Source organism: Meles meles, chromosome 8 (assembly GCF_922984935.1).
Source record: "Meles meles chromosome 8, mMelMel3.1 paternal haplotype, whole genome shotgun sequence".
Lineage (NCBI taxonomy): Eukaryota > Metazoa > Chordata > Mammalia > Carnivora > Mustelidae > Meles > Meles meles.
This window is the reverse complement of record NC_060073.1, coordinates 57,920,957-57,993,045: the sequence shown is the minus strand read 5'-3', so window position 1 is coordinate 57,993,045 and position 72,089 is coordinate 57,920,957. Positions and strand designations below refer to the sequence as shown.

Below are 72,089 nucleotides of genomic sequence, written 5' to 3'. Positions count from 1 at the left end.
ATCATGGAGAGAAGAGAATTGGATTAAGTGGCTTCTTTAATTTTGTATTTGAACTGACACAAACCATGAGCTTACTCCTGAGCTGCACATGCATAGAACAGACCCAACAAAACACAACAAAGGCTCTGAGAACTGAACTACAATATAAACCCTCTCCAAATCTCAGGATGGATAGACAAAGAGGATCCATTGGATAGACAAAAAACATCCATTAGAACCTCCACAGGTTCTAATGCAAATTGATTTCCTGGTAAAACAAAACAAAGGAAAACAATATCAACCCTCTACAAAGAATTTTGAGATGATCCATATGCCAAATGTCCAGGATAAAATTTTAAAAATATTAAACATACGGAAAAACACAAAACATGTGACTGTCAAGAGAAAGGATGATCCACTCAGATTCTGGAATTGTTATACAAAGAATCTAAAGCAGTTATTTTAAGTTTCCTTCATGACTTAAAAGTAAACACTGTTGAAGTATGTTAGAGGTCTTCAGCAGAGAGAACAGAAAGTATTACAAAGTAACAACATCATAATTTTACACGTAAAAGTCTTAACATCTGAAATTCATTAGATGAACATAATAGCAGAATGAATAAAGGAAAGTGTAAACTTGAAAGCAAATAAGAAAAAAATCAATTTGAAGAATAGAGAAAAAACACTGAAATCATGAACAGAGCCTCAGGGATGTGGAACACATATAAAAATCTCTAATATTCATGTCACTGGGATCCCAGAAGGAGAAGAAAAAAAATATTGGACAGAGAAATATATTTAATAAAACAATGGGAAACCTTTTTCAAACTTGGTAAAAGACACACATTTACAGATTTTGTTAATCTGTAATTTACAAAATTACATGTAATTTACAAAAAGACTCCATGATTCTTAAACAACTAAACTCAAAGAAAAGCATATATATAGAAAAAAACATGTTGAATTGTTAAAAACCAAAGATAAAAAAAACTACTGCAAAAAGTCAGAAAAATATGTGATATTATACATAGATGAACAACAATTTGAATGACTAATTCCTCATAAGGAAACTTAAAGTCCAGAAGACAGTGGAGTAATATTTTTAAGTGCTGAAATTTATTTTTAAAATACCAGTTAACCCAGAATGCTATATACATAGAAAATATATTTCAGGAATGCAGATGAAATAAAGGCTTTGCTAGATGAAAAACTCTGAGAGAATCCATCACCAGCAAACTTTCTCAAAATGAAATCCTAAAATAAGTTCTGGGTGAAGAGAAGTTACACAAACGAGAAAGTTAGGAGATCAGTAGTAAAGGAAGAGCAACAGAATTTATAATTGTTTGGTTGAATGTGAAACTCACTTGCTCTAGTTGTTTAAAAGAACTTTTAATTAGCTTTTGTGGGGTTTTCATGCATGCAGATATACATACGACCCAGACTGCAGCATGTAGGGAAGTATAGGATCCTATAATGGGAAGGTTCATTTACATTTCACGTGGAGCGGTAAAAATTAACTGTAAGTCCATTGTGAATGTTTAGGTATGTATATTGCAATCTGTACATCCATAGTTCATAGTCCCATTTGCTCCCAATAAGACATATGACAGTTTCTAGAGATACCACTTTTTGTTCCTGATTATCTAGCAGCCATAGACCGGAGAAGTTGCTAAACATCCTGCAGTACACAGAACAACCTTCACATCAAAGTATTACCTGGCTACAGATAGTAATAGTGCCCAAACTGGAAAGCCATGCTTTGGAGCAATCCTAAAAAAACAAAAACAAAAACAAAAAAATCCCTAAAAATCCCTATAACAGATATAGCCAAAAGTCAATGGATAAGTCAAAACTCATTACTAAAACTATTCAAATCCCAAAGTGGGCAGTGGGAGAGGGCATGAAGAAGAGCAACAAACAAGAAGTACAAATCAAAACCGTAAACAGAAATTCAACCATATCACTAATTACATAAATGAAAATGGCCTAAACACACCTATTTAAGATAGAGATAGTAAAGTCAAATAAACAACAAGACAACCTAAATTTGTGTACAAAACTTACTTTGGTTTTTTTTTTTTTAAGATTTTATTCATTTGAGAGAGAGAGGGAGAAGCAGATTCTCCGCCTATTAAGGAGTCTGACGTGGAACTTGATCCCAGAACCCTGGGATCATGATCTGAGCTGAAGGGCAGACGCTCAGCTGACCAAATTACCCAGGTACCCCAAAAAACTTACTTTAAATATAAAAACATATATAAGCTAAAAAGATGGAAAATATATGCCATGAGGACAGTATTTAAAAGAGACTGAAGTGGCTATATCAATATAAGACAAACTAGAACTCGGAATAAAAATAGTGTCAAGGATAAAAATGGATTTTATATAAAGATAAATTTGCCAAAAAGATGTAACCATAATAAATGTATATGCACTTAAGTGCAGAGCTTCAGATTACATGAAGAATAACTAGTGGAATGAAAGAACACATTAGTCAAATGCACTATTATATTTGAAGAATTTAAGATTTAAGATATAGAAATCCAAATAGAAAATCAGCAAACAAAAGGTGTGGGATACAACTAAAAATAGATTAGACTGAAATTTATAGTATTAAATATTATTAGAAAATTCTATATGATAGTAAGTATACATGAATTACTATCATTTACCATCTTTCTTTATTGGTTATAAACTCCACTAAAGGAAGTAATTCTCCTTCTTTTGTTTACTGTCATGTCTTCTATGGCCATATAAGTACTAAGCACATTACAGAAGCTTACTAGATACTGAGTAGATTGATGAATGCAAAATCAGTCATCATTTTATTTTACTTGCTCATTTCACAAAGAAGAGTTCTGATTCTTTGAAATTTTTACAAATGTGAAAGATACACAATGTCTGCACTAGCAGTGGGAATGACTCACTTTACAATCTGTATTCATTCTCAAGGGAGTTCCTAAAATGCACCCTTCTCATAAGTTGCAAGGTGAAAGCCCTATGGCTTACCCAACATTTTTCTCTTCTGCCCACTTCTCATCAACATTCCCTTATGGTTACAATGAGAGTACAAATCAACCCAATTCAGATAGCCATTTGGATTATCTGGTCTAAAATTCCTCTATGGAAAAAAATGGTCAGGTAGATATTCTTATTTGGTTAATTTTATAAGACAAACTAGTAAGCATGTTTCATAAAGACAGTGAGCAAACTTATAATACACAGAAGAATTATTTCACACACTGAAATAATCTTACCTAAAATACCCTAGAAACAGTGCTGAACACTTTGTAGCCATTAACATATAACACAGGTATTATTATATCTGTTTTACAGATGCTTATTAGATAAATTAAATATAATTTCCACTTCCAGAAATAGTAAGAGGAAGAATTAAGATTCTAATGTTTGGTCTCACTAAAGCTAGACTCCAAGAAATTTATACCAAAGAATTATAGGAGGATGGGAATAAGTAGAAAATAAGACCCAGAATTCTCAGCTGATTTTAGTCATAAATAATTGTAGAACACATTCTCGGATCTGTCTGGTCCTTACTCCGTAGATGATAGGGTTCAGCATAGGCGGTACCAACAAGTACATGTTGGCCAGCAAGATGTGGGTGTGGCGTGGCATATGTTTACTAAAACGGTGGGTGAGGAAGGAGAAAAGAGCAGGGATGTAAAAGGTTAGGATGACACATACATGGGACCCACAAGTGCTGAGGGTCTTCAACCTGGCATCATTAGAAGGGAGATTAAATACAGTATGAAGAATCTGTACATAGGACAGAGAGATACATGTCACATCAGTCCCAACAATTAAGATAATGACTGCCAAACTATAAAGACTATTGATGGAAATGTCAGCACAAGCCAATTTCACCACAGCCATGTGCTCACAGTATGTGTGTGGGACTACATTGGACTGGCAATATCGCCATCTCCTCACCAGGAAGGGATGTGGTGTCATTAGTACTAACCCACGCAGAAGTGCCACGAGGCCAACCTGAGCCACCACAGAATTTGTAAGAATGGATGAGTGTCGCAGTGGATTGCAGATTGCCACATACCGGTCAAGTGCCATGGCCACAAGAAGCCCTGACTCCACCCCAGAGAAAGCATGGATGACAAACATTTGAGTGAGACAGGCATGGAAGCTGATTTCGTGATAATTGAACCAGAATATACCCAACATCTTGGGAAGAGTGGAGGTTGACAAGATGAGGTCAGTGATGGCCAACATGGAAAGAAAATAGAACATGGGCTCATGGAGAACAGTCTCAGTTTTGATGATGAAAAGGATGAGTATGTTTCCCATGAGGGCAACAATATACATTGAGAAGAAAGGGATGGATATCCAAATATGCAAGTCTTCTAGACCAGGGATGCCCATCAGGACGAAGGTACTAGGATTGGTGAATGCAGTGGAGTTAAAGTCATGCATGGTGATTCTGGTTACATGAAGATATATTCTTGCTTTCTTTCCCTTTTTGTCCTTGGAGCAGTCAAAAGCACCTATACTCTGATAAATATACAGTAGAATTACTTAGTGTAAAAATACAATTAAGCAAATTTATTAACATTTTAAGTCCTCCTTGATGAGCTTCTCTGAAATTACAAGTATTGTATTATTCACTGCCAGCTATTAATCTCATTAAGAACTAGCTGGAGTACAGTGTCTCCTTAGGCACAGAAGCTCCACAATATTCTGCCTGACACTATTCTCTTTCTGTCTGTGATAGCCAGGTTGAGAAAAAGTTTCAGTAAATAACTCAGGTTCCTCTCTTTAACAAGGCAACAGGGCACAGAATAGGGGGACTTATAACATTGCCTTCACTGAAAAGTACCCTTCCAAAATAATCTTGGAGACTTTTTGCATGAGGTTAATTCTAGATAGAAATTTTTTGAAAGCAGGACATGAAGGAATAATAAACTTTCCATACTTACAATGCTTTGAATGACAATAAGCCTTTCATTTTTGCAATGCTTTTTGAAATTTGCTGCCCTAGTGAATTTTTGGCCATAAGAGAACCAGCATCTGATCACTTAAATATATAATAGCTTTAAAACAGAAACAACTCATTGACACACCCAAAAAATTATGTTCCCTGGATTTTTTAGGATTCCTGGAAAAACGTGACTTCGTCAGGTTGTTCATGTTTTCATGGTAATTCATATCTATCTATATCTATCTATATCTATATCATCTATATCTATATCTATCTATCTATCTATCTATCTATCTATCTATCTATCTATCATCTATCCCCAAAAGGATACCTGTTAAAATTGTTTAAAAAAATTCCCAGGGAGGAGAAGTTACGTGCTAAAGAACACAGCCTCTTTTTATTATTATTGAAGTGTAATTGACATACAACGTTATATCAGTTTCAGGTGGACAACTTAATAATTCCACAATTCTATACATTACTCATTAAATCATTAAATCTTTATTTTTTATAAAATTTATACTGCAGTACTAACTAGGGTACATGAGCTTCTTACCACACCTAACAAATTAGAATACAGTTTGGGAAAGAAGGACTGCTGAGCTCTAAATCAATCAAACAACATCAACATTTGAAAATAGTAACACTTGCTACCTTTTGATATTATATGTACCACACAAAACACAAATGTCATTTCCAGTGCCCAGTTGCTGATTTGCATAAAATCTGGTGAGGTTACCATTATTCTCAATTTCTAAAAGAAGGAACATACTTTATATAAGCTAAATATTCCTCCAAAGTCACACAATCAGCATGTTGTAGGGGAAAACACACCCTAGTTTCATTCTAAAATTTAACCTTTGTTCCACTACAATATGCAATAAAATTAAAAAGAAAGCTCCTGTTAAAGATTTTCACAAATTTTATCATAAATGATTCTCACAACGTACTCAGAAGCAATAGGACATACATTCTGATTTCTTTTACTTTATAACTGTGGTTTCATGAACTAACTAATATGGCCCATGCAAAATCCATAAAATAATCCTAACTTTCTATTCCAACACCTCTGTTAATGCCAGATGTTCACTGTGAAACTAATTCACCATGAAACTACTGGTTAGTATGTTATTTCTTATTAAATTATCCCTAAACCCAGAGAATATACCTGCATACGCTTCCTTTTCCAAAGTTGTTACCAGCTGATGTGTGGGCCAAAATCTCTAAAGGATGGTTGAGGAGAACTTCAAGAGCATCCTCATCTAACTTTATAAATGGCTAGTTCTTCATGGTGGGGTTACACTGATTTACCTGTCAACAATGAGGCGATCCAAAGAATTATTTAACTTATCTTCAGAGGGATCACCTTGTCCTCATACTCTCAGTTTATTTTCAGCACAGCTGAGTCTCAAGAGTCCGAAATAATTTTGAGTATTTTTTTCCTGAGGTCTAGAAAGCTCTTCCTCAAACTAATATACTATAGTCCCCCATCACTGTCTCTCTCTTTTCTTAAGCTTGAGCAAACATAGACGAGTTGCCTATTCCTCCAGATTGATTGTGTTGTTGAATCAAAACCAGGAACTCAGAGATTTGAAGTATTCCCACATGAATGGCTAATTTCAGATTAGTCCCAGGGTCTCAAACCCTACAACAGATGTTTCTTTCCCTTCTGAGAAGTATAAATGGTACCAGAGAGAGTACAAAATTACACTCATAATTACTCTGTCACATAATATCCGTTTATAATGAAATTTGATTTGAGTGAGGCTTTGAAATGAATAAAATGAATGTAAAAATTTAGAATTTAGCAATAAGTTCTAAAAATTAGCAAAATGTCAATGGAAAGTTACAACTAGTAATATATCCTGGAGATCTATTGTACTGCATAATGATTATAGACAAAAATGTTGCAATATAAACTTCAAAATAGCTAAGAGATTACATTTTAAGTGCTCCTACCACCAAAAAAGAAATGGTAATGAGATAAAAAATAAAAGATAAGAATATAGAAATGGAAAAGAAGATAAAAATATAAAAAAATAAAAAATAAAAAAGATATGATTAAAAGTGCTACCTAATGCTACAGTGGTAATCATACTGCAATATGTAAATGTGGCAAATTAACAACTGTACACCTTAAACTTATACAGTGTTATATGTTAACTGCATCTCAATATAAATAAATTTTTTAAAAAGTCAAGTTTCAGAACTCATAGAAATTTTAAAAGAGATAGAGTAGGAGCATCTGGGGTGGCTCAGTCAGTTAAGCATCTGCCTCCAGCTCAGGTCATGATAACAGGGTCCTGGGACAAAGTCCCACATGTGGGGGGAAATCCCTGCTCTGTGGGGAGTCTGCTTCTCCCTCTCCCTCTGCCTCTCCCCCCTGCCTTCTCCTTCTCTCTCTCTCTCACTCCAAATAAATAAGTAAAATCTTTTTTTATGTTAGTTTTTTTTTATTGTGTTATGTTAGTCACCATACAGTACATCATCTTAAAAAAAAGAGTAAAAAGATAGATTACCCAAATAAGCATATAAATATAAATTATTCTTGATAGAAGACTTCTCAATGTTAATGATAAAAAAATATTGTCAGTTAAATTTATCCCAGCAATGCAAGTTTGGTTTAATATCTGATAATCAATGAATATAACAAAAAAGGGGAAAAAACATAATTATATCAATATGTACAGAAAAAGCATTTGTTAATATTAAATAGCCATTCATGACTAAAAATCAACAGAAATTAAGTTTACAATGAGATGTCCTCAATCCTAGAAATATATATTCAAAATATAAATAAGTAACCTACAGTAAGCATCACACTAAAGGCAAAAGATTCAATTGCCCCCTTGAGGTGCCTGAAGGGCATTCAATACAAGATAATAGAACAATTTAAAGTTAGGATAATTTAGACAGTGTGGTATCAGTTCAGGGACAGAAAAATAGATCAGTGAAACAGAAATAAAGATAAAACAAATCACATATAGTATTCTAAAAGATACAAGAAAAGGACAGAATAGACAATATCTGTTATGAACATTGAGGCACAAATCCTCAATAACATTCCAGCAAACCAACTTCAGCAGCATACTAAAAGGAGTACACATTACAACCAAGCGATTTAACCTTTGTGTTAGGAAAAACTCAGTCCTTCCTCCTGTGTTTCTCCTTTACTCTCATACTACCACCTCACTCATAACACTTCTGACACCAGGTGTGGGGGTGGTTTCTCCCACCTGGCAATTCTGCAACACCATCTGGGTGTCCTGTATTTAACTCAATGCTGACACTATCCATCTAGAGATGGTATCAGGTCCCACAAGTTAAGGGCTCAGTCTCACAAGATTGCTCCCATTCTACTTCAGATGCCAATCACAAATCCAGGCTGTCATCTGTGCTTCTGACTGATGGGCTCTAAGTCAGAGCTTGCTATATTGTCCTCCTCAATTTTGATTAATTTGCTAATTCACAGAACTCAGAAAAATACTTACTTATGTTTACTAGTTTATTAAAGGATATGATAAAGGATACAGATGAGCAGCTAGATGAAGAGATGCATAGGACAAGGTCAGGAAAGGATCTTTTGTCCCCGTGGAGTTGGAATGCATCAACCTCCTGATAGGTGGATGATGTGTTTACCAATCTGGAAGCTCTCCAGACCCAATATGATTGGGATTTTTTATGCAGACTTTCTCACTTGGGCATGATCAATGACTAACTCCATTTCCAGCCCCTCTCTTCTATCTGGGAAAATGGCTGGGGTTTCTTCCAAACTTCTAATTATGGTTTGGTCTTTCTGGTGACCAGTGCCTATCTAGGAGCAAAAGATATTCCTAATGCTCAAATCACTTAGAAATTTACAAGAGTTTTAGGACCCCTGTGTCAGAAACTGGAGGTAGGTATACATATCATTATTAGGTGAAACCCTAATGTTTCTTATTTGTTCACAACCATATCATTGTGCTAACATGATTCAATGAAGAAAGGACAGTCTTTCCAACAAGCGGTTCTGGGAACATTGGATATCTACATGGAAAAGAAGAAGTTTAATCCTTACCTTAGACCGCAAATGAAAATTAACTCAGAATATATAAAAGACCTAAAACTATAAAACTTTTAAGAGAAAAACGTCAGGAAAAAGCCTCATGACATTGGATTTAGAGATGATTTACTAAATAAGAAACCAAAAGCATAGGAACAAAAGAAAAAGAAATCATATATTTGGTTGTTGCTAGGAGCTGGGTGAAGGAAAAAGTGAGGATTTATTATATCTTAGGGATAGAATTTTAGTTTTACAAGATGAAAAGAGGCATGAAATGGGTGGTGTTGATGGCTACAAACAATGTCAATGTATTAATTCCAATGAACTGTACACTTAAAAAGGGTTGTGGTAAATTTTATGTTATCTGTGTTGTACCTTAACAAACAAACAGAAAAAGCGGGGTGGGGGGAGAAATCCACATATGATCTATAACAATGTGTGGATAGAATGGAGTTTCCAACAGAGAAAATGTAGCCAAATTAGGGAAATATGTATGCCCATCCTATATTACACCCTCCTCCCCAGACAATCGACTTCATAATGTTTATACAATTAGTGAATTAGAAAATAGTGCTTTTAGAAGAAAACATAGAACTATCTCATTGTCTTGAAATAGGCTATGGTTTCTTAAATAAGAGCACTGCCTCCAGCAAGAACAATAAAATATAAAGAGCCCTGTGACAAATCCCAATATACATAACAATTTTGTATATGACAAATATGATTTTTCCAAATCCATAGGGCAAATTTATTTCATGCAACTAATGTTGCCAGAACAACAGGTTATTTATATGCAAAAATGCCCCAAAGTACATATAAAAAAGACGGTTCTGCTAAATCATTCTGAAAACTTAAATGTATTAAAAAACAACAAATGGTTTGCTACATACAATATCTGAGACTGTATTATAGAATTTAATTTCATATATCATAATCTATGTTCTCTACTATATATGCATCTATATAAATAGATAGATACCTATCTTCTCTTGCTGGCTAGTTATAAAAAATTAAGTCAGGAATTATCAAAAGAAAATACAGAAGCACATGACAATTAAGAAATTATTTTTAACAATTATAGCAAAAGAAAACACAATCATGATTTCTTAAAAATGAGATTAGAAGAACATATATCTTGCACAGGAAATGATAAACTCCTCAATGTACAAAGAAATTTGGACCATGGAAGAGAAATCAATTCAAACAAACAGAAAAGTTAATGAAATGATATCTACAAGTAATTCAAAAGAGAGCAATTCTGTATGGACTATACATTTTTAAAAAATAGCTCATCTCATTAAAGACTGTTCAGTATGCATATAACTTTGAACTGAAGTGCAATATAGTACAAGTAATATAAGTAATAAAAGTACTACAGTGATTCAGAATTTGCGAAGAAGGGCACCTGGCTGGCTCAGCTGGTAAAGCATGTGACTCTGGATCTTAGCTCAGAGATCGTCATGAGTTTAAGCCCCATGTTGGACATGGAGCCTACTTAAAATAAATAAATAAATAAATAAAAAATAAAAAACAACAAACTCATAGAACTGCCCACTAAAAAGAATTAAATTTACACTGCATAAATTGTATCCCAATAAACCTGACTTTGAAAGAAGGAATAGGGAAGCCTGGCTGGCTCAGTCAGTAGAGCATGTGACTCTTGATCTTGGGGTTGTAGGTTTGCATCCCAGGTTGGGTGTAGAGATTATTTAAGAATAACATCTTTAAGGGATGCCTGGGTGGCTCAGTTGGTTAAGTGGCTGCCTTCAGCTCAGGTCATGATTCCAGCATCCTGGGATCGAGTCCCGCATCAGGCTCCTTGCTCAGCTGGGAGCCTGCTTCTCCCTCTGCCTCTGCCTGCCACTCTGTCTGCCTGTGCTCGCTCTCTTGCTTTCTCTCTCTCTCTGACAAATAAATAAATAAAATCTTAAAAAAAAAAGAATAACATCTTTAAAAAAAACAAAAAATTAGAAAATATTTACAATAGTAGTTGATATAGCAATTCTTTATGGCATAAACAAACATAAATATAAATTGAATAAACTTAAATATATATAAATATAACTATAAATAAACTTAAATGTAAACTTAAATATAAATTGAATTACTGCCAAAAAAATTTCTAGATGCACATCTTCTAACTATTCACAAAAATTAGCTCTAAATGGATCACAGACTTAAAAGTAAAATGCAAAACTAAAACCTCCTGAAAGATAACATAGAACATGTAGATGACCATGGGTTAGGCAATCAGTTTTTACAACACCAAAAGGCACCACACATGAAATAATAATTGATTAATTAGACTCCAATTAAAATTTAAAACTTTTGTTCTATGAAGGACAGTGTCAAGAGAATAAGATGACTAGTCACAAAGTGGGAGAAAATATTTGCAAAGACATATCTGGTAAAAGATTGCTACACAAAATATATAAGGAATTCTTGAAACTCAACAAGAAGAAAATGATTGACCCAACTTCAATAGATATCTCATCACAGAAGATACACAGATGGCAAAGAGCATGTGAAAAGATGCTCAACATTATCTGTTAATAGAGAACTGTAAATTAAAGCAACAGTGAGATAGTGTAACATATCTATTATAATGGGGAAGATTCAAGTCACTGATTATACCAAATGCTGAGGACAATGTGGAACAATAGGAACTCTTATTCGTTGTTTGTGGAAATGTAAAATTGTACACTTACTTGGAAGACAGTTTGGTGGTTTCTTACAAAACTAAACATATTCTTACCATATGAGTCAGCAATTGCTATCCTTAGTATTTACTTAAATAGTTGAAAACTTATGCCCACACAAAATCTTCACATGAATGTTTATTATAACAATATGAACAATAAGAATGTTTATTCTTACTTGCCAAAACTTGGGAACAGCCAAGTTCTTTAGCAGGTGATGAATAAATAATCTGTGGTACAAAATAATAATTATAATAATCCGTGCTACATTCGTATAGTAGAATATTATTCAGCATTAAAAATAAATAGCATGTTGGGATGCCTGGGTGACTCAGTGGGTTGGGCCTCTGCCTTTGGCTCAGGTCATGATTTCAGGGTCCTGAGATCGAGCCCAGCATCAGGTTCTCTGCTCAGCAAGGAGCCTGCTTCCCTTCCTCCTCTGCTGGACTCTCTGCCTACTTGTGATTTCTCTGTCAAGTAAATAAATAAAATCTTTTAAAAAAATAGCATGTCAAGCCATGAAATAACATAAAGGAAACTTAAATGCATATTATTACATGAAAGAAACCAAAGCTGCATACTGTATGATTGCAATTGCATGATGTACTGGGAAATGTAAAACTAGGGAGATAGTAAAAAGACCAGTGGTTTCAGTTTCAGGGCCTGGGGGAAGGGAAGGATGTATAGGTAGAGGACAGAAGATTTTTACTACAGTGAAATTATTCTGTATGAATTAAAACAATGGATACATGTTACATGTCATGATACATTTGTCAACACACACAAAATGTACAACATCAAGGGTTAACACTAATGAAAGTTGTGGACTTTGAGTACTAGTGATGTGCCTCTGTAAGGTAACTGACTCTCACAAATACATCACCTTCATGAGGAATGTTGATAGTAGGGTATGCTATGTGTATATGAGGGCAGAGAGATATGGGAAAATCTCCAAACAAACAAACGCCCAGGGCCAGATGGCTTCCCAGTGGAAATCCACCAAACATTTAAAGAAGAACTAATTCCTATTGTCCTGAGAAACTGTTCCAAAAAATAGAAATGGAAGGAAAACTCCCAAACTCATTTTATGAGGCCAGCATCACCTTGATCCCAAAACCAGACAAGGATCCCACCAAAAAAGAGAACTGCAGACCAATATCCTTGATGAACACAGATGCAAAAATTCTCACCAAAGTACTAGACAATAGGATTCAACAGTACATTAAAAGGATTATTCACCATGACCAAGTGGGATTTATTCCAGGGCTGCAAGGTTGGTTCAACATCCGCAAATCAATCAATGTGATAGAACACATTAATAAAAGAAAGAACAAGAACCATATGATACTCTCAATAGATGCTGAAAAAGCATTTGACAAAGTACAGCATCCTTTCCTGATCAAAACTCTTCAAAGTGTAGGGATAGAGGGCACAGACCTCAATATTATCAAAGCCATCTATGAAAAACCCACCGCAAATATCATTCTCAATGGAGAAATACTGAAAACTTTTCCGTTAAGGTTAGGAACTTTAAGCTCTATTACAAAGCTGTCATCATCAAGACAGCATGGTACTGGCACAAAAACAGACACATAGATCAATGGAAAAGAATAGAGAGCCCAGAAATAGACCCTCAACTCTATGGTCAACTCATCTTCGACAAAGCAGGAAAGAATGTCCAATGGAAAAAAGACAGCCTCTTCAATAAATGGTGCTGGGAAAATTGGACAGCCCACTTGCAGAAAAATGAAATTGGACCACTTCCTTACACCATACACAAAAATAGACTCAAAATGGATGAAGGACCTCAATGTGAGAAAGGAATCCATCCAAATCCTTGAGGAGAACGCAGGCAGCAACCTCTTCAACCTCAGCCGCAGCAACGTCTTCTTAGGAACATCGGCAAAGGCAAGGGAAGCAAGGGCAAAAATGAACTATTGGAATTTCATCAAGATCAAAAGCTTTTTCACTGCAAAGGAAACAGTTAACAAAACCAAAAGACAACTTACAGAATGGGAGAACATATTTGTAAATGACATATCGGATAAAGGGCTAGTGTCCAAAATCTATAGGGAACTTAGCAAACTCAACACCCAAAGAACAAACAATCTAATCAAGAAATGGGCAGAGGATATGAACAGATATTTCTGCAAAGAAGACATCCAGATGGCCAACAGACAAATGAAAAAGTGCTCCACATCACTCGGCATCAGGGAAATACAAATCAAAACCACAATGAGATATCACCTCACACCAGTCAGAATGGCTAAAATTAACAAGTCAGGAAATGACAGATGCTGGCGAGGATGTGGAGAAAGGCGAACCCTCCTACACTGTTGGTGGGAATGCAAGCTGGTGTAACCACTCTGGAAAACAGCATGGGGCTTCCTCAAAAAGTTGAAAATAGAGCTACCCTATGACCCAGCAATTGCACTACTGGGTATTTACCCTAAAGATACAAACATAGTGATCCGAAAGGGCACGTGCACCTGAATGTTTATAGCAGCAATGTCCACAATAACCAAACGATGGAAAGAACCTAGATGTCCATCAACAGATGAATGGACAAAGAAGAGGTGGTATATATATACAATGGAATACTATGCAGCCATCAAAAGAAATGAAATCTTGCCATTTGCGACGACATGGATGGAACTAGAGGGCATCATGCTTAGTGAAATAAGTCAATCGGAGAAAGACAACTATCATATGATCTCCCTGATATGAGGATGTGGAGATGCAACATGGGGGGTTAGGGGGATAGGAGAAGAATAAATGAAACAAGATGGAATTGGGGGGAGACAAACCATAAGTGACTCTTAATGTCACAAAACAAACTGAGGGTTGCTGGGGGGCGTTGGGAGAGGGGGAGGAGGGTTATGGACATTGGGGAGGGTATGTGGTATGGTTAATGCTGTGAAGTGTGCAAACCTGGCAATTCACAGACCTGTACCCCTGGGGACAAAAATACATTATATGTTTATTAAAAAAATAAGAAATAAAAAAATTTAAAAAGTCATTTTATATTTGTTATTATTGTTTTTTTGTAATGTTGCCTTTCAAACTAAGCCTGGGATTTCCATTTCCAAATGAACATGAATAGCTAAGGAACAATGTCAAGCAGTGTAATTAAATTCCCTCTTGCTCTTTAATTGATAGCCTTGGAAAGAATCTGTGAATTTAGTACTGGCAATCATTGATGACTAATGAAAGAACTATTCCACCAGACATGAATCATAACAGACCATATAATGAGTCACTTTGTCCCGTTTTCTATCGCTTCTCCTATAATTAGTCTTTTCTGACCAGTCTATGGTTACCGACTTCCTTGGACCATCAACTATACCACTGATATTTGCATATGATGTGTATGTTGTTTATGATATCTTCATAAAGCTCATAGGATATATGATTTGCCCAAATCAAACAAAGATCAACTGAGCATTTCTCAGAGAACACATTTAGAATTGGGGAATTTCATATGTCAACTTGAATGGAAGGGGAAAAAATTATAATACTATATAATAAATTTTATCCCAGGACCTGAGTTTCCTTTCTCAAAGACTAAAGTCCCTGTTTTTTTTTTTTTTTCCTCAGGGTAATGTAAAAGGCCCTTATATGATGTGTAAATTGCAAGTAAAGCATAGTTTTATTAATATCAGGAGTCTACTCCATAGATAGTCAAATCATAAGACAAATGTGTTAAATATCAGGAATTCCATATCCTATTTCCTCTTTTCTTTTTTTTTTTAAGATTTAAATAAATAGATACACACAGATACATTGATATGTAGGTAGGTATGTGGACATATATTTCTATATCTCTGATTACTAAAATAATCTAGAATACTTTGAATCTAAGGTTTTTAGTCTTCTGTAAACCTGGGGAACTAAGTGGCTGAGGCTTCTAAACAGACAATGCTTCCTTTTATTGTAAATGCCAATATGAGTATCTTTATGTAAAATCTGATGAACCTCATGCTGCAGAGGAAGACCTGGTTTTAGGATTGGCTTTGTATTGATCATAGAACCATTTTCATATTTAATCTTTATGATCTCAAGTTTTCTATACTTTAAAAAATGGATACTAGTAGTACATATATCATGATGTCTATATGTAGCTTAATAAATTGACATGGCTGTAGTGTTAAATAGAAAGAATAACATAGTAATCACATTAAGAGGTGGTAGTGATGATTAACGATGATGGGAGTTGCAGTGGTGATAAAAAATGGTACAAAGGCTTTCCTCCTCTGATGCTCTGTTGCATTTAAAGATTTTCTCATTAAAAAGGGAAATCTTTACTTATATCCTACAGCCAGCTGCCTTTAGGGGGCTCCAGTTCTATTAGCTCTTTTATGCCATAAATCTGACCTGGGTAAACACCTGGCAAAGATGTATAGCCATAAAGTCCTGACTGTGACTGATTGGGGAATTATGTCTAGATTTCATTACAAATAAAAATACAAGCACAGTTTATGCAGATAAAAGAAACATCCTTCAAAAGCAACTCTATTTTTTTTTTAATAATTCAAGGTTTTCTTCCTTTTTTTTTTTTAAGATCTTATTTTTTAGGGCATCTGGGTGGCTCAGTGCGTTAAAGCCTCTACTTTCAGCTCAGGTCATGATCTCAGGGTCCTGGGATCGAGCCCTGCATTGGGCTCTCTGCTCAGCAGGGAGCCTGCTTCCTCCTCTCTCTCCCTGCCTGCCTCTCTGCCTACTTGTGACCTCTCTCTCTCTGTCAAATAAATAAAAATCTTTAAAAAAAAAGATTTTATTTTTTTATTTGACAGACAGAGATTACAAGTAGGCAGAGAGCGAGAGGTAGATATCTATCTATCTATCTATCTATATATATATCTCCAAATATATCCAAATGTGAAGATAATCTTTGAAAAGCAAAACACTCTGCCATATTTTTGTGAAGTTTAATCGACAGGTCTGTTTATGAAGAAAAATTGGAGATTCATTTTTTTGGTCTGATATGCAACTTATTTAGAATTATTGTGATTCTCTGTAGGGATTATTCTCTCTCATAATCCTCCCAGAACACACTCTTCTCCTTATCAAGAAAATCCCCATACCCACTAATTTCAATTGAAGCAAATATTAACTTCCCAGGAAACTATCTCTGAATGACTCTGGTGATAAAGCCTAGTTAATTTGCTTCTCATTTGCACTCACAGAACACAAATTCAAGTATTTCAAATTTCTATGCAATTTTACATATATGTACAATGTATATACATTTTTTTTTAATATTTACTTATTTATTTGAGAGAAAGCACCAGTGAGAGAGAGCAGGAGCAGGGGGAGGGGTAGACGGAGAAGCAGGCTCCCCACTGAGCAGGAAGCCTGCTGTGGGGCTCCTCCCAGGACCCCAGGATCATGACTGAGTTGAAGGCATTTAAGCGACTGAGCCACCCTGGTGCCCCCTATACAATGTATATTTAAATTTATCTTCCAAATAAATTGCTGGATTCCTGAGAGCAACATCTAAATGTTATCACTGTTTTATGCCTGATATCTGGCAGTAAGTCTTCCATGTAGTAGTCTATTTCCACAGGGAGAAAATTAATTGCATTAAAATAGAATTATACATTTACTCATTAAATGATATCTGTTACAGAAAATATAGTAGGGAATAATGTTTAGAATAGCACCAACACCTATTTCATTATTTAAATAAATAATAACAATATTAACCTATCCCTAGCCAACTTTAAAAGTCTTCCAGATTTCCCTAGATACCACTTAAACACTCAAAAAACAAGTGTGTAATGTTAGATCAATTTTTTCTATCCAATATAGATATATCAACATCAATTACTTATTACACTTACCTCATTACTTGAATGTTGAAGTATATATATAAAATAATGAACAGAATAGATATGAATATTTATTTTCCTTTATTTTATTTTATTTTTTTATTATGTTCAATTAGCCAACAGAGAGTACACCATTAGCTTTTGATGTAGAGGTCCCAAATATTCTACTCTCTGTGTCATCAGTAACATACACCCTCTCATAAATACACCCTTTCATAAATACATAAATACACAAATACACCCTTTCAGAATTACACAGTTAAAAAATCATGGTACATTTATAGTCATTTCATTAGCAAATTAAAATGGAATAATTAGAGCCAACTGAAATGATTAATTACCTACTGAGATTATCTGAATAAGTTTTGGTGTCAAAGAGAGAGATGAATCAAAAAACAAAAGGATGAATGGATAAATGATAGAGGGATGAACAGAAGGATAGATATGAGATAAAGGAAACATAACATGTTAAGTGGAGAATCAAGGGACTGAGTAAACATGATGAGTATTTGTGTAATTTTTTCAACTTTTCTGTTTGTTTAAAAATATTTATAATAAAAATTTGGGGGAAAAAAGGGAGATGTGGCTCTGGTCATTATTGCTACTTAGTAGTGGGGAAGGAGAATGAAAATTTGCTTCCAGTATGTGGGCCTTTCCATGTCTCTTAGATTGGAATATAGTTTTCACAGACTTTTCTATTTCCTTAGGACATATTTTCACTTAATAATGTAAGGAAAATAACATGATAAAATGAAACTCATTTAAAGAATACAAGGAAAAGGGAACACCTTAAAGAGTAAACCTACAGTCCACTCTGTATCCTTTTGAATACGCTTGTCCTCAACTGACATTTCTAATGGCAATCTGTGTAGATACCAGATTGTGTGTGTATGTGTATGCATGTGTCTCTGTATGTTTACTCAACCAATGAGCAATATGGAAAAATGTCTCACAATTTGTATAATGAAGACTCAGATATAAGAGTTCAGATAGCTTAGGTTTTCTAAATTTGAATTTAAAGGATTATATGGGGACATATGTTTCTGGACAAATTGGAGTAAAGGGACCTGCATGAAAGAACTAAAATGCCATAAAATAAATGAAGTCAAGGCACTCAAGATATTGGACATCAGATAATGAGGGGCAATGGAACCAGAGGAATGGGAACAAACTGAGGTTATTCCCAAGCTTACTGCTGAGGGAAAGCTATCAAAACACATTAGGGAAAGGTAGAACCCAGGCAGAGTTCAACAGGATTCCTAAATTCAGGATCTGGAGCTGGGATTCTTGGGAGAATAAAACAATTAGAAACAATCAACCAATATATGGAAGAGAATAAAACTGCACAGAAAGGGAGCTATTTTGATCTTCAGAAGGACTGTATTAACAACTTACTTTAATGCTGATTAGTTCATGCACGAACTAATTAGTTATAGCTCATCTATCCAAAACATGTGTGAACCAGTCTACCCGATATTGGAGGAAGAACCACACACAAAAATTTGGGGCAATACTTGAAGCTAACCCTTTTTGAGCAGCCACACCAGAATTTTTCATAATTTATTGTGATAGCTTTATCTATAGAGTAATCTCTATGTCACAATATCACAATAGTGATAGAAAGATAGAGGGAGACCATACAGTGAGGCAAAATGAGTACCAAATGCTCTGCTTTCACATAGGACAGTATAAAAACAAAACTTGACAAGATCAACCAATTTGCAATCTAATCAAGTCTCAGAATAAAGCTTGAAAAGATATTAAAAAATAGAGATATTAAAAAATATTAAAAATATTTAATATTTTAATATTTTTAATTAATTAATAAAACAGAGATATTAAAAAATAAATAGCATCCAGCAAGGTAAAATACATAATGTCTGGCATTTGTTCCTATTTACCAGTCATGAAACTAAGTAGAAAAATGGTTTGTAAGTGAGGAGAACAATGAATCAACTGAAACTAACCCAGACAAATGACACAGATATGAGAATTAATAGATATAAGCATTTAAAGTTTTTACAAATTCATTCCATATCTTTGAAAACCAGCATCCCAGCATCCAAGGGAGAGATAAAATTGGGATCGCAGTCCAAAATTCACCATCAACATAAACTGTCACTATTTGACACAACTGGAAGCTCACTAAAATGCTCCATTCAAAGGCTTTTTTATTTTTTTAATTTGACATGACTCAGAAATCACCCTGAATAAAAGACATTTGTAGTGGCAATTGTTTACCATTGGAGTATCTTAAGGAAAATTTACTGATTGGGCTAACAAAAGACTGACCATAAAATTTAAACAAACAAACAAGCAAAAAAAAGAGAATGAGATGCCAATCAGAGAATTTGAAAAGTTCCAACATAGTCCTAAGAATCTAGAAAACCATATACCTGTGTGCATAGAACATGCACAAGATTAAAAAATAAATAAATAAAAATAAAAATTTGCTTTCTAATCAAAGACTTCATATCAGCTATTATGAATAAGTTCTATGAACTAAAAGAAACCAAGTCTAAAGCAGAAAAAAAAGTTTGAGAATTATGTGTCACCAAATAGAAAATGTAAATAAAGAGATAGGAATTACAAAAAAAGAACCAAGTATAATGGAAAAATATAATAAATTAAATGTAAAATTCACTCCCGGTGCTCAAAAGCATATTTGAACTTGTAGAAAAAAATGAATAAGCAAACATGAAGAAAGGCCAATTGAGACTACCCAACTAGAGAAGCAAGAAAAAAAAAAAAATTGCTGAAAAACAGTCTCAAAAACTTTCAGGATATTAACAAAAAATAGCAACATACTTATAAAAGAAAACTGAAAATGACAAGAGAGACAGAAATAACATTTGAAGAAATATTGGCTGAAATTTTTCAAAAATTGCTTTTAAAAAACTTTAATCCTCATATACAAGAAGCTCAGTAAGTTTCAAGTAGGATGAAATCTAAGATATTCTTTTTTTTTTTTTCCCTTTTTATTAATTTTTTCAGCGTAACAGTATTCATTCTTTTTGCACAACACCCAGTGCTCCATGCAAAACGTGCCCTCCCCATCACCCACCACCTGTTCCCCCAACCTCCCACCCCTGACCCTTCATAAGAGACTATGGACTCTGAAAAACAACCTGAGGGTTTTGAAATCTAAGATATTCTTAACCAGAGTGTCAAACTTTTGAAAGAAGAAAACAAAGGGTGATCTTCCAAGCAGTAAGATATGATTTTAAATACATTTGATTGTTAAGAATTTAAAGAATCTCTCCTTGATTCTCTTGGTTTTCACACCATAAATAATAGGGTTCATCATGGGTGGAATGAGAAGATATATATTGGCTATAAAAATGTGGATATGTGGAGCAATATGGTGGCCAAACCTATGAGTGAGAAAAGAGAAAAAGGCTGGTGTATAAAACACTAAGATGACCCATACATGGGAGACACATGTACTTAAGGTCTTGAGGCGGGCAGCTTTGGATGGGAGATTAAAGACAGTGAGAAGAATAAGGACATAAGAACAGATGATCAATATGAAATCCAGTCCCCCTGTCAGGAATGCCACAATTAGGCTGTAGGCTCTACGAATCTTGGTCTCGGTGCAAACCAGCTTTATCAGGGCCATAAACTCACAGTAGGTATGGGGGATGACATTAGTTCGGCAGTAGGAAAGCCACCGCAGTAGAAAGGGGTGTGGACTGAGGAGTATAGCTCCTCTGAAGACAATGCCCAAACCCAAGCCTACAATCACTGCAGGTGTTAGGATAGTGGAATGTCTTAATGGGTGGCAGATGGCTATGTAGCGGTCAAAAGCCATGGCCAAAATAAACCCAGATTCCATAGTAGACAGAGAATGAATAAGATACATTTGAGTGAGGCAGGCTTCAAAGTAGATCTCTCTGTAATTAAACCAGAAGAGGCTGAGAATCTTGGGAAGTGTAGAAGAAGTAAGCATCAAATCAGCCACGGACAGCATACATAGAAAGAGGTACATAGGTTCATGCAGTTTGTGGTCTGTCTTGACAATGAATAGAAGGGAAACATTTCCCATTAGTGACACTATGTAGACGAGGCAAAAAGGGATAGAAATCCATATGTGGACAGTCTCCAATCCTGGGATGCCAAGCAGTAGGAAGGTGGCAGGGTGAAGATTGGTCCTGTTATAATTTAACATTATGAAAACAGTAGATATTCCATGGCCCTGTCCAAATTTTTAAAAATCACAAAAATTATAACTATATGAATACCAGGGATTTTTTTTTCATTATTTTAGGCCAGAATGGATGCTGGCTATTGAATTAATCCTTCAATAATATAATCTTGAAAGGCATCAAATACATGGGACTGCGTTTTGGAGGGTAAGAAAAATCAGTAGAAAATCATCTGTCTAGCTAGCTTGCTATTATCTATCTATCTATTCTATCGCCTTGACTTTTTTTTTTTTCAGAAAGTGTTGCTCAGTTAGCCAGATGCATTTCAGAAGTATTCCAGAAGTACTAGTTGATATATTGCTGAGAATGAAGATATAATTTTCTACTGTTTGAGAAAAGCAAAAAAGTTTAAGTACCACCATCATGAATGAGATCAGTGATTTGTAGTATTTTAACCCTCTTATTCCCTTCCCAATGATAGAACTTACATAAGGAAAAGGTGACTTGGGAAATACTAAAGAACAATTGGGGAAATTATCTAAAAAAGCAGAATGAAGAGGTATGAACAAAACTGGTCCTATTTTTAAAGATGATTCATCGAGCTAATAAATGAAGGACACTTATCTTCATAAAATGAGTTCAACTGAATAAGAAAATACTTAGCAAAGGACTATAGAGAAAATGACTAAGTCTGAAAAACATGAGTATTCAGATTACCAGATATTTGTATGTTTTTTGTAAAAGATCAATCAAATTTTTCCAGAAGGTGAGTAATACATTAATCAATCAGACGATATACTTCACACCGACTTTTGTTTCCAAAGCAAACTCCCGCCCCATATGCCCTATATTGTGCTGTTTATTCCTGTGACTTAATTCATTCCATAATGGAAGGCCTCTATCTCCCACTCCTCTTTACCCATTTTTTCCATCTCCCACCCCCTTCCTTCTAGCAACCCTCAGTTTGCTATAAGCGCTTACAGATCTGATTTCTGAAGCCAACTTTTAAATGCAACTCTTGGCTCCCACATATCAACTTGCCAGAAAGAGTGCCTTAGAATCTGTGATTCCAATTACAGGAAATTATAGGAAAGGTATCCTAACAATACAACATTTTGAAATGATAAATCATTATTTTGGTTCAAATATTGGTATATGGTGATCTTATGTAACATGAGGTATCCTTTCAGTCAGAATAAAACTAAGTGTGATTTTTTTTAAAGGTTTTGACAAATGTGGCTCAGTACTAAATCCTAGGAGTGGATTAATAGTTATGAACAAAGGTTTCAGATCATCTTAAATATTGAGTTCATCTTCTATCTTATTTTTTGTTAAGAAGTTTAAGCATCTTTCAGAGAACCATAGGTGCTGTCTTCATTACTTAAGACTGGATCTAGAGCCCCATCATAGGCTCCATAATTCCCTTCTCATGCAAGCCCTGAATTTTCCCATCCCACCTCAACTACAAGTTTTCACCCTATATCCTGGTTATCTTACCTTTACAATGAGGTGGTCTCATTGCTCACCCTGAGGGTCAACTTAATACTGGCTATAACTGCAAGAGCCATTATACCTCTTTTCTTGGGCTAGAGGCCTGCAAGGAATATCCTGCCTATCACCACTCATGAGAATGCTATCTGATTGTAAACAATTTCACTAGTTTCTCCCAGTCTCTCCAGGCACAATTTGGTCTCTTGAAGGGAGTCAATCTTGTAGTGTCTTCACTACCTAAGCCCTTAGCTTAGAAACAAAAAGGAGATGGCCTCTGGACTCCCAAGTCTCATGAGATACTTGATTTATTATATCCCCTGGGCCTAAGCACATTCAGAGGTTGTAAATTAATGCCTTCTTACATTGTATGTGATGAGAGCTAGAAGGAGTGGGGGATACCAGAAAGGTGCATGTTTATGAATTAATTAGGCTGTCCACATTAACATTCCCATATGTCTCCAGATATTCTAAAGTAACTTACCTGAATCTTATTTAGTTCTGGAAAACAACTGAGTCTAGTATATTTTCTAGTCATGTTCTTGTTCTTAAATCACCCCTGAACTTTACTTGTTTAATCAAGTATAGAATATTCATTATCCCCCTCTACAAAAGAATCATTAATTACATTTTGGTAGTGTGCTATGCAAATAATGGGTATATTTTCCTTATAGATATGTTCTTCCTCATCCTCCTATCTTATTTCCGTATTTCAGGAGTGATGAACATTATAGGCTATACTTTTCAGGATCACAGATGATCTGTATTCATGCTGGGTTTGTTCAGTGGAAGCACTGGTGGGAAAATATTAGGGAAAAAGAAAGAAAAACCTGGTTTATTTCTCCCTATTTCTTACTCTTTTAAACTGCCATCTGCTCCGGGACTACAGATCCTGCCAGAGGGGACTTCCATGGTTTAAACTTCCACTGAGAGACTCATATCTTTGAGATATGATTGAACTCCTGATTCTTCTCTCTGTTTCACAGACCTAGAGTTGGTATGGCTTCCCATAGTTCTTTATTTTTTTTTAATTTTTTTTAAAGGTTTTATTTATTTACTTGACAGACAGAGATCAGAAGTAGGCAGAGAGGCAGGCAGAGAGAGAGGAGGAAGCAGGCTCCCTGCCAAGCAGAGAGCCTGATGCGGGGCTCGATCGCAGGACCCTGGGATCATGACCTGAGCCAAAGGCAGAGACCTTAACCCACTGAGCCACCCAGACGCCCCAGTTCTTTAAAAAAAATTTTGTATAAGAAATACAAATCATATCTCATATCTCAATCAAATCTCAAAGATATGAAACTATGAAAGACTGTGGACTCTGTGAAACAAACTGAGGGTTTTGGGGGGATGGTGGGTGGAGTGAGCCTGGTGATGGGTATTATAGGGGGCACATATTGCATGGAGCACTGGGTGTGGTGCATAAACAATGAATTTTGGAACACTGAAAAAAATATACAAAATAAAATTTTTTAAAAAAGAAAGAATTTTTTTTAAAATTTCTTAAGCAGACTCCAGGCTTAGCTGGAGCCCAATGCAGGGCTTGAACTCATGACCCCAAGATCAAGAACTGAGCTAAGATCAAGATCAGAGGCTTAACCAACAAAGCCACACAGGTATCGCAATGAGTACCTATACTTCTTAATTTCTGGGAGACTTTATTTTCGAATATTTCGCTTCTTGGAAGTTCTATAGCTTATATAATTATTAGTATTGAAGATGCCCTACACTAAATATTCAAGAAGTTTTTGTTTCCTGGTTAGATTCTAACTAATACAGATACCTTTCACAATACTATATGGTTTTGGTAATTGGTTGATTTGAAAGAATGACAGTATTACCCAGTTAACATTTTTATTAAATATTAGAAAGGGAATAATAAAAAATAACCAGCAACCTTGACCCCAACATAATAAAGGTCATATATGAAAAAACACTTGTGCTAACATTGTACTCAATGGTGAAAGACTGAAAGTTTTTTCTCTATGACCAGGAACAAAACAAAGAATACCCATTTCTATCACTTATATTTAACATAGTACTGGAAGTTGTAGCCAGAATAAATAGACAAGAAAAAAAAAGGCATCCCAGTTGAGAAGGAAGATATAATATTATCTCTGTTTACAAATGACTAGATCTTTTAAGAAGAAAACCATAAAGATCTCTCTCTCTCTCTCTTTGTCTCTCTCTCTCTCTCACACACACATAGTAGAACTAATAAATAAATTGGCAAAATTGCAGGATTCAAAATCAACATGCAAAAATCAAAAATTGCATTTTTATACACCAACAATGAACAATATCAAAAGGAAATTATCTAAATAATTCCATTTATAATAATATCAAGAAGAATAAAATAGGGATGATTTAAGCAAAGAGATAAACACTTGTATAGTAAAAAATATAAAACATTGTTGAAAGATATTAATGAAGACACAAATAAATGGAGAATTATCCCATATCCTTGGATTGGAAGACATAATATTGTTAATATGTTAATACTACCCAAAGTGATCTACAAATTCAAGGCAATCCCTACCAAAGTCATACTGGCATTTTTTGAACAGAAAAATCCAATGTAAAATTCATACAAAGTCTCAAGGAACACAAAATAGCCAAAAAAAAAAATTTTTTTTTTGAAAAATAAAACAAAATTCAGGTGTCATACTTCCTGACTTCAGAACTTACTCCAAGTGACAATCATTAAACCAGTATGTTACTGGCCTAAAGACAGACATATGACCTATAGAATAAAAAGGAGAGCTCCCAATTAAACTCTCACACATATGGTCAAGTAATTTCTACATGATCATTCAATGGAGAAAGAATAATTTTTTTTCAACAAATGGTGATGAAAAAACTACAGATCGCCATACAATAGAATGAAGTTGAACTCACAGCATATAGAAGATTAGTAGAAATGGATCAAACGCCTAAATAGGAGAGCTAAAGCTATCAAGTTCTTAGGAAAAAAATAAAAGAAAAACTTCATGACATTGCATTTGACAATATCTTGGATATGACACCAAAACATAGACAACAGAAGTAAAAAAAAAAAAAATAAGCTGGACTTCATCAAAATTAAAACTTCTGTGCCTAAATACGGAGAACAAACTTGTGGTTGCCAATGGAGAGGTGGATGGGGGGATGGGTGATATAAGTGATGCAGATTAAGGAGTGTACCTTCTCTGATGAGTTCCAGGTGATATATGTAAGTGTTGAATTACTATATTGTACACCTGAAACTGATATTACACTGTATGTTGATTATACTTTAATTAAAAATGAGCAGAAAAAAAAAACTTTAGTGCATCAAAGGACACTATCAACAGAGTAAAAAAGAGGTAACCCACAGAATGGGAGAGGATACTTGAAAATCATACATCTGATAAGAAATTAATAGCCAGGATATATAAAGAACTTCTAAAATTCAACAGCAATGGCAATAACAACAAAATGACTGGATCAGAAAATGAGCAAATGACCTGAATAAACATTTTTGCAAAGAATGTGTACAAATGGCAAATAAACACATGAAAAGATGTTCAACATCAATAATTTTTAGGGAAATGAAAATCAAAAACCACAATGAGACATTACTTCACATTTATTAGGATAGCTATTACTTCAAAAAATAAAATTAAAAAAGAAACAGCAGTTGGTGTGGATATGAAAACATTGGAACACTTGTGCATTGCTAGTGGGAATGTAAAATGATACAGAAAAAGGCATGATCATTCCTTACCATATGATTATGGTAAGGGTATGAATTACCATATGATTATGGTAAGGATATGAATTACCATATGATATAGCAATTTGACTTCTGGGTTTATATCCCAAATAAATTAAAATAGGGACTTGAACAGATATTTATACAACTATATTCATAGCAACAATATTCACAATAACCAAAAGGTAGAAGCAAAATATCCATCCACAGATAAATGGGTAAGTAAAATGTAAGATAGATAGATGATAGACAGATGATAGATAGATGGATGATAGATAGGAATCTACGTCTAGATCTATGTATGTTTTCTTTGTGTAACTATAGTCCACTAAAATATCCAGGAATATTATTCAACATTAAAAAGGAAGGAAATTCTGATGCATTCTACAACATGAATGAGTCTTGAAGATTTTATGCTGAATGAAATAAGCCAATCACAAAAGGGCAAATACTGCTATGATTTCACTTGGATGAAGTACCTAGAGTAGCCAAATTCAGAGAAAGCAAGAATAATAGTAGTTGTCAGGGGATGTGGGGAATGGGGAGTTAATGTTAATGCATAGAATTCAGGATGGGAAAGATTAAAAAAATCTCTGAAGAAGGTTGGTGGTGATGAATTCCACAACAACGTGAATGCATGAATCACTGGACTGGACAATTAAAAGTGGTTAAAATAATAACTATTAGTTATGGTATTTTACCACAATAATAAAAAAGGCACAAGTAAACACCCTTTAGTTACATTCCACCTTAACGCTTAAAAACATGAATGGTAATATTGGATAGACAGATACATAGATGATAGATTGATCTTCATGGCTTTTTCTTTATTACCAACATACAAATATATATTAACAAAGAGAAACATCAGGGGAAGCTTCTTTCAGTAGTACCCTAAACAAGAGTAGGAAAGTATCCATCATTTAGTTGTCTAGAGAAATCTTATTTTGTTTACAATGTATGTCTTTTTCTCTTCTTTTTCTCTTTCTATTATTCACTCTCTATTGGTAATTATCCATCAAAAGACAAACAGTTAGAAGGACATTAACAATTTGTCCTCCAATATTTAATAAATGACTAAGCTGAAATAACTTGTTAGATTAGAATTTTAGGAATTCACAGACATGTAGTAAGTAGAAGAGAACTTTCAGGCAGTAGATGCAATTCAAGTTGCAGGAGTAAGAGCAGCAAGTTATCTTACTCATATCATCTCTTTTATTTCCATTTATTTTGTCAATCCAACTAAAATCAGGCAACTTTGACCATTAATGTCCTAAGAACATGCTCCCGTATTTTCTTGGTCCTTACTCCGTACACAATGGGGTTGAGGAAAGGGGGTACCAAAAGGTACATATTTGCAATAAAAATATGGATATGTGCAGGCACATTCTTCCCAAAACGGTGAGTGAAAATGGAAAAACCAGCTGTGGAATAGAACACAAGAATAACACAGACATGTGATCCACATGTACCCAAAGCCTTAAAGCCAGCTTCTCGGGATGGCAGGTGGAATACAGAGCGGAGGATGAAGGCATAGGATACAGCAATGAGAATGGCATCACATGAGCCAATGATAGAAGCCATACTGAGGCTATAACTCTTGGTGGCCCTTATGTCCACACACGCCAGCTTCACCACAGCCATGAACTCACAGTAGGTGTGGGCAATGATTCGTGTTCTGCAGTAGGGCAGCTGTTTGAGCAGGATGGGATGTGGAGAAAAGAAAGCTATGCCCCGAATCACCACAATAATACCCATTATGGTGATGCGAGCATGAGTGAGAATGGTGGTATGGCGCAGTGGATGACAAATGGCGACATAACGGTCAAAGGCCATGGCCAGGAAAAAGCCTGATTCCATAGCAGTAAAACTGTGAATGAAGAACATTTGGGTCAGGCAGGCATCAAAGGCAATGTCATGGGCTCCGAGCCAGAAGAGACAAAGCATTCGGGGCAGGGTGGATGTGGAGAGGACCAGGTCGGTGATGGAGAGCATGCAGAGAAAGAGGAACATGGGCTCATGGAGGCTTCGCTCTGCCCTCACCACGGCCAGGATGGTCACATTCCCCACCACAGCCACCACATACATGGAGCAGAAGGGAATTCCAATCCAGACATGCAGGTGCTCTAGTCCTGGGATGCCCATCAATAGGAAGGTGATAGGAGAGGGACGAGAAGTGTTGAGAGGAGGCATGTTGTTTTTCCCTTTGCTTTTTGCCACTATGTCTGAAGAGGAAGTAGCACAACCAGATGCTGAAAACATGGAGGTTCAGTTCAAGAAGACAGTTAATGATCTGTTGCTAAAAACAATTCAAGTCATAATCATGTGTATTTAATCATGTGTATTTAAATTCACTAGAATAATAATGCTAAAATCAGTAATAACATACCAAGTACAGAAAGATAATACTATATCAGGGAACTCTATGTCACCTTGTCCCTTCATTTGCAGTAAAAGATTCCATCTTTAGTCAAACTTGTACTTAGTTCAACAAATATTTACTGAGAGGTTACTGAGTTTCTTCCTTGAGCTCTCATTCAGTATTTCCCTCAGGTCAGTGAGTTTGCCATAACTGGAAGTGATCTAGCAGAGACCTTGTGAAAATATCTAGGAGTTATTGAAAGGACCCTTATAACCCACTCTGCCATTCATGTGAGGAATAGAAATAAATGGTCTTTGTCCCTCTCTGGACACGATATTGAAGTCTTTGGCACAACTTTTGAAGTAGAATCAACTCAATTTCTATCTTTAGCCTTTCATTTGCCACTCTGCATATATAGCTAATCTGTCAAATTTATCAATGATGTTACTTTTTTCTTTTTGCCTATTTCTTTCTATCATGTACTACTTAAGTAGGCACATACTATGTTTTTTTGAACCAGCAGATATCTGCTTGTAAAGATAAGGTATTTCTTAACATTAACCCCTCACTACATTTTTATCCTCTTTTTTTTTCAGATTTAGATTATTTCACTGCACAGCTGTATGCTAATTGTGCTCCTTCATTTGTTGATCCAGAAACCCAAATTTCTAAACATGCACAACAGTTTATTTATTGGACTGGTATATTTACCTAATGATGCTTTAGATACCAGTTACTGACTGTAGTGGGTTTCTTTATACCTCTTCCTGTAGTTCCAACAGAGAGCCAAACCTCCATGGCAGAGAAGTCCTGGGATATAGGGGTTGATCATGAGGCAGGATCTGGGAGAGTTGAAGAAAAGAACTAACTTTTAAGTCACTACAAATGCTCCAGTTGTAGAGTAACCCTTGGTTACTAGTTTTCTGCTTTTCTTATCGCCTATTAATATGTATGTGGTTATGTTGTTATCAGTTTTTAAGGAGAATCTGCTTTCCTTATATCTCAAACAAATTCTCATAAATGCAATAGAACTAATAAGAAGTTACACAGAGTTATCACTATATAGGCTTTCCTGAATCATGCCAAACTCTTATATTCCATATGTGTGTGTGTGTATGTGTGTGTATGTGTATATATATATATGTGTGTGTGTGTGTATATATATATATATATTTTCTAGGCTTTTACATTTACTAGAACCTAGCTTTATTATAGTGAAAAACACTTGAAGAACACAACTATGGCTTTCCCCCCTGCCCATGACTGAGCTTATAACAAGTAGTTACACTATAACTTTAAACAAGTAATATATAAGGCAATTTTTTTTCCCACAGGAGAGGGAAGAAATGACAGTAAGGGATCAAATTAAGTTTAGTCAGTTAAGAAAAGTCTTCTACTTAGGCTAGAATGTGAAGATTGCATGAGTTTTTCCCCTGGGTTCTGAATTTAGATATTTAGGTATAGATATAAATAATGCATAACTACCTATCTGCACCCATGCACACACACATAAACAAAGGAAAAGGAAAGGAGCATAAGCGAAGTTCCATCTGAAGGACAATCATAATGTAATGAAATAAATCTAGTGTAGCTGGGACTCAAAGGTTACAAAGAGATTAAAGTGAAATAAAATTCTGTGAGTAAACAAAGGTCCCCAACATTCATGTGTAAGCACATAACTAATAAGAAATGTTATAATCTAGACTAATGTAGTGACTATCACTTGTTTAGGTGCTAAGTGCATGTTGGAGTTACGGATACAATACAGAGCATTGCAAAAACAGAACTAGAAAATATACACACTCACAGATATACACACGCTGGTTTCTATATTTTTTTCTTGTACAAACACACATAATACAACCTCAATGGTATCATCTCCCTGAAAATGCCAACCTGTCATTGAGTATGGAGATCATGAAGTACCCTTATTTTGTTCCTTCAATAGATTCATATAATATGAAATATGGTCAAAATAAGAGATAATCTTCACTTTATGATATCCTTAAAAAGACCTTTGCTTCCTAGAATTTTTTTTTCATTTTATCCATAAAGAATGAAAAGTGTGCATTCTCTCAGTTTCAAAGAATTACATCTTCCCTCTTGACTCCAAGACATTCAGAAAGTAAAAAGATGTTAAGAAAATCCCATGTCCTTGAAAGTTTTCCTTAGATCATTCAGATTATATCTTTCTCTCCATCCATTTCTTATTTCATAACCTTAATTAGTTCATGAAGAAACTGATTCAGAACAAAGAAGCAACTTAAATATTCAGTTTCAATATATAGCAGCTTCAACATGGTAATCTCAGAGGATAAGCAGGGATAACATCTGACACAACCAGGTCCTTATGGAATCACCAGGAGAGGAGCAGTATTTTTATTTTGGTAAAATGTTTGATAATCTTCCTAATTTCGGGGATAGTTACAGATGAACCATCTTTTAGTATTTTGGTACAATTTATCAATCACATAATAGGACCTGAAGGGAACTGAAAAAATACAGAACACATTCTTTATTCCTTGTATACATCAACTTCATCCCAGTGTCAACTTGAGACATAAACTTTGCAGGCCAGAAGAGAAGAGGATGGTATGTTTAAATTATTAGAAAAAATAACCAAGAATTCCTTATCTAGCAAAACTGCCTTTCAAAAATAAAGGAAAAATTAGGACATTTCCAGGTACACAAAAACTGAGAGATTTCATTATCTCTATACATTCTCTGCAAGGAATGCTAAAGGGACTCTTTTATGTTGAAATTCAAGGAAGTTAGAGAGTAACTCAAACCTATACAAAAATATAAAGTTCTTTGTGAAGATAAAGCACACACAGATATAAAAACCAGTATGATCACAATTTTGGTTCGTTACTCTACTTTTTATTCTGCTACAGGATAGGAAAGACAAAAGCACAAACAGAATTATAAATATAAGTTAATGGGTATAGGACATATAAGGATGTACTTTGTGACATTAATAACATAGAGTGTGGATGGTGAAGCTCTAAAGGGAGGAATAGAACTTTTGTATGCGATTGCAGTCTAGTTGTTACCAGTTAAAATACATTGTTATAACTTTAGGATGTTATATATAATCCCTCTGTCAATAACAAAGAAAGTATTTGTCAAATATTCACAAAAGGAAATGTAAAGGAATCAAGAAGTGTCATTGCAAAAATTAAAAAAAATACAAAGGCAGGCAGTAAAAGAGGAAAGGAGGGACAAAAAAAATTATAAGACATACAGAAAACAATAGATGATAATAGTAAATCTTTCCTTATGAATAATTATTTTAAATGTAAATGTTTAAAAATCCCCAGTCAAAACAAAGAGTGACAGGATGGATTAAAATGACAGAATCCAGGGGCGCCTGGGTGGCTTAGTGGGTTAAGCCTTTGCTTAACCCACTAAGGGATTAAGGTCACAGGTCACAGTCTCAGGGTCCTGGGATGGAGCCCCCAATAGAGCCCCACATCGGGTTCTCTGCTCAGCAGGAAGCCTGCTTCCCCCTCCCTCTCTGCCTGCCTCTGCCTGCTTGTGATCTCTCTCTCTCTCTGTCAAATATATACATAAAATCTTAAAAAACAAACAACAACAACAACAACAACAACAAAAAACAGAATCCAGACTTCAGTTTTCCAGTCTAGCATGTGAGACACTGGAAGTTTACACTGCACCCTAACAACAAGTAAAAAGCCGAACCAACTGAAAAGTCAGCAACTCTTCTTGGACCCATAAGAGAAGCAAGATCATAGAGCAAACTGCTGCTTCTGAAGCTGAAGAAACCAGTAAGTTAAGACAGAAGAATACAATTTACTGGAGGAGAAATCTCCATGGGAAGCAGTGCCAAGATAAGAAAATACAAACTACAATTGACAAGTTGCTAGAGGCTTAGTGTGGACAAGCCTGAGAGATAAACTCCAGGGGAACCCAGTCATTATCGGTCCCCACTCTTTCGTAAGTTTTACATACAGGAGCTCATCAGGTCCACACAGTGTTATAAAAGAAAATCCTCTCATTCGGCAGGGGCAGGGAAAAGTGAACCATTTTGAAATACGTCAGAGCATTCTGTTCTTCTTAACAAGGTCTGCATTTAGGAAAAACTAGTTAGCCAAACCCTAATCTGCTAAGGTTTTATCAGAGCCTAACTGGTCTGGAGGAAAGGAAATACTCACTTCTGGCTGGTTCTAGCCTTCTAGTGGGAAAAGGGAAAGAGCCAACTTCAGTCCACCCTAGACATCTGGTTCCTCCTAAGGGAAGTGAAGGGGAAATTGTGTATAACACAGGAAATTTATAGCTCAGATGTAAAAGTTTACTAAAAGACTGAGACCTAATCATGGAACAATAGAGCAATCCCCCTCTCCCTACATCTTACTGTCACATTACTAAAGGCCTATTTGTGGCCGTTTTCAAGACAGGACATTGTGTCTAGCTATCAGGAAGAAATTACAAGACATACTAAAATGTAAAAAACACAATTTGAAGAGAAAGAGCCAAGCTGGGACCAAACTTAGATATGACAAGGATGTTGGAATTCCTAGACCATGACTTTTAAAAACTATTATTAATATACTAAGGACTCTATTGGATGAAACACACATCATGAGAGAACACATGGGCCATGTAAGCAGACAGATGGAAATCCTAAGAAAGAACCAAAAAGAAATGCTAAGGTTCAAAAAAGTAACAGAAATGAAGAAAGACTTTGAGGGGATTATTGACTAGTAGATTGGATATACTAAAGAAAGAATCTCTAATCATGAGAATACCTCAGTAGAGACTTCCCAAAATGAGAGGCAAAGAGAAATAAGACTTAAAAAAAAAAAAAAGAAAGAAAGAAAGAAAGTAATGTCTAAGGACTGTAGGACAACTAGTAACTACACATTATGGAACATATGAGTAATGGGAATATCAGAAGGAGAAAAAGGAGAGATGGGAACAAAAGAAATATTTGAAGTGATACTGATGGAGAATTTTCTCAGATTAATGCCAGACACCCAACTACTCATTAAGGAATTTCAGAGACTACCAAGTAGGATAAATGCCAACAAAACAATAGATTTATGCATATCATCTCCAAACAGCAAAATGTCAACGATGGGAGGAAAAAAAGCCTTAAAGAAACCAGAGTTTAAAAAACACCACCACCACCACGTTGGCAATCAAGAAACAAAGATAAAAATTGCATTTAATTTGTCCTCAGAAACCATGCAAGCAAGAAAAGTGGAGTGAAATTTTAAAGTGTTGGGGGGGGGAATTCTGTACCCTGAAAAATAATTCTTCAAAAATGAAGGGGAAATAAAAAATTTCTCAGACAAGCAAAAATTGAGATAATTTGGTATAAGTACACCAGCTTGAAAGAAATGCTAAGTAAATTCTTAGAGAGAAGGAAAATGATATAGGTCAAACATTCAAATCTACTTAAGGAAAGGAAGAGTATTAAAGAAGAAATAAGTGTATATGGACCACATCTTTCTTTCCATATACACTTATTTCTTCTTTAATACTCTTCCTTTCCTTAAGTAGATTTGAATGTTTGACCTATATCATTTTCCTTCTCTCTAAGAATTTACTTAGCATTTCTTTCAAGCTGGTGTACTTATACCAAATTATCTCAATTTTTGTTTGTCTGAGAAATTTTTTATTTCTCCTTCATTTTTGAAGAATTATTTTTCAGGGTACAGAATTCTCCTCCCCCGCCCCAACACTTTAAAATTTCACTCCACTTTTCTTGCTTGCATGGTTTCTGAGGACAAATTAAATGTGGTCCATATACACTATGGAGTATTATGCCTCTATCAGAAACGATGAATACCCAACTTTTGTAGCAACATGGACAGGACTAGAAGAGATTATGCTGAATGAATTAAGTCAAGCAGAGAGAGTCAATTATCATATGGTTTCCCTTATTTGTGGAGCATAACAAATAACATGGAGGACAAGGAGAGATGGAGAGGAGAAGGAAGTTGAGGTAAACTGGAAGGGGAAGTGAACCATGAGAGACTATGGACTCTGAAAAACAACCTTAGGGTCTTGAAGGGGCTGGGGGTGGGAGGTTGGGGGAAAAGGTGGTGGGTATTAGGGATGGCACGTGTTGCATGGAGCACTGGGTGCGGTGCAAAAACAATGAATACTGTTACGCTAAAAATAAATAAGTAAGTAAGTAAGTAAATAAATAAATAAATAAATAAATGAAGAAGAAATAAGTGAAAGTAAAAATCTTTTAGTTTTCTTGTTTGTAATTTATCTAAAGGGCTGATTGTTAAAAATAATTATATAACATTATATATAAACATATTTACACACAGTTGCTAAATTATTTTGAATAAATGTTTACCTGTTAGATAAATGTATGTGCATGTACATGTATAAGCAAAATGAATGCCAGCAATGATACAAAGGACAGGAGGGAGGTATTAGAGTTACTTTGTTATTAAAAGGCACTCTCATGGTGGTATAGTGTTATTTGAAAGTAGACTTGGATTAGTTGTAAATGTGTACTGCAAACTCTAGGGCAGTGACTAAAAAAAGTAAAAAATAAATAAATAAATAAATAAAAGTACAACTGGTATGCCAAGAAAGGAGAGAAAATAGAATTATATAAAATTCTTAGTTAAAACCACAATAATAATCTTTAACATGTATGTAACTGAAAACAGAATATCAAAATACATGATGCAAGAACAGATAGAATTCCAAGGAGAAATAGATAAACCTACTACTATATTTGGAGAATTCAACATACCTTTATCAGAAATTGACAGATGCTGCAGACAGAAAAATCAGTAAGGATACAGTTGAACTAAACGATGTCATTGGTCAACCGGGTATAATCAACCTCTATAGACTGCTCTATCCAAAAACAGCAGAATACAAATAATTCTCAAGCTTGCAAAGCTTGCATGGAAGACTCACCAGGATAGAGCCTGTTTTGAGCAGTAAAACCATCTTAACAAATTTAAAAGAATAGAAATCACATAATGTGTGTTCTTAGACCACAATGGAATTATACTGGAAACACCAAAAGAAAGAGAGCTGAGAAATATCCAAATACTTGGGGATTCAACAATATACTCTTAAATAATGATTGAAAGAAGAAATCTTTTTTTTTTTTTTTTTTTAGGATTCTGAGTTGCTTGAAAGAAGAAATCTTAAAAGAGATAATAAAAGATATTTTGAGCTAAATAAAATTAAAACAAAATATATCAAAACTTGTGAATACAGCTAAAGCAATGCCTAGAGAAAAATTTACAACATTGAATGTATATATTAGAAAATAAGAAAGATATAAATTTTTTTTAAAAAGATTTTATTTATTTATTTGACAGAGAGAGACACAGCAAGAGAGGGAACACAAACGGGGGAGTAGGAGAGGGAGAAGGAGGCTTCCTGGTGAGCAGTGAACCAGATGTGGGGCTCAATCCCAGGACCCTAGGATCATGACCTGAGCTGAAGGTAGACGCTTAACAACTGAGACACCCAGACGCCCTGAAAGATATAAAATTTAAAAATCACAATTTCCACCCTGGAAACTAGAAAAGGAAGAACACATTAAATAAAAAATAAGCAGGAGAAAAGAAAGAAAAAAACAAGATTTAGAGTATAACTCAGTAAAATGGAACACAGGGAATCAATAGAGAAAAATCAATGAAACCAAAAGCTGGTTATAACAGTATGCCTCTAGACAAGCAAACAAAGTAAGAGCAAGAGAGGACACACATTACTGAAGTGAAAGAGGGGATGTCACTATAGGTCCATGAACATTAAAAAAAAGTAATACGAGGGACAGGTCTATGCCCATAAATTCCGTAACCTGGATGAAATGAAACAATTCCTTGAGAGACACAATATGCCAAAACTTATAAGAATCAGGTGATCTGAATAGGCCACTATCTGATAAAGAAACTGTCTCAATGATTGACAGTCTTCCAAAACAGAAAAAAACTCAGCCCAGACTAATTTATTGATGACCATTACCAGACATTTAAGAAAGGAAGTATATCTACTCTTTGCAATCCTTTTCAGAAGATAGAAATAGAATACTTTTTAATTTGTTCTATAGGGCAGTGTTTCCTTAATGTCAAAACCAAAAACATTACAACAAAAGAAGACTACAGACCACTATCTGTCAGGAACACTGATGCAAAAATTCTCAAGAAAATATTAGCAAATCTAATCCAACAATGTGTAAAAAGAATTATAACCATGACTAAGCACAATTTGTTCCAGTTATATAAAACTTGCTCACCCTTTAAAGTCAAGGATTGTAATCCATTACACCAACAGAGAACTTGAACCATACTATAGAACAATTGGACATAATATATTCAGAACACCCCACACAACAATTGCAGAAAATACATGTGTCTCAACTGCACATGGAACATTCTCCAGAGTAGACAAGATGCTAAGATGTAACAAACATAAAAAGATTGAAATCAGAGAAAGAATATTTTTCTTCCATAATAGAATGAAACTAGAAATTAATAGAGGAAAAACCAGAAAATCCACAAATATGTAGAAATTAAACAAAACTATCAATGGGTCAAGAAAGAAATCACAAGAACAATTGGAAAACATTGCAAAAATAAAATGAAAACACTACATTCCAAACGGCACTTGGGACAGGGAAATGTATAGCCACAAACCCTTACATTAAAAAAGAAAAACCTAAATTTACAATTTATACAGATAACAACATGCTCAACAGTAAAAAATGAAAGTTTTTCCTCTAAGATCAGGAACAAGATGCCCAGTTTCACTATTTCTATTCAACACAATTTTGGAAGTTTTGGCCAGATCAGTTAGAAATGAGAAAGAAGGGATGCCTGGGTTAGCTCAGTTGGTTAAGCATCTGATTTTTTTTTAATCTCAGCTCTGGTCTTGATCCTAGGGCCCTGAGTTCAAGACTTGAAAAGAGCCTACTTTAAAAAAAAAAAAAAGGAAATAAAAGGCATCCAAATTGGAAAGGAAAATGTAAAAGTATCTTTGTTCTCAGATGACATGATCTAATATGTAGAAACCTTGAATATTCCACCGAAATATGAAGTTTAGAAATAATAAACAAATTCAATAAAAATTCAGGATACAAAATTCAGTTGCATTTTTATCCACTAACAATGAACATTCAAAAAAGAAATTTAAAAAATAATCCAGGGACGCCTGAGTGGCTCAGTTCATTAAGCAGCTGCCTTCGGCTCAGGTCATGATCCCAGCGTCCTGGGATCGAGTCCCGCATTGGACTCCTTGCTCATCCGGGAGCCTGCTTCTCCCTCTGCCTCTGCCTGCCACTCTGCCTGCCTGTGCTCGCTTGCTCGCTCTCCCTCTCTCTCTCTCTGACAAATAAATAAATAAAATCTTTAAAAAAAATAAAATAAAATAAAAAATAATCCAATTAATGGAAAATAAAATACCCAAATACTATGATAAAGCAGATGGCAATTTGACAGTTCGGAAATAGGATTTAAAAAAAATAGTCTTTAGGAATAAGCTTAACCAAGGAAGTGAAAGATTTGTACACTGAAATCTGTAAAACTTTGCTGAAAGAATTAAAAAAGAAACAAAATAAACAGGAAGACATCCCAGGTCATGGATTAGAAGACTTGATATTGTTAAGGTGTCTGTACTAGCCCTCTCTGAGGAAGATCTACAAATGGCCAATTAACATGCCAGAAGATGCTCAACATCTCTAATTAAAACCACAATGAGACAACTTCACACCTATTACAATGGTTATTAATCAAAAGAAGAAAGGAAAGAAAGGGAAAGAGGAGGGAAGAGCAGAGGGGAGAGGAGAGAAAGAACAAATATAGTCCAACAATTATGGAAAAAGAATGAAGGAATATCATTCACAGAAACGTGATGTTTATATGTTAGACGCAAAGAGACATGAAATTTAGTAAGTGTGGTAAAGTAGGTGGTAATCATAATTTATATAGGATGCCTTGTAACTGTTAGGGAGCAAAAACTACTTTAAACCATCTAAGTAAGACCCTTGCTTGTGTAGATAGAAGCAACAATAAATAAGGCAAGATAAATTCTTAAGAACAATGATGACAATTTAATAACTTGGGAAATCAGGAACTTTCTTTTTCTACACAAAGATAAACACGTGTGAAGAAGAAGCCTATGCATCAGAAATATCTTGTCCTGATTTTAGAGAAGAGTGATATCTGAAAAGACCACATACAAATTTACAATCGTTTGAATATACTCAGTATTTATTGTGTGTATATTCTGCGCATGTATATGGGTGTATATTTTGATGGTAAGGTCTGTCTCTGCATTTTGTGTGTTTGTCTTCCATCTGCTTCTTTTCCATTCTTTCTTTCCTGGAGAACAAATAATGTCAGCCCCTTTCCAAGGAGACTTTGAGATCATGGTCCTAAAACCCAAGGCCATAGGGAGCTAAAGGCTTGGGTTTATTTTCAGAGCTGTCCCTCAGGAGACAAAAGGCCAGAAGTTTCAAAATCTATTCTCTAAGGTTGGCATAATAGGGACTCCAGTTCCCATTCCAGCTGGAGATAGGTTATATGTTGACCAAGGAATCTAAGTGAGCCTTAACCCAAATCTCTTTGCTTAGAGGTAAGGCCGGGGTGGGGGGGGAGGGGGCTGGCTTCAATTAATTTTTGTAAGGGAATATTGTGCATCCACCAGGACTTTGCTCTGTAGGCTACTAAGAGCAAGGTCTTTGATGAAAACTTCTACTCAGTAATAGGAAACATAGAGATTGTTCTAGTATTTAATAATTTCTATTCTCTCTGACAACTGCAGGACAGTAATGATAATGACTTTTCATGGCAGTAGAAAAATCAAAATTAGGATAGGACCATAGATGAAGGTAGGCTCAAAAAGCAAACACCAAAGGAGGCAGCAGGGAGCTAAGAGTCTAAGAGGGACTCCTGCATCTTACTACTTTCAGAGCACCTCGATTAGCCAGTTGGTCAGTATGCCTAAAGATCTTCAAGAAGATACATTTATCACAATTTTTTTTAAATTTTCTCCAATTAACCTAAATTCAGAGAGGGACTGAACTTTTTACCATTCTTTCTCTCATTTCCTCTTTCCTATTTTCCACCTCGCTTCCCATGTTGCTTCCCTTTTTCCTTCCCTCATGCCTTACTGCTTCCCTAAAGTTTTCTCCTCTTTCCTTGTTTCATCTAATTTTCTCCATTAAACATGAATTATCAGAGATGGGGTAAAATCCTCTAGGTATTTCTCAGGGTAAGGTTAAAACCTTATTATTTATTCCTGACCTGGGAGAGATTATGTCTATGATCAGTTCTTCCCTCAAACACCTTTATTTCAACTTACCTGACAACTATTTCCTTTAGATGTTCCCCTTATATAGAACCAGGTAGAATCCTTTGTTGCCTTCTGTTCAAGTTCTCTTTGATGCCTTATGCCTCACTGTGATCTAAGCAACAAAAGGATTCACATTGTCCTAGTAAGAAATATTTGGGGTCTAAAATGGTTCTTGTTGAATGCCTGTGCCTGTCTGTTGAAGCTTTATTTAATGGTGTTTATCTACAAATGTTTACTGAATGCTTTAGTGAGGAAGACCTGTTGGTTTGGAAGGTGACATTTTAAATTTGAATGTATGAAAATTAGGATTAAATAAAACACACTGAAGGCATTTGGCATGTAAGGTATCATTATATGTGTATAGCTTTTATATCTGTTTTTCTATGTCATTGTGGCCGTGTATATGTAGCTACACATTTTTTTTTAAACTTTTTTTTTTTTTAAGATTTATTTTATTTGACAGAGAGAGAGATCACAAGTAGGCAGAGAGGCAGGCAGAGATAACCCACTGAGCCACCCAGGTGCCCCGTAGCTACACATTTTTGTCTTTGCTTTTATTATGTTTGTCCTCAACATCCTCAATTTAGGAAGTTATTACATTATGTGTCAATCCAGATACCACTCTTCACTCATGAAAAAAGTACCAGATTGTAGAATATTTTGGATTGGAACTGCATAAGATGTTATATTATCTGTAAGCGTTGACTGTGCTAGTAGTCATCATAAATGATGTGTCCCTTGAATTCAATTGTGTCCAGTAATAGGAATCTTCCTTTTGGTAAATCCACTATAAGGAACCAGTTAGAAAACAATATCACTGCCTTCTCTTGCACTACAATAAAACAAGAACTAATTTGAAATAATTTGAAACTATTTTTGTGCTTTATTTTTCTTCTAGGAATGGACATACATATCTTCTTCTCCTATTCTAGCCAAATCCAGAATGCCCCATCAAAATATAACCATATTCCATCCATCCACCTTTTTTCTTTTAGGTATCCCAGGGCTTGAGACTGCCCATGCCTGGATTTCATTGCCATTCTGTTGTATTTACTTTATGGCTCTTATTGGCAATGTCACAATCTTGACAGTCATATGGACAGAAAGAACCCTCCAGAATCCAATGTTCTTCTTTCTTGCCATTCTATCAGCCATAGACCTGGCCCTCTCTACAACCTCAGTACCACGAATGTTGGGTATCTTTTGGTTTAATGCTCATGAAATTGGCTTTGGAACTTGTGTGGCTCAGATGTTTCTCATACACACCTTCACAGGAATGGAATCTGCTGTTCTGCTGGCTATGGCCTTTGACCACTATGTAGCCATCTGTGACCCCCTCCACTATACAACCATCCTGACAGTCCCAGTGCTGTCAGGAATTGGAGTAGGGGTTGTACTGAGTACAGTCGTGCTCACACTGCCCATGATCTACCTAATCCACCGTCTACCCTTTTGCAATGCCCGCATTATTGCCCACACCTACTGTGAGCACATGGGCATTGCCAAGTTGGCTTGTGCCAACATTCAAATCAATGCTATCTATGGTCTCTTTGCTGCTTCCTTCCTTGTTCTTGTCCTGGTACTCGTTGGAATCTCTTATGGCTACATCCTCCATGCTGTATTCCACCTCAAATCGCAAGAGGCCCGCCACAAGACACTGAGCACGTGCAGCTCTCATGCCGCAGTCATGTTTGTTTTCTATACACCCTCTCTTTTCTCCTTTCTCACTCACAGATTTGGCCAAAAAATACCCTCTTATGTCCACATTCTTATTGCCAACATCTATGTGGTCCTTCCACCAGCCCTCAACCCTATCATCTATGGGGTAAGGACCAAGCAAATCAGAGAGTGTGTGAGCCAAGTATTTATAGGGAAATAAGGAACACTATACTTGGTCTTTAGGGATGAGGAGCTGCCTGTAGTCACAACATTAACGCCACCTCCATATTAATACTTGAGAAGCAGTTGCCAGTGTATTTGTCCATGTGAGAAAACAGTAATTGAAGCCTCAAACTGATATGCCATAACAAATTATCCAAGCCTTGAGAAATAATTCCTGATTTAAGTCTGTTTTTAAGTTCTCATTATTTTTGCTGAAGGGCTGTAGCCTCTGACTGCGGTAGTTCATTATTCTTTTTTTTTTTTAATCTTTTTTTTTTTAAAGATTTTATTTATTTATTTGACAGAGAGAGATCACAAGTAGGCAGAGAGGCAGGCAGAGAGAGGAGGAAGCAGGCTACCTGCCGAGCAGAGAGCCCGATGCGGGGCTCGATCCCAGGACCCTGAGATCATGACCTGAGCCGAAGGCAGCGGCTTAATCCACTGAGCCACCCAGGCGCCCCGGTAGTTCATTATTCTTGAGAAAAAGAGAAATCAGAAGACTTGCAGATGGGCCCCTATAATTTAATGTTCCCAAGTTTCTCTGATTAAACTTGGTGTTCATGTAATATATAGAATTCTGTGTGAAATGTCTACTGGTAAGTCTAAGCTTATTCCAGTTATCTGTGGTAAACGTTCAGATAAATCTTAGAGTATGTAACAATATTATAATATTCTTTCCAAGAATATTATGTCCAAATCATTTTATAAGTTTATATTCAAATTCCCTAATTTTCCTTATTTTACCTGATGAATATAATCTTAGGGAAATATACCAAAAAGTTTTTAAAAATAATTAACACTTCCCTCCCACCCCCCAAAAGATGACATAAATAAAGAGGCTTGAGAGTACAATTTTTATTCTTAACAAAGGAAAACTGATGCTATAAATTCAAATCTGGAATCATTCCATCTGTTGCAGTCATCTGTACAGCCTCTACGTGAGTCTTCACTCTCAGAGTTTACCAGCACCACTCCATTGTGAACATAATGGGTTTCTAATAGAAGTGAATGTCATTTCACAGTAGATAAAGAACTTGGAAAACATTTTTTTAGAGTCAGCTTTGATTAGTGCTTTGCTGGAATGTTTGGCAGAGTTTTTAGGGTAAACTACTCTTTCTTTCCCAATGAAGGTTGGTAATCAGAAATCAGTTTGCTTTTCTTCTTTGCCCCTGTGTTAATAATTTAAGTAGATATACGGGATATATTGAACTGATTGCCATGAGGCTGTCTCAATGTTCTGTTTGGTCTCCTAGTGTATATAACAATATACTTTCAGGCTCCAAGTGGATAGAAACCATAGAAAAATGTAATTTACATCACTGCAGGGTTCAAGTAGTTTATCCATTAATTAAAGTTCAAAAATAGGAATCAGGTATCTAATAATATGATGATAAACCTAAGTTTATCTTTAACTGCCCATTTTCTTAGATTTTAAAGTTTCATTGTTTCCAGTTCCTCTCAAATACTTTGACAAAGGTTTTAATATATTTTTAATGTGTTTATAAGAGTATCTAACGGATATTCACTTCTTTGTTATGTGAATTTCACATTAAGTAAAATGAATTTATAATAATTTAAGAAAAATGAATGTATAATAATATATGAAAATAAGGTACCTATAATGTGAAGTGATTCTTTACATTATTAAGTAATATATTTTAATTTTTCAATTTAACATTTCAATATAGAACAAACACCGAAAATAGTTTCATGGATTAGAAACATTTACACCTCCTTTCTGGTCGTTTTGCAAATTTCACCTCTACCTACATGCAAAGATTAAAAAAAAAATAATAACACTTCCAGAAAAACTGAAGCTCTTACTCTAAACATATGTATTGGCCTGACTGGGGAATATGTTTCTTATTTCCAGCTCCTAATTTATTTTTGTGTGCGTTCAAGACAGACAAAAATGAGTCAGTAGAAAAGTACTGAAAGTACAATACAATACTGTCTTATACATAATAAACTCAGCTCTATAGATTCTATAAAACCTTACAAAAACTCATTTAGGAGGAGGGATGAAAGACCCTAGCAACTTTAGGAGTGGTAGTATTGAAGAAAACACTGACATAAGGCAATCTTAAACTTTTGATAACACAGAAAGCAATATAAGAGTAAAATATACAGAGAGTATAAGTAAAATTAATTCTTCAAGAATGTTGTCAGGTATCACAGACGTTATATGAATCTAACCACATTATTTAAAACCTTGGCTGTGGAGTCAGAGAGAAATAGATTCTCCTCCTTGACCAACTGTAGTACATTCATAATTGAAATTGTGCCATGCTGTGCCTTTTTATTTTCTCACGACTACATGAGAGTTGTTAAAAACAGAAGGTTCTTGACAGGTGACTACCTGAGGAAGTTGCAGTGTGTTATATGAGGTTATAAATGTCTCTGCTAGTGGAAAAGAATCAAAGTTTTGAAGAGAATACCTGAACTCAGCAGTATTAGGGGCTCACAATGACAGATAGCCAGAGTCTCACAGTGCTGAGAAGTGAGCCTGTCCACTTCTTTTTAGGAAAAAACAAACAAACAAACAAACAAAAAACCCCAAAACAACAACACTCCACCAGTAATGTTCAGATACATGATTACCGTCACTTTGTTATTGGCGAGAAGGGACCTAATTCATGAGTACATTAACACTGAAAAATACAAGGGTAATTCTAAATTTTAAAATATGTTATATGTTCATATAACCTAATAATGGTGTACTTGTTTTAAGTGTTAAATATATTTATAATAATCTAAGTGTATGTGAGAGGACATTTATACTATAACTTTTTATATTTATTTGGGCAAACAACCTTACCTCTGCAAGTCATATAAATTTCATAGTCCTTCTTTACTCAATCCCTGTGTTTTGTTCAATTGGTAGTGACTGTAATAATACCTAAAACATACTAAGCAAGCATTCAATATTTGTGAATGAAGAATATTTCTTAAATGGACTGAGTCTCTATTTTTTTCCACATAAAATAATATTCTTTGGGCTTTATGAATAAGGATAAATATGTTTGCTACTAAATATAATTATAAAAAGTATATTTGACATACAAAATTGTAAGAAAAATGCATTATTTCATAAAATGTATCTCTCTATGCATGATGATTTTGATAATCTGGTAAAGATGTTAATATTTTGTAGGTCCCATTATTAAGCCTCATATATAGTGAAGGGTTTTCAGCTTTTCCCATACATTTTAGCTTGATTCATTAATGACTCATTAACTTTAATTCCTACCACACTTACTGGGTGGATCAGATCCTTACTCCAAATCTTGCATACATACAGTAGATAATACAACTACTATTAATAATTATTATTATTGTTCTTACTAGTAAGCTACAGTTTCTAAAAAGTTCTTCAAAGGTAAATGCTGACTTAATTTCTCTCAATAGTTTCATATATAAATTTAAACACAAATAAGCAAATACTAGAAAATCAAGTGACTCAGCCTAGATATGCAGAGGACTTATTTTGGGAAAACAAAAGAATTCACACATTTATTGAAAGTTCAGAATTATTAAAAACATGGAAGATAAAACTAAATCAAGTGCTTCTAAAGCAGCCTCCAAAACCACTGGTCTAACGTGTCTCTTGTTCCAACTGATCTGACATGACAAACCCTTGATGGACTCTGAATAATTTAATTCAAGTACAACCACATAGTACTGTACCTTATGCCATGCTCCAAATCCCCTTCCTAGGGTCAGAGCAATCAACACTATAAATCAGAAAATGTAATGGGGTGACCCTTTTGCAAATGACAGGTAGGTGTCAGGGGGTAAAGAATGTCCCCTTTCCTCTCCTGCAAGCATTGATTACGAGATGAAAGTTTACAGAGTTACAGCTGCATAACATATCATAATCAAGGACCTCCTACTTTCCTTGCCCCTCATTCAAATGTTTTGATATCAGAGTCTCCAGTAAGGTAATAGCATATAAGACCTTTGTCCTGGACTCTGATTTTTTAGCTTAGTACTATGGTGAGGAGTAAGTTGAAAACTCAGTAACTGGTCCACTCAGTGAAGATATTAAGTAATGGACAACAAATCCCAGAAGAATTTTTTTTAAGGTTTTATTTATTTATTTGAGGGAGAGAGAGAGAACAAGCAGGGGGAGAAGCAGGCAGAGGGAGGAGTAAAAGCAGGCTTCTTGCTGAGCAAGGACCCCGGATGTGGGGCTCGATCTCAGGATCCTGGGTTCATGACCTGAGATAAAGGCAGAACCTTAACCAACTGAGCCACCCAGGTGCCCCACATCCCAGAAGAATTTAAATATTAGCACCAGCATTAAGGCTTGATGATAAATCATAACATTTTAATGAACAGTTACCAAGAAGAGAAATAGGAATAACTTTGTCATCTGATTATTTCCTTTTTCCCAACTGCCCTAGTAAAAGTCCATAGATCTTTTTGGATCCTTTTGGATCACTAATACCTTTAAAGCTAATCATATTATAAAACCAGTTTCAGTTATAGAACTGGATCATATTATAAAACTATATATTTAGTTTATTTATAAAGCGTATTATAACTAACCAATTATAAAACCAGTCCCAGTTATAAAACTAATTTAGAAAAGTCATCCTTAGTGACTAATCATCTTTTCCTTGAGAATCTACTCTCAGTATCAAAATCTATATCCTCCACAGAAACAGAACCCCTAGAATATACATATGAATATAATAGGACTATCTATCTATTATCTATCTATCTATCTATCTATCTATCTATCTATCTATCTATCTATCATCTATCATCTTCCAGAGAGAAAACTCATGTGATTGTGCAGACTGGCAAGACTGGAATCTGTAGGGCAGGCTAGCAGGCTGGAGATTGAGGGAGGAGTTGAGGTTGCAGTTTCACGTTCAAAGGCAGTCTGGGTGCAGAACCCCTTCTTCACTGGGGAACCTCAGTCCTTTTCTCTTGGGGCATTCCATTGATTGGATGAGGCCGACCCATGGGAAGGAGGACAATCTACTTTACTCAACATCTACTGATTTGTTAATCACATCTACAAAGTGCCTTCAGAGCAACCTCTGGACTGGGAACCAAACGTCTGGGTACATAGCCTAGCCAAGTTGATACATGAGTATTAACCATCACAAAGTGTAAACAAGACAAACAGGGCTCCTATCTTCACTCTCACCCTTGAAATGTCCAGGCTGAGGCCAGGCAACTGTGACTGGAAGATTTGAAAACACCCCACAGTGGCACAGATAGGCTGAGAGACCTGGCTGGGAGGCAGAAGAGTAAGGAAGGTAAACAAAGACATCAAAGAAAACAAAAAGCTGACATCAAACACCAAACCAGGAGATTCAAACTCACGAAGGTGTCAGTTTACTGAGTTATGGAGTGATGAGCTGATCTGGCTCTGTGGGAGGCCTGGAGTGGCCTCACAAGACAAGGGAGAGGGATCTCAGAGGCTGTCCACTTGTAAGTGCTCATGAAGATAAAGTGTATGGCACCCAGGACCTACAAGGACCTGGTGATGCCCTGTATGCGGTATTGAGACAGCCTCCTCAGATCATAAGCCAGGTCCTGCTGACTCTGGCCTTGGGCTGACAATAAGCCCTTTGGGTGGGGCCGTGTCCAGGCACCCCTCACAGGTTTGGCCTTAGGGCCAGGACAGCTGCACTTGCCAGTGTTTAGATCTCTCTGAGGTTCTGGCCAATTGGAGTCCACACTATGAAGTTAAAGCAACCTAGTTACCTTGCTCACACAAAGAGAGAGGCCTCTGTTCTGACTTGGGAAAGGAGGGACAAGGCATCTGGAATTCATTCCCACTCCTCCTCTGCTCTGCAAATGATCAGGCACTCAGGGAAGTACACAGGGTACCATGTGCAGTCCTGCCTGTCTTTTAGAAGAGCCAGGACTCTGTGTAACATGACTGAGGACAGGGTCACAGCTGACTGATGGGAGGCAAAAAGATCAGCTGTCTGAGGGTCTTTCTTTTCTGTTAAAGCACACCACTGAAGGCAGGGCCTGGGTACCAGCAATGAAAGGGTGAGTGTGGCACACAGGCTCTGAGGTGCCTACTGGAATCCTCTTCCTCTTTGTTACCTCGGGGCAGAGGCTTTGGACTTGATGCAGAGCAGTAGCTCATGGTGGTCCTCAAAGACCCTCCCCTCCTCTTTCATGATCATCTGCTATGTCATCTGTAATTTACTTTTCTCTGGCCCACCCGTTTCCAATCATCTCCACCCCCACTTCTTCTCCAAAGTAGTTTCTTAAAAGGTCAAGTGCTAAAAAAAAAAAAAAAAAAAAAAAAAAAAAAAAAATTCAAGTGCTTCCTGCTTCCTCAAAGAACACCTCATCTCTTCTGGGATAAATCATTTCTCAGGTGTTAGCCACAGGAGATTCTCCTTGGGATGTTGCTGACAGGTTCCAACCATGGCCAGAACCCCACTGTAGCCCAGGCTTTTGGGAGGTTGGGTCTGGGATAATTTATGGTCCCTTCTCCAAGGCTGTCCAGGCCATTTTGGTTTCCTGAGGAGGCTACTCCCTGGATAGTAAGTTGATCCTGGAGGCACAGGGCTGTGTACATCCAGATAACTATGGCTCCTGGGTAACTCAGTCAATTGAGCATCAGACTCTTGGTTTTGGCTCCTATGGTGATATCTAGGTTGTGACATCAAGTGGCAGGTCAAACTTGCGATGGGTTCAGAACTCAGCAAAGAGTATGCTTGAGATTCTCTCTCTCTCTCTCTCTCTCTGATCACACACTCTCTTTTTCTCTCAAAATTAAATAAATCTTAAAAAAATTGAAAGAAAATAGTCTGGAGGTTGCAATAAATTAAAAGTAGAACTACCTTTTGATCTAGCAATCCCACTCACCTGTGTGTATGTTCAAAGGAACCAAAAGAATATCTCAAAGAGATATCTGTACTGTCATGTTTATTGTAGCATTATTTACAATAGCCAAGATATGGAAACAATCTGTCAGTGGATGATTGGATAAAGAATATGTACAATGGAATATTATACATCCATAAAAAGTAATCCTGCCATTTGCAACATGAATGAATTTGGAGACCATTATTTTAAATGAAGCCAAACAGAGAAAGATATATATTGCATGGTATCACATATATGCAGAATCTTTAAAAAAAAAAAAAAGTTCACGGAAACAAAGAATAGATGGTGGATATCAGGCCTAGGGGAAGGGGAAAATGGTAGATGTATGTCAGTGGGTACACACTTTCAGTTATAAGATAAATAGTTCTGAGGATAGAATGTACAACATGTAGCTGTTAATAATATGATATTTATACTTGAAATTTGCTATGAGTAGAACTTAAGCAGTCTTATCACACACACACTTAACTATGTGAAGTGATGGATAAGTTAATTATCTTGATCTTAGTAATCATTCCATAATGTGTATGTATATCAAATCATCACATTGTACACTTTAAAAATATACAATTATATTTGCCAATTATTCATTAATATAGTTAGGAAAAAAGTAAATAAAATATAATGCAATGAAAAATATGACTATATTTGCCATTAACAATCATTCAAAGGCTATCTTTTGTATAAAGAATAAGGTTGAAACTCATCATTATATGTACACACACACACACACACAATAATTTCAACTCCAGCACCAGTCTCTTCTGAATGCATCTCCCACAACATTCCATCCAAATTTTGAACTGTAATAACATCAAAATGTGTATATATCTCTACAAATTTTTACATGACTCACTTCTTTTTTTTTTTTTAAAGATTTTATTTCTTTATTTGACAGAGAGAGATCACAAGTAGATAGAGAGGCAGGCAGAGAGAGAGGGAGGGAAGCAGGCACCCTGCTGAGCAGAGAGCCTGATACGGGACTCGATCCCAGGACCCTGGATCATGACCTGAGCCGAAGGCAGAGGCTTAACCCACTGAGCCACCCAGGCGCCCCAACATGACTCACTTCTTTTACTAATTCTGTTCCTCTGCTTAAATTCTTCATTACATTTTTCACTTAATCGGATCCAAATTATACTTTGTGACTCAATTTATGTATATATGTAGGTAGGTATTTAAAGATTTATTTATTTATTTATTTATTTGTCAGATGCTTAACTGACTGAGCCGCCCAGGCATCCCTTGAGACTCAATTTAAAAGAAATCTAAGAAAAAGTAAAGCTTGTCTTTGATAAAAATCAGGAAATAATTTCCTGAAGGGAAAGAACATAATTGGAGAATGACTGGAATGAGACATGAGCAAACTTTCTGGGCTAGTAGAAGCTTTCAATATCTTATTTTACATGCACTACACAACAGCACACACACCAAATATCATCAAACTGAATGATTGAGATCCATTATCCTTTTTATGGGTTTTTAGGTAACTGCCAATATGCAAATCTGCTACAAAAATCATAATACACATCTTCTTGTGGACTTATGTATTTGTTTCTCTCTCTGTCTCTCTTTTTTAAACATTTTATTTATTTATTTGAAGGGGGAGAGCATGAGAGAGAGAGAGAGCATGAGCAGGGAGGAGATGAGCAGAGGGAGAGGAAGAAACAGACTCCCTGCTGAGCAGGGAGCCCCATACAAGATTCAGCCCCAGCACCCTGGGGTCATGACCTGAGGAGAAGGCAGATTCTTAACCGAATGAGCCACCCAGGTGCTCAGTATTCCTTTCTCTTGAGTAAATACCAAATAGTGGAAATCCTGGGCCAAGAAGAAGGTGTGCTTCTATGCAGGTAAACTTTCAATAAAAATAAAAAAAAAAAGATTAAGATGATCCATATTAATGTGGTGTATGAAAAAGAATAAATGAATATAAACTATTATCTGACAAACTTAGTCAAAAATACAATGGACAAAATATCTTCAATATTTCTGGGTAAAAGAGAGGGTGTATTATTTTTATAATAATTTAACACTTGCACATGTATATAGAAGGAATGAGAGGGGTTATGTTTTTGTACTAGAAGGAGTAGACGATTGATGAGACTTGATTCCGTGGAAACTGAGCTAGACTAACTAAATAGATAAAACGACCCATAGACAGATTGCTGTGGAAACTGAGAGGAAAAAGGAAAAGAATGAAGAGGACAACTGACTCTGCCTGAAAGTATTTTCTTCTCAGTGAAATAGATTTTTGCACAAATACTGAGGTTGGATGAATGATTCTGAAGCTGGACACTTGCTCACAGCTTAACAACACTGAAAGTAGCAGAGGAAAAAATATCTACGTGGGAATCATGCTCACAGTTTGGTCATTATGATTTACAGTTCTGTTATCTGGGAGTCTGCTAGAGGAAAGCAGTTTGCCAGCCTCGTATAACAACCAGGGAATTACTGGCTTTCTATGGCAAATGAGTGAACTACTGAAAATCTTGAAGTTAGAAGGACAGACTATGTTTAAAATATCCCCAGACTGGGGTGTCTGGGTGGCTCAGTCGGTTAAGCATCTGCCTTTGACTCAGGTTGTGGTTTTGGGGTCCTGGGATGCTACCCTGTCTCAGGCTCTCTGCTTGGTGGTGAGCCTGCTTCTCCCTCTTCCTCTGCTCCTCCCCATGCTTGTGCTCTCTCTTTCGCTTCCCTGTTGAACAAATGAAATCTTAGAATATATATATACACATATAATAAATATAAAATAATTTTATATTCAATTATAAATTTTTATATTTAATTATAAATATTTATAAATTATATATAATTTTATATAAAATAAATATTATATATGTGTATGTATAAATAAATAAATAAATACATATATATACCCCAGACTGCTGGAAGGAAAAACATATTATAGCTAATATTCTATGCAATTTATTATCTGGGGATTTTTTTTTAAAAAGATTTTATTTATTTATTTGTCAGACAGAGATCACAAGTAGGCAGAGAGGCAGGCAGAGAGAGAGAGAGCAGGGTAGAAGCAGGCTCCCTGCTGAGCAGAGAGCCTGATGCAGGACTCAATCCCAGGACCCTGGGATCATGACCTGAGCCGAAGACAGCGGCTTAACCCACTGAGCCACCCAGGCACCCCTTATCTGGGGATTTTAAGTAGCTCTCTAATGCCACTGGATAAGCATTGTCATTGCAATTAATTTCAACTGCTATCAAGAGATAGAGGTGATAATATTAACTTATCTAATATGTCAGTTAATGGAGGAAACTTGGAAAATTTTGTTCCTGAAAAAATTTATTCAATTTTCATTCAAATCTGAAAGTTAGTATAAAATTTTGGGAAATGACTGACATTCATGAAAGTAGTAATATTATCAGAGGTGGCATAACTGTATTTGTAAGCACAATGAAATTGTATTATAGAATCCCTCATGAACTCAGAGCCAATTTGATCTAAATGTGATCCAAGACCAGATATTATCCAGTTCTCATTCCTGGGAGACTCCTTTCTCTAGAAACCAGAGCAACTCCTGGCCAACTGGGATGGCCAACTGGGATGAGAATAATCATACTCTAGGGAGATCAGAAGGATAATGATGCTCCGTGATCAACCAAGGCATTCAAGAATATCCCGCCACTCTTCCATTCATATATACCGGAAATTTTGATGGAAATAGACTGATGCAACCATCCCATTTACATGCCAGCCAACCTTTGGCTCATTCCGGGTAAGTTTTTGTTCCTACAAATTGGGAAGTGGTAGCTGAAAAGGGATTGTAATGGCAGTTTCTTTTAGTAAACATTGACAGGTTTTAAATCTTCTTTTTTTCCCCCTCTGTCAACATTGTCTCTGTGTTTAAAATATTTTATCAGAGAAAGATGAGAGGCTACATTAATGTAATTTAGAGTTGAAAGATTTTCATAGGTAATCAAGTCACAGTTCGTATTTCTGAATCCCAAGAAACCAAAGGTCATTTCCAAGCTTTCTGGGTTCTGATTAACTAGCTCCTTATTAATTCTAGTGTTTCCTGGTTTATTGAAAATGAAAAAGGATTATTTTGAAGTAACCTGCAATGTAGTAGGTATTTGAAAAATGTAAAAAGTAGAGGAAAGATAGGAGAAACATATGCATTAAAAATATTTAGTATCTGATTCCAGCAACTCAGTCTTCCCTAAGGCAAAGGACAAAGGACACCACAATCTCCTTTTTACCTTATTTCTTCCTGGAGATCACATATTATCACCTTTTCTTCTTCCTCTAAGTAGGTAAGAATGAGACAACTCCTTATATGATGTAAGCTACATTACTTTCTAACAGCTAAGAGTGATCAAGCTTATACCCTTTGTCTTTCATAGAAATTGGGTTTAATGAAATCTAGATGCATTCATTTTTACTGTTTTTGTTCTATGTACTCAAACAAATCATATGACTTTTTTTAATTACAGAAAAAGTCTGTAAACTAGTTAGGATATCATTTTATTATTTCACTTGTGACCATTTGATGATTACTTGAAGAAATGGCCAATATTATATAGGAGATGATGGAGGAAAGCTCTTAGGCTCTAGACATTTCCTCTTTCAATGGAGTTCTCATTTCTTTCTTCTTTTTTTAAGATTTTATTTATTTATTTGTCAGACAGAGAAAGAGTGAGCACAAACATGGGTAACAGCAGGCAGAGGGAGAAGCAGGCTGGCTGGCTTAGCAGGGAGCCCAATGCAGGACTCTATCCTAGGACCCTGGGATCATGACCTGAGCTGAAGACAGATGATTAGCTGACTGAGCCACACAGGCATCCCTGTAGTTTTCATCTCTATCATGAAAAAATTTTCACTTCTCTGTGTTTTGTTTTGTCTCTCTTTAATATTCTATAATATTCTATAATATTAATTTGTCTGTCTTGACAAAAACACCAGGCTTTGTATAACCTACCATATTTTGTGTATTTGAATTGTTCCAGACACTCATCTCTTCTGTATATTAACTCATTTAACATTGAGCCAAATGAGGACAGTAACCTTAATTTATAGATCAGTAAACTGTGAGCAGTAGGTATGGCTCTTTCAGCAAGAGTCCATAAATGATGAGGGATCCAAAATTAGTATACAGGTCATCTTTCTGATTTCCAGCCCTTGATTTTAACTAGTTGTTGAATAATGGATGAAAAGAAAACATACACATTATTCTTCTCTCTACATTCACTCCAGCACTTCTCACACTAGATGTGCCTGTATGTGGTGGTTGTGGTAGGGGGTTCCACATAAGCAATTCTCCAATTTTTCTGCAGACACCAACTGTGTGTCCTATATATTTAATTCAATTCTGACACTATATACCCAAAATTAGCTTTGGATTTCTCAGGTTAAGGGCTCAGTCCTGTAAGACCATCCTGGTCTGAGAGGCTAACCTTAGGTTATCCAAAAGTAGTAGATTCCTTAACTACCCAGAACTTATGTCGAGTTTGGCTACAAAATCAGGGGTTCCCACAGCCTCCTTCCAGAGTTCAATAATTTGTTAGAATGAATGGCTACAGAACTCAGGAAAACAGTTTACTTACTTCCAGCCAGATGTAATATGGGATAGGGGTACAATATGGGAAGGGGTATGGAGCTTGCCTAACTTCTGCAGGTACCACGCTCTCATCAACTCTACCTGTTCAGTAAATCAGAAGGTTCCAGACCCTGTATTTTAGTGATTTTCCTGGAAGCTTCAATACTTAAGTGAGGTTGATTAAATCATTGGTCATAGGTGATTAAGTCAATCTCCAGCCCCTCTCTTTCTGCAGAAATTGGGGATAGGATTGAAAGTCCCAACACAGGAGTCACAAGTTTCATTCCCTTGACAACCAGCCCCATTCTGTAGTTAATCTAGGGGCTTTCCAAAAATCCCCTCATGAACATAAACTCCACTGTGGTTAAAAGGTGTTGGGAATAACAAAAGATACTCCTTTTACCTTTATTGCTCTGGAGCTATTTCAGGAACTGAGGACAAAGGACCAACTCTTATAAGGAAAGATGTTCCCATTGCTCTTATCACTTAGAAAATGCCAAGAGTTTTAGGAGCCCAGTGCCAGGAAAGGGGTTGAAGACCAACTGTGTATTTCTATTTATAAATCACTACATCACACCAGGCAAGTAATATGATAATATGAGACATAATAAGTAATATGATAAAGTCATTATCATCAAGTAGGTGGAGTTAAGTATAATATTTATATTTGCTTTCTATCAACTACTGAATGATTTTTTAAAAGTTTTATTTAAATTCCAGTTTAACAGTTAACGTACAGGGTAATGCTAGTTTCAGGTCTACAATATAGTTATTCAACATTTCCATATATCATTCTGTGCTCATCATAAGTGCACTCCTTAATCCCCATCACCTATTTAACCCATTTCCCCACTCATCTCCCCTCTGGTAACCATCAGTTTGTTCTCTGTAGTTAAGAGAACTTGGTTTGTCTCTCTCTTTTTTCCCCTGATCATTCGTTTTACTCGAGTTCCACATGAGTGAAATTGTGGTATTTTTTTCTGATTTATTTTGCTCCACTTAATACCCTCTAGTTCCATCCACGTCATTGCAAATGGCAACATTTCATTCCTTTGAATGGTTAATATTCCATTGTATATGTGTACCACCTGTTCTTCCATTCTGAATAATTTTTAAGGAAATACTGATACATCTAATTTATAAGATCTCTTTCTCTCTCAGTTTCTGTCATTTCTGGCAACTTGTACACATAAGTATTAGCAATAGTATTCACACATTTCACTATTTCCACCACCACACACCCCTAACTACCACATAGAAATATCAAAGCAATTATTTTCACAACAATGTTTATGGCTTTAAACCATATTTATGACTATTGTGACTATAGTCCACTCATTAGTATTGTTGCAGAATCACTGGCAAAGAAATCGCAGTGTCCTTCTATCATTTTTTTCTTTCAAATAAGAATTATTGCACCAAAAAACTCCTTTTTATACTCCCACACAAGTATTCCATGTTACCATGAAACAGCTACTTATCCAATATTTTTTCAAGAAATTGGCTTCAGATGAAAACAGAAGTAGAGACTTCTACTACTTCATAAAGGATTTTTTTCCAGCATGTACAAAGGTTCAGACCTGAGACGATCTCTTTGTGGGAGCAACTGGAATCAGTGCTTAGGCATGGAAAGATTGGAACAAAACATGAAATGGTTAAAATATTAGAGAGCAATTAATGAAACTGAGACCAAAGGGAGAAAAAAAGATTTTGTCAAATTGATTTGAATTCCCCAAGAAGAATTCCCCAAGAAAGACTGTAGAACTAGGGAGGTATTAAGAGCTGGACATTGTACTCAAAGGAGCTTTGGGATCCAAACCACAGTTAATCACTCACAGTATAGTGTAAAGTTATTAAAAAGCAAAAGTAGGGAGTTTACCATGCAAAACAGGATATGCAAGCTTACCCAGAGCTCAGAGTCTAGTGATCTGCTGATCTTTAACCACTGGGAGAAAAAAACACAATTCTGGTAACCTAGCTTCAGACTAGGGCCAAACTAGCCAGATTATACTTTTTTTGTACACTATCCTACATTCTTCTTGAATTTGGTAATTCAACATTCTTTTTTTCTCCTTCTTTCTTTTTTTCTTCTTTGTCTTAAGCCCCCCTAAAAATAGTCTATTTCATACTCCTTATTCCACAAATCTATCCTAAATAAGTGAGCATGAATTATTTAGAGAATTAATTTCAGCTGGCTGTATATGAAAGATGACCACCATCTTCAAATTTCCTCATAGGGCCACACTTAGTGCACTGAAAAACAGTAGGTTGTTCAATATATTGATCAAGGAATGAGTTAATATATGGAAGACAAACCATTCTAACAAACCTCTTTGAGAACCAATGCCAGCACCTCTGAAATACATAACTCCCTCCCCAGCACCGGGAGTAATGTGGTTAATATTGAAAACTCCCAAAGGATTATAAACTAATGCACACACAGTGACAGAAACAAGATTTCTTCTAGGACATTAGGACCAGAAGAATTTCAAACTGCAATGAAATTGGGTTGTCACCTAGGTAAAGAAGGAACACCTAATGGTGGTTTTTCAAGCAACCTAGGCTAGAACTCAAGAAAAATGACAAAAATCAGTGGTCTCGGTTCCATGGTTTCCATTTCTACATGGCTAAGGCAAGGATCCCAAGATCTTCTCATTTTTTACCTCTGGTTAAGATCTGCAGGATTGTTTGCTTCTGCCATTCCAACATGTATTACAGAATTTCACCAGAACACTCTGGCCAAACTGCCATCCAAAGAACTGAACTTACTTGTTCAATGTTCAATATGGTTGAATGATAATAGCTGAATGATAGTGAGGAATAAAGCCTTTTCATTCTCATCCAAATTTTCTTCTGCAGGTGTCAGAATCTGCAGCAAGAAGACAGAATACCAGTCTCTATGGCATCCAACAATACTTCATATATTAACCCCAGAACCATAATCTTGATTGGAATTCCTGGACTAGAACAAGTGCAGTTTTGGATTGGGTTTCCTTTCTTTGTTGTGTGCCTTGTGGCTCTTTTAGGAAATATCATTTTACTAATCATCATTCCTACAGAACGCAGCCTACATCAGCCTATGTACATCTTCCTGGCAGTGCTGGCAGCCACTGACATAGGACTCTGTGCAGCCATTGCTCCCAAGATGTTGGCCATCTTCTGGTTCGGATCTTGCTCCATGGCCTTTGACACCTGCCTAGCTCAGTTGTTCTTCATTCATGCCTTGCAGTGCACGGAGTCTGGCATTCTGTTGGCTATGGCTTTTGACCGCTACATTGCCATCTGTGATCCACTGAGACACACATCCATCCTTACCCCTTCCATCTTGGGTCACATGATGGTAATAGTGGCAATCCGAGCTACAGTGCTGGTTGGTCTGTTACCCATTCTAATAAAAAGATTGCATGTTTTTCATTCCACTGTAATTGCCCACTCTTACTGTGAGCACATGGCTGTGGTCAAGTTAGCTGCAGAAGATGTCCGAGTCAATAAAACATGTGGTCTTTTTGTGGGTTTTACCATACTGGGCTTTGACATGATTTTTATCCTCATTTCCTATATCCTTATTTTCCAAGCTGTTTTTCGTCTACAACAAAAGGAGGCACGGCTCAAAGCATTTAATACATGTACAGCTCACATTTTTGTTTTCCTTGAATTTTATATTCTTGCCTTCTTCTCCTTCTTCAGCCACCGTTTTGGACATGTTGCTCCCCCTACCCACATTCTTCTGTCTACCATCTACCTCCTTGTGCCACCTGCACTCAACCCTATTGTCTATGGTGTAAAAAACAAGGTAATCCGTAAGCGTGTGGCACAGATTTTTCTTCTGAATCATATATCCCACCAGTGATCTATCAAACGCTTGTGGTCATGTACAGAACACTTTCATTTCTTAGAGATGAAGAGACTTTGGACTCTGTGTGTTCATTGTTGGGAACTCCCATGCTCTATCTTAAAGCTTATTTTCACAGTCAGGTTGACATAAAAGGTATCGAGATTAACAATGATACTTGTTTTCTATCTGCAATGCATCTGACTTTGAATCTTTACCATTTCCTTCGTTTTACTTTCTTTGTGTTTAACTTGCACTTCTTTTTATTTCTTCATAGGGAAGCTTTGATTATTGGTTTTCAAACTTTCCCTTTTGGAATGTATGCATTTTCAAGTATGGATTTATTTTTAACTGTTGCCTTTTTGTATACTACACATTTTGGTATTTTGTGTTCTCATTTATTCAATTAAAAATAAGATTAATAGTCATTGTGTTTCTGTATTACCTATGAAATACTGAGATAAAATCATACATATATGGGCAATTGATTTTTGAAGAAGATGCCTGAGCAATGTAATGGGATGGCGCCTGGGTGGCTCAGTGGGTTGAGCCGCTGCCTTCGGCTCAGGTCATGATCTCAGGGTCCTGGGATCGAGTCCCGCGTTGGGCTCTCTGCTCAGCAGGGAGCCTGCTTCCCTCTCTCTCTCTCTCTGCCTGCCTCTCTGTCTGCTTGTGATCTCTCTCTGTCAAATAAATAAATAAAATCTTTAAAAAAAAAAAAAAAAAAAGAAATTCTTCCTGAAATGGAAAGCTGGAACAACTAAATAATTGTATGAGAAAACGGACTTTGACTTTGACGACTACCTCATATTCCATAGCAAAATTAATTTAAGGTGAATCATATACCTAAGCATTAAAGGAAAAAAATGATAAATCTCTAGTCTGTAAACCAGACCTCATTAGAGAAGGAACAGCCTTGGATCACTGAAAAGTGACTGTGACACTGCTCCAGGGGAACTTGCCAGAAACCCACCTTCTAGGATATCCAAAAGAGCTTTAATGGGTTTCTAAGAAACTGCTGGCCACTGGGTGCTGCCTGCTTTATTTACTGTAGCATTTGGGCCTTGGAAAAGTTGCAAGAGCCGGAGGAGCTCACTGTAGACTAGAGGTGGCTGACAAACTGCATTGAGTCTATGGACTGACCAAATAGGAACCAGGGAGCAAAACCTTCTCCTCTTGCAATGTTTACCAGTGCCCTCCCACTGACAAAGTTCAGCATTGTTCCAGCTCAGAAAGAAAAAGTATTCAGAAGGCCAAGGTACATTTTCACCAAGAACTTGGAGCTGAGAAGCAATCAGTCTTTAACCAGCACAACTTGCATGGCAAACAATAAAGTTGTTGATACATGTACTGGGAACACAATATGGAAGCAGGGGCAGTCTGCCATTTCTCTTCAGTAAGTGTTAGTGCCCGCAGTCGCCCTCACCTATAGAGCTGACAATCAAATATTCTCTTCGTCACCCACTAAAGAAAAGAATGATACCAAAGGACAGGATGAGCAAATGGAAATTCATCTTATTCTGATACTGTTGTCAGCAATAGGATAAGAAAGCTCAGACCAGGCGTAAATACTCAGCTCTCCTGAAATCAAAGCTGAAGGTATTTTAAGAGCTGAGGTACAAGGGGCTATAGACCAGCTATGTTTCCTAATTGGCTTTCCACTATGAAAATGAAACACGTGGGCTGATGTGAGTGATACTTCCATTTTGCTCATGATTGGATATTTATTTTTTTAATGAAAATTGCATATAGAACTTCTAAAAAATTTTTTTTCTGCATGTATCAATATGAATTTTTTTCCCGGTTCAATGTCTTAGTGAATTGGGTTCCTATTAAAATATCTTGCCACCTTATTTACTAACTACCTGCTACAAACCATTCATTTGCAGTCACAAGGTAGTAGATTGTATTATCAGTTCCTAATAATTACTAAACTTTCCTAATAATGTCATCCATATCAGTCTTCTCCCTATGTAAACATTATTGTTCCATATTAGTCATATCAGTATCCATCATATGACTTCCATTTGTCAAGGAGATGTAAATGGAGAGACTTAATCACTTGTGAACTAATGATTTAAAACTCATCATTCACTTTCATAGTGTCTCTTTCTCCACCGACACAACAGAAGTGGTTCACAAAAGGGCTCCATCTTCAGCCTAAGCCCCAGATCAAAGCTGCAAAATGGACATATCAGTGAGAACTATGCCTTTGTTGTTATGAGTTCTTGAGATTTAGGGAATTTATATTATTAGAACATTATTTAGTCTGTGTTGATTGATACAGATTATAAATGGCTCCCTGTCTCAGCATTTTCCATTTAGGCCAATTACTAAAGGAGTAGCCAGGCATCTTACTTAACTACAGTTCAGGACCTTAACACTCCTTTACTAGAAAACCAACCTAGATTCCCAGATTTCTCTCCTCCCTGCCCCCCATCTCTGTTTCTTTACAATTTTTTTTTCTTTTAGTTTTAGTGAGTCTTAAAATTGCTACAGGGCACATATTCTAGTACCCTCTTATCTCTAAGAAATTATGTTTTGTAAGTGAATCCCCTTTTGCTTATTCCTTTCTAGTTACCCAAGCCTCCTTACAGCAGCTCACACACGCACAACATGTTCAATCTCTATGTCTTTGCATTTTCTATTTTTATTGATTGCAATACCACCCTTCCTAATATCCATGAGGCCCATGCTTACCCTACACTGCTACACACTATTACAACCCACCTGCTCTCTAATCCTTGTGTACATTCTTATATACTCATGTGTATACACACAAACACATTCAGAAAGAGAAAGACTGACAGGAATTGTTCCTAGAGTTTTAACCCCCCCTCCCTAGGGGAACCTAACATACATTTTTAAAATTAATCCACAAACAAAGGAATGGTGAGAGAATTGAAAAGTGAAACATTTGGCAATGTTGGCATAAAATCAACATAGTAAATAATTTCAAAGTTAGGTGTTAGTCATGTAAAAAATTATGAATAAGTTAATTCCACGGAGACAAGGAAGTACTTGCTTAGGTTGCTAATTATCTCTCTCTCTGCCTGCCTCTCTGCCTACTTGTGATCTCTGTCAAATAAATAAATAAAATCTTAAAAAAAAAATAAACATGGGTACCCTCAACAAAGTGAGGTAGAATATTTAATAGAGAGAAAGGAAATAATATAATGCTGTGATGAAAACAAGAGCAACTGGGCAATGAAAGCTTTGCTTTGGGTAAAAAGACAGAGATAGTTCTCTGGAGTTCTTTTAGTTTCCGAAAGCTTATTTTTTTTTTTTTTTAAATAAGACTTGAACATTCTTGCTTGTTTAAAGAAGGATCAAATAGAAAGGCAATACTGGAAGATATAGAAGAAAAGGCAGTTGATGGGGAACCCCTGACTTTGAAGTCATTCATAAAGAGAAAATGAAAAAAAAATTTAAAGAAGAAAAAAATACTGTGGGGACAAAATAAAGATCATATTTGCAGAAGAGATTTTTAAAAAGTAGAAAGGAAAACAAATGCAATACACTTTAAAGCCAATTTGTGGAGAAACTGATTGACCACAGGTCTGGTAGGGGAAAAAAAATGAAAAACCAAGGAAGCAAAAGACAAGGAAATATTTCATCCATCCCTTTTACTTACGTGAATATTGAGCATGTAGAATTAATATCTTTTTTCTGATCATAGAATCAAAAACTGAGACAACCTGGTGGTTGGAGTTAGGGAGTTGGCTCATTCCTAGTCAAACACCTAAAATGATTTTTTTTTTACACTTTTCCAGCTTTCTTGAGGTATAATCTGCAAATAAAGTTTTAAGTACAATATGATGAACATCATGATGATTTGATATATGTATACGTTGTGAAAGGATTTTGCCCATCAAATTAATGCACACCTATCAACTCAACTCATATTTTTACCTTGTTGTTATTGAGAACATTGAAATTCTACTCTCAGCAAATTTTATTTACATGATACAGTGTTACATCAACTTATGTGTAATAAACACTACATTGTCAAACATGCAGACACATGGAAGGAAGATGAGTCTTATCTTGACAAGTGAAGACACTTCACATAGGAATTTTATTTCCTGCTTTTAAGAAAAAGAGTGAAGATCTCTCCTTAACAGCAACAGCACAGTCCATTGCAGCCAACAAGAAACCATCACAACCTCAGACTCTGGTTCTCCTCCATGAACTTTTGTTCAAAACCACTGTCCCCAATTTTCTCCTAAAAATTAATAATAGCTGACCTTTCCTTTGCCTCTTAAAACTTGTCAGTGGTTTGCCATAGTTTGCTTGTCCTGGCTTACAACTCCTCTGCTATTCCTGAACAAACTCATTTTGGTAGTAAAATAACTGGCTATTTTATGTCTAAGTTGACAGAATAAAGAAGAGGAAACTAAGTTTACCAACATGATTTTGCATGGTATCAGTTTTAGCTGTAGTAACATTGAATTTATAAAGATAAGCATCTTCTGTTCCCTTAAGCCACAAGTCTAGCCACAGGCCAGAAAGTAAACTAAATTGCTCTCTTCCCTCTTCAGTTTCCAAATTTTCAATTTCTTAGATTTTTAAAAAGATTTTATTTATTTATTTGAGAGAGAGTATGCATAGGGTGGTGGGGAGGGACCGAGGGACAATCAGACTCCCCGCTGAGTGCAGAGCCACACATGGGGCTGGATACTAGGACCTCGAGATCATGACTGCTGTCAAAGGCAGACACCCAACCAACTGAGCCACCCAGGCGCAGCCCATTTCTAAGATTTTTTTACTCCTCACATTCCTAATGATCTTAGATTGACCATGACCTGAACGTGACCCATAACTTGAGATTTCCTGGTTTTCATTCTTTGAAAATAACTTCTTATGCAGTAACAGTGCTTTCCAGTTTTGTGTTCAGGCAAGGGATACCTTTCTGCTCCAAAACAGAGCTGAGTTTCAGATATGTTGTGAACTCTTTAGGGACAGGTCTGAAAATTGTCCTGGGATCGCATCAGATTCAAAGACCAAAAAAAGCAACAGCTAAAGACAGATGATAAAAGACACTTAGCAAATCCAAATCCATGCAGAAAAAAAAACCTGTTCCATCCATCGATTTTATATTCTATCCGGCTGTCTGTTTCTCTGGGTGAGTTACTCCTTCAAGAATTGGAACCTGGGTATATAGCTCAGCGTTTCTAACTGTAGCAAATGTTAAGAGGTAATGGAAAGGACAGTGAATTAGATGATCCCAATCTTGCATCTTTCAGTAACATATTTTCTTTGGCATGCCATGTTATTTTCTCTGACCCAAGTGTGTTTATCACTAATATGAGGCATGGACTAGATTCATGTCATTTAGAGATAGAAGTGATGCAAAGGTGATCTAGTAGCATGTTCTTAATCACATGTGATTTTTTTGAACTGACATCCCAGTTAATTAGTGGCAGGGCAAGAAAAATAAGGTTTTCAGGTTCCTCTTCTAATTTGACTACAAAGTAATTTTAACATTGCTTGGTTTATCAAAAATAAGAAGGCAGTCTCTGTTTTGGAAAGGAGTGTCTGTATGTATGTATGTGTGTGTGTGTGTTTGCAGTTTGAGCAGGAGAGCTTGTAAGAAATGGAGAGGAGGTCAAAGATGGGAGCATCTTATTTACTGCTTGTATCAGTTTTGCTATCTGTGTTTGTTATCCTGTAACTTCAGCTCATATCTCATCTCCTGAAATATGGTATTTTCTTTATCTGTGATATCAAAATCTTGTGTTTTTGTCTCTTCTTCCTTATACTTTATCTTGCCTCATTTTAAGATGTCTTCCCATTCCTCTCTCCTTTTTTACTCAGGAACCAGGAATGAACATACAAAAAATTACATATATAAAAAATATTATATATAAAACATTATATATAATGTGTATTATAACATATAAATTTCATTTTTATTATTTATTTTTATTATATTTATGTTTCTTTATATATTTTGTATCTTTATATTCTACTTAAATATTTGATACATTTGAACATTATGTTTATATAAAATCCATAGTATATACAAATGTTTAATAAATATATTTGTAAATTACAAGTTTATTAACATGAATATAAAACTTAACATATTTTATTGATTTAATTTATTAATTATATAATTTTATATAAATTATATATAATTATACATAAATTTTATATTAAATTTGTATTGTTTATATATGCATAAAATTTATGTAATACATTTGTATTATTCACATGTACATACAAATTACATATTACATTTACATTTAATATATTTGTACTATGTATATGTATAGTATTTGTATTATCTATGTTAATATTTAGTATATATTTATATACAAATATATTAGCATTTACATATTTATAATACATATTTGTATTTATAATGTATGTATAATATACTTATATATAATATATCTTTGTATTATATATAAATATATATATTTATATGTGTCTATAATATATTTGTATCTATAATAATATATATTTTTATTTATTTATAAATATACATTATAAATATATAAACAATACAAATATACATTTGTGTTATGATACAACATAACAAATATATATATTACATATATAGTATTACAAAAGAATATGAATACATATTACTATAAATATATAAATACTTATAAAACTAATATATATTTACATATAATATATATGCTATACTATATGGAATTTTATCCTTACATTGTCAGGCATTTCTAAACATATCTAGGATGTATTGCCTTCTATAGTTCCTTTAGATTTTGCCTTTGTCTACTCATGTCACCTTGACAAGATATATTCTTTTTATCCCAATGAATTCTAAGGAATCTACAACTTGCTCACCTAAACTCATTTATTTGGGCATCATAGGGAATTACTTTTCACAAAAATTCCAATTTTAATATATATCTCTTTATTGCCTTGGTCATAGTCAATGAATATATATATAGTACAGAAGGTCATGCAACGATCTACTACTCTCAATGAACTAGTAAAGTATTTTAGATATTACTGCATTAGGGACTTCCTAGTTATACCCATACATAAATCCTACTGACTGGGAACCACTATTTTTTCCTATAATTTTACAACAGTAATCCTTCTAGTTTCTCTTCAAGGAAAAATACATAAAATCCCATTCAGTATTCCCTATTCAATGATATGACTATGACAAAATCGTAAGGAAAACAGAATGAAACTTTGGGATGACTTTAAGCTTGTAGAATAGTTAATGAAAAAGTAAAAATGAGTACATAAAGTTATCTTAAGGTTTACTGAACAAATTTCTAAAGAAAGAGAACAGGCAAATTTTAAAAATTTCAGAAGTTTGGTGTGAGTGTGAAATGGGACAATGCAATCAAAAGTAGCAAAGTATTTTCTTGGTCAAATAACACCAGTAAAATGAATGAAAGTACCAGGTTTAGGTTGAGCTCCATTATGGACAGAAGAGTAGCTCACAACTAATCCTGCCTTTTTGCATCTGAAACACATTAATATCAAAATATTTAAGCTACACTCATTTTCCAATAGATCTGTTTTTATATGTTACCATCTTATCCTAAGTTGTGGTATTTCTTTATTCCATTGACTTCATATTTATCTTCCCAACTTTCTGTCTCCTCTAAGATCCATGAGCACTTACATCATCATCTACCCTATTTTGCTTACACAGCCACTCTGAAAGCTAACTGTCCAGCATTATCCCAATGAGTCAGATATGCTCTGCTTCTACTGATAAAATACAGCTCCTTCACATCACTTCCAAGAACTGGATAATGGGTCTGCACACAGTCAACTCAAATAGCATTTGCTGAAAGAACAAAATCTCCTCACTCCCTGATCTGAGAGTCAATTTCTAAGATTTGTAGGGAGGTATTTTAGTCCCTAAATCAGAGAAAATGAGAAGACTGGAAAAGGCTGCTGCTTTCCAGAGATTCTAAACTTTGAACACAATGGACAGGGCTATGGGACTGAGGATCTATTCCACAACTTCAAGTGCTACAAAGGGATTTCACCTAATCTGAAATGTGTCTGGAGTTTGGAGAGGGATATAGACAAAAAAGTTAATGTTGTCATCTGTAGCAGCTTCTGAGGACATTTCAGAACCTAACAACATCAATGCTATTAGAATCATAAATTTCATTTCTACAACTTCCTCATGCACAAATACCCACATTGGCTTTGGGAAAAGATATTGAAGAATTCTATCTAACACAGCCTTAACTTGATTCCCAAAGATTCAAAGTCATAAGGCCACATTTCTATCCATGTTTTTCATGTTATAGAAGAATTTATAAGAATTCCCTTGTTCTTTTTCATTCATGATTTTTCTCTGAATAAGTCTCAGAATTAATGATGAGAAAAGGATTTATCGATCTGGTGGGATCTACAAACATGTCATATCTGAACCCACAAACAGTGATCTTCATTGGGATCCCTGGACTGGAACATGTGCAGTTTTGGATCGGATTTCCCTTCCTTGGAGTGTGCCTGCTGGCTCTGCTGGGGAACATCTTCTTATTAATCATTATCCCTACAGACCACCGTCTTCACCAACCCATGTACATCTTCCTAGCAGTTTTGGCAGCCACTGACCTAGGTCTCTGTGTAGCCATTGCTCCTAAGATGTTGGCCATCTTCTGGTTTGGCTCCTATTCCATGGCTTTCAATGCTTGCCTCACTCAGCTCTTCTTCATCCATGCCTTGCAGGGCATGGAATCTGGTATCCTATTGGCCATGGCCTTTGACCGATACATTGCCATCTGTAATCCTTTGAGGCACACATCCATCCTTACACCTCTCTTTCTATTTCGAATGGTATTGATGGTGGCCACCCGGGCAACAGTGCTTGTTGGAATTTTACCCATTCTACTTAAACGCTTGCAACTTTTCCAGTCAGTGGTTATTGTTCATTCCTACTGTGAACACATGGCGGTCGTCAAGCTGGCTGCAGAAGATGTTCATATTAATAGATCATATGGGCTCTTTGTGGCCTTTGCAATTCTAGGTTTTGATATGATCTTTGTCTTTGTCTCCTACATTCTGATTTTTCAGGCTGTTTTTCGTCTTCCCCAGAAGGAGGCAAGACTCAAAGCATTCAATACATGTACTGCCCATATTGCTGTCTTCCTGGAGTTTTATATCCTTGCCTTTTTTTCCTTCTTCAGCCACCGTTTTGGACATGTATCACCCTATGTTCATATCCTCTTGTCTACCATCTATCTGCTTGTGCCTCCCGCCCTTAACCCCATTATCTATGGTGTGAAGACCAAAGAGATCCACATGCGTGTTGCTCAGATTTGTATTCTGAAACCTGGCACTGAACAGTGATCCAAAAATATTATGACACAGGAAAAAATATGTATTTATCCATTTAAGATGGAAAGTCCTTGTACTATATCTATGTTAGTGAAAATTTATCTGATAAAGATCTCTTTTTAAAGGATTTATATTCCTCAAACAAAACAATTCTGAATGTGAGATAAACTTGTGTGAAAAAAAAAGTATGTATTTGTAAGTTCCTATCATCTCCCCGTCTCTCTCTCCCTTTCTTCTTTCATTTTCTCTTATTGCCTTCCTTCCATCATTCTTCCTTGTTTTTTCATCCTTCCTTTTTTCACACATCTATTGTATCTTTCTGCAATACCAAGAGGCAGTTTAACCTCTGATGTGTAACAGTGACAAAGAAATATCCCATGATTTCAAAAGCTCACAGCATAGTGATGATATAAAAATATTGAGCAAATATAATTTAATATTATTCAAGCCATGGTAAGAGAATAGAAAAGATTTATTTTCACCTGTGAGAAGCAACTAATTTAGATTTTAGAAGAAAACAGAGAAGACTTTATGCAAGAAGTCATGACAAATGTGAAGTCTGAATAATGCGTTTTACTTCAGATGGTGAAATGTTATTAACCAAGATTTCAAGTTTTTAAAGCACTATCATTATAATTCATGTAGATATGGAGATGTATATGCAGGTTTGTGTAACTCTAACTTGCTTGAGCGCTTGATTCGGGAAAAAGACTTATCTGTGCTTTCATCAGTGATCAAAACACATAAATATTTATGAAGTAGGGAATAATGTATTAATATAACATTATTTGATACATGGTTTTATTTAATTGCACAAGTATAGACTACCTTTTGTTGGGTAAATGAAAAATTCAACTTTTCAGAATTGCCACTGACTAGCTAGCATTGCTTGTGATAGCCTTAGAAAGTGTTCATCTTCTGCATTATGTGGCAACTCATTATGAACTTACTTTTTTTTCCCTAAAAGTCCATTAGGAGAGATTCTGGGAAGTTTTGAGACATAATCCACCAATTTGAGCAAGCTTTTTGATTAGGGACATGACAGCTTCTTTTCTCCCATCTTTCTTATCCTTACTGCTCAGAAGGTCTTACAAACTAGTGAAGAAAATCCAAAAACTTTAAGTTTAGCCAATCTCCTTTAGTTCCCTTTTCATATCAGACCTTCTTGTCCAGTGTCTCTGTGGCTTGAGAGCACATATCCCACCATCACGATCACCACACGGACACCAATAATTTTAACTCAGCTTATTTCTCTGTTTGCCACAGTGGTTTATCTCCCTCCTCTTGATAAGTTAATGACTTATACTACTACTTACAGTAGGAAGAGAAGATTAAAGTTTATCCTCTGATGGTCTCAATCTATAAACAGGTGAATATGACATAGGAGTGTCTATCAAGTGTTCCCCCAGAAGCATACTGAAGCAATAATTTTAAGGTATGTGGTGTATTTGGGAATTGATTCAAGAATAAATTTTGTAAGGGACTGAGCAAGTAAGACAATGAAGTGAAGAAAGTCAATAATGTGTGTATGAGGGAGCAGATTACTGCTATAAATTACCAGAGCTTTTTCCTGTTGGATGTGTTGGAAAAAGGTAAAGATCACACTTGAAACTGTCCCACTGAGGGTCTCAAAACAGCATATTTATCTAGCAATCTCCATCTCTTATTAGATGGTAATTCTCCATCTCTTATTAGAAGGTAATCACCTTCCCAACACTTCTCGCATGTACCAGTCACAGTCAGAGAATGCTCCCCAGGTCAGAGGAAGGGCTCAAACAAGGAGTCATAGGAATCCATTAGAATGAACAGACTATCTACAGGCAATTTATGGAGCAGGATGAGGGCATATGGACAGTCTTTTTAAGTGTAGCTAAAAAAAAATATTTTATTGGGTAAGCACGCAAAAAATAAATAAACCACAGGACATATTCTAGTTCCTTCATGATTTCACAGAGGAAGACAGGATAAGTGACACTGCTGGATGCTTCATGGACTGTCCTCCAGACAGATGAGTCACCATGAAATAGACTTGTAGAAGAATTAACACATTGGTGTAAGGCACCAGGCAGTCTGATATTTATGGCAAGAGTTCTAAATCAAAGTATCAACTATTTAGAAGAGCAACTGGAAACACCAGCTTTCCAATACATGGAGAATTTCTCCACTATCTGATCTAATGGGATATTGAATTTGGTTAATATGGCCTTTTCTACCAGGAGGGACGGGGCATCCTTAGTTTCCCAGGAAGACAACATAGTGCTCATTCAATCAATTTTATTTTTATATTTATTTATTTAGGATAATCTCACCTGTCCTCACCAGATATACTGAGGCATACTGGATTAAATTCTTACCCTAAAGTAATTTATATAATATGATTCTACATGTTTTGTGGGACTAGAATTCCATTTGGAGCCTTTTAAAAGAAAGATATACAAAAGATAGGCCCAAAGAGTGGTATTTCCAAATAAGATAAAGCAAATGTCTTCAGATAAAAGTATGGAATATAGTAATGAAGGAAACTCTAAATCCTCATGCCTGATGAGTAGATATAGTAATGAAAGAAACTCTAAATCCTCATATCTGATCGAGTTCCAAAACAGGTACGAGAGCTATTCATCTACTTACCACACTTATTAATTCATTCATTTTGTTTTAACTCAGTATATATCATTCACATAGTATGAAAGGCAGTCCCTGTTTTCAAGAAATTCTGTCAAGGAAAACGGTATTACACAAAGATTAAGAGCATAGATATTGTGATCAGACAGATCTAGGCTTGACTTTTCTTTTTTTGTTTGGTTTTTTTTTCACTGAACATTTTTATTTATTTTATTTTTCTTTGAATTCTACATTTATGTCCTTTGCATAATTTTTTTAATGGTATCTTTTTTTTTCTTATTTTTTATAAACATATAATGTATTTTTATCCCCAGGGGTACAGGTCTGTGAATCACCAGGTTTACACACTTCACAGCACTCACAATAGCACATACCCTCCCCAATGTCCATAACCCCCTCCCCCTCTCCCAACCCCCCTTCCCCTCAGCAACCCTCAGTTTGTTTTGTGAGATTAAGAGTCACTTATGGCTTGTCTCCCTCCCAATCCCATCTTGTTTCATTTATTCTTCTCCTACCTCCCTAACCCCCCATGTTGCATCTCCACCTCCTCATATCAGGGAGATCATATGATAGTTGTCTTTCTCTGACTGACTTATTTCACTAAGCATGATACCCTCTAGTTCCATCCACGTCGTCACAAATGGCAAGATTTCATTTCTTTTGATGTCTGCATAGTATTCCATTGTGTATATATACCACTTCTTCTTTATCCATTCATCTGTTGATGGACATCTAGGTTCCTTCCATAGTTTGGCTATTGTAGACATTGCTGCTATAAACATTCGGGTGCACGTGCTCCTTTGGATCACTACATTTGTATCTTTAGGGTAAATACCCAGTAGTGCAATTGCTGGGTCATAGGGCAGTTCTAATTCCAACATTTTGAGGAACCTCCATGCTGTTTTCCAGAGTGTTTACACCAGCTTGCATTCCCACCAACAGTGTAGGAGGGTTCCCCTTTCTCCGCATCCTCGCCAGCATCTCTCATTTCCTGACTTATTAATTTTAGCCGTTCTGACTGGTGTGAGGTGATATCTCGTTGTGGTTTTGATTTGTATTTCCCTGATGCCGAGTGACATGGAGCACTTTTTCATGTGTCTGTTGGCCATCTGGATGTCTTCTTTGCAGAAATGTCTGTTCATGTCCTCTGCCCTTTTCTTGATTGGATTGTTTGTTCTTTGGGTGTTGAGTTTGCTAAGTTCCTTATAGATTTTGGACACTAACCCTTTATCTGATATGTCGTTTGCAAATATCTTCTCCATTCTGTCAGTTGTCTTTTGGTTTTGTTAACTGTTTCCTTTGCTGTGCAAAAGCTTTTGATCTCGATGAAATCCCAATAGTTCATTTTTGCCCTTGCTTCCCTTGCGTTTGCTGATGTTCCTAGGAAGATGTTGCTATGGCTGAGGTCGAAGAGGTTGCTGCCTGCGTTCTCCTCAAGGATTTTGATGGATTCCTTTCTCACATTGAGGTCCTTCATCCATTTTGAGTCTATTTTCGTGTGTGGTATAAG

General features: G+C 35.8%; 5 protein-coding genes and 1 pseudogene across 5 annotated transcripts; 3 read left to right on the top strand and 3 right to left on the bottom strand.

The window, feature by feature from the left end:
• Positions 1 to 3,474: 3,474 nt before the first annotated feature.
• LOC123949088 (olfactory receptor 52E2-like) lies at positions 3,475 to 4,422 on the bottom strand. Its single transcript, XM_046016399.1, has one exon. It carries the CDS (start codon positions 4,420 to 4,422, stop codon positions 3,475 to 3,477), a length of 948 nt encoding a protein of 315 aa, XP_045872355.1.
• A 16,300-nt stretch (positions 4,423 to 20,722) lies between these two features.
• On the bottom strand, positions 20,723 to 21,667 carry LOC123949818 (olfactory receptor 52K2-like). The gene has a single exon (XM_046017466.1). The coding sequence runs from the start codon at positions 21,665 to 21,667 to the stop codon at positions 20,723 to 20,725; it is 945 nt and encodes a 314-aa protein (XP_045873422.1).
• Positions 21,668 to 28,110: 6,443 nt separating this feature from the next.
• Positions 28,111 to 29,055, bottom strand: LOC123949894 (olfactory receptor 52D1-like). Its single transcript, XM_046017615.1, has one exon. It carries the CDS (start codon positions 29,053 to 29,055, stop codon positions 28,111 to 28,113), a length of 945 nt encoding a protein of 314 aa, XP_045873571.1.
• A 12,416-nt stretch (positions 29,056 to 41,471) lies between these two features.
• On the top strand, positions 41,472 to 42,407 carry LOC123949237 (olfactory receptor 52J3-like). The gene has a single exon (XM_046016600.1). The coding sequence runs from the start codon at positions 41,472 to 41,474 to the stop codon at positions 42,405 to 42,407; it is 936 nt and encodes a 311-aa protein (XP_045872556.1).
• Positions 42,408 to 57,730: 15,323 nt separating this feature from the next.
• LOC123949555 (olfactory receptor 52A1-like) lies at positions 57,731 to 58,681 on the top strand. Its single transcript, XM_046017076.1, has one exon. The coding sequence runs from the start codon at positions 57,731 to 57,733 to the stop codon at positions 58,679 to 58,681; it is 951 nt and encodes a 316-aa protein (XP_045873032.1).
• Positions 58,682 to 67,088: 8,407 nt separating this feature from the next.
• On the top strand, positions 67,089 to 67,969 carry LOC123948753 (annotated as a pseudogene).
• Positions 67,970 to 72,089: the final 4,120 nt, after the last annotated feature.

Bases quoted from the DNA above. Each gene is read 5' to 3' on its own strand.
- LOC123949894 (XM_046017615.1), bottom strand. From the start codon at position 29,055: ATGCCTCCTCTCAACACTTCTCGTCCCTCTCCTATCACCTTCCTATTG.
- LOC123949237 (XM_046016600.1), top strand. From the start codon at position 41,472: ATGCCCCATCAAAATATAACCATATTCCATCCATCCACCTTTTTTCTT.
- LOC123949088 (XM_046016399.1), bottom strand. From the start codon at position 4,422: ATGCATGACTTTAACTCCACTGCATTCACCAATCCTAGTACCTTCGTC.
- LOC123949555 (XM_046017076.1), top strand. From the start codon at position 57,731: ATGGCATCCAACAATACTTCATATATTAACCCCAGAACCATAATCTTG.
- LOC123949818 (XM_046017466.1), bottom strand. From the start codon at position 21,667: ATGTTAAATTATAACAGGACCAATCTTCACCCTGCCACCTTCCTACTG.